This window comes from Vicia villosa, linkage group LG3 (genome assembly GCF_029867415.1).
Source record: "Vicia villosa cultivar HV-30 ecotype Madison, WI linkage group LG3, Vvil1.0, whole genome shotgun sequence".
NCBI lineage: Eukaryota > Viridiplantae > Streptophyta > Magnoliopsida > Fabales > Fabaceae > Vicia > Vicia villosa.
In genome coordinates, this window is record NC_081182.1 from 158,275,449 (window position 1) to 158,347,537 (window position 72,089).

General features: G+C 37.3%; 3 protein-coding genes across 4 annotated transcripts; 1 reads left to right on the forward strand and 2 right to left on the reverse strand.

Moving 5' to 3' along the window:
- Positions 1-14,158: 14,158 nt before the first annotated feature.
- Positions 14,159-16,579, reverse strand: LOC131656833 (probable E3 ubiquitin-protein ligase RHC1A). Of its 2 annotated transcripts, none has more exons than XM_058926426.1 (2): positions 16,428-16,579; positions 14,159-15,561 (listed from the first exon to the last, which is right to left on the reverse strand). In XM_058926426.1, exon 2 carries the CDS (start codon positions 15,502-15,504, stop codon positions 14,701-14,703), a length of 804 nt encoding a protein of 267 aa, XP_058782409.1. In that variant the 5' UTR covers positions 15,505-15,561; positions 16,428-16,579; the 3' UTR covers positions 14,159-14,700. The 2 variants fall into 2 exon arrangements, with proteins under 2 accessions (XP_058782409.1, XP_058782408.1); XM_058926425.1 differs by having other exon boundaries at positions 16,346-16,478.
- A 3,713-nt stretch (positions 16,580-20,292) lies between these two features.
- On the forward strand, positions 20,293-27,823 carry LOC131662540 (uncharacterized). The gene is made up of 18 exons (XM_058932361.1): positions 20,293-20,712; positions 20,792-20,934; positions 21,070-21,167; positions 21,438-21,622; positions 21,936-22,538; positions 22,675-22,823; positions 22,918-23,133; positions 23,424-23,573; positions 23,652-24,666; positions 24,779-24,927; positions 25,041-25,259; positions 25,462-25,611; positions 25,712-25,835; positions 25,958-26,605; positions 26,706-26,854; positions 26,972-27,190; positions 27,279-27,428; positions 27,509-27,823. Exons 1-18 carry the CDS (start codon positions 20,565-20,567, stop codon positions 27,821-27,823), a joined length of 4,830 nt encoding a protein of 1,609 aa, XP_058788344.1. The 5' UTR covers positions 20,293-20,564.
- A 119-nt stretch (positions 27,824-27,942) lies between these two features.
- LOC131662541 (RINT1-like protein MAG2L) lies at positions 27,943-31,184 on the reverse strand. Its single transcript, XM_058932362.1, has 4 exons — positions 30,742-31,184; positions 30,553-30,651; positions 30,161-30,270; positions 27,943-30,049 (listed from the first exon to the last, which is right to left on the reverse strand). Exons 1-4 carry the CDS (start codon positions 31,037-31,039, stop codon positions 28,208-28,210), a joined length of 2,349 nt encoding a protein of 782 aa, XP_058788345.1. The 5' UTR covers positions 31,040-31,184; the 3' UTR covers positions 27,943-28,207.
- Positions 31,185-72,089: the final 40,905 nt, after the last annotated feature.

The window sequence follows — 72,089 nt, forward strand, 5'->3', positions numbered from 1 at the left end:
CCATCATCAATATCTATCATCATTCGGGCTATTTTCTTGAATGGTCTTCCAAGAATGATAGGTGACTCTTTATCTTCTTCCATATCAATCACAACTGTGAATACAAGATCACACTCACAAAGATTTTTTTGATTCATGGCAAACTCAACAAGCATACAAGCAACAAGGTACAAGCAGAAGAACTCAAAGAAAAGCAAGCATTGGTCACTCATAACAGAGCAGGTCGACCTACTATGCATACAGGTCGACTCAACACAAGCAAAATAAGAGGAACTCAGAAATACAACAGTTAGGTCGACCTACTCCCAACACAGGTCGACCTAAAATGAAGAAATTTACATATCATTCTGCTAGGTCGACCTACACAATAACTAGGTCGACCTAATCTGAGGAAAGGTCCCCAAAACGCATCTGAAGTGGATTCTGGTCGACCTACTTCTTTAACAGGTCGACCTAACTGGGAACAAATGACATCCAAAGGATATGCAGCTCTGTTAGGTAGACCTAAGCACCACAAGAGGTCGACCTATCTGATCAAAAATGCCAAAATTTCTGGTTTTCTCTGCTCCAACTGATAAGCTCTCATATATATTGTCCAAGGTTCAATTATTGAATAGAACACCAACGACTGAAAGATACACAAAGTCTTCTCATCTTCGTTCTTCATCATCTCCAACACAATTCCACATAATCATTCTTGCGTTGAGGGTTAGTGATCGAGTTCGATAACGTCCATGGAACGGAATTGAAGATTCCTAGTGGGTGAAGATTTGTGGGGTTTTTGGTGAATAAAATCCGAGGGTTTTGTCCTCCAAGATAGGTGTTTCTTGGGGGTTTTTATCAAGAGGTTTCATCGAGGATCCATCTGAGTGTGAAGATTGAAGAACAAGGGTTCAAGGCAATTCAAGACACTGCAGAAAAGGGATCAAGTGAAGCTCTTGGATCACCTTGATCTGGCTCAAGATTAAGGGGGAAGAAGATTCAAAGGATCGACAAATTCGATTTATTGTTTATCGCTTTGTTTTCTTCTTTGTATAACTGCTTTCAACATTAATGGAAGATTTCCCAATTTCAATTTGGAATTGGGGGCAGACGTAGTCGTAGCGAGGACGATCGACGAACTGCCTGAACAAATATCGTGTTCTTGTCGCTTTTATCTTTTCATTTACTTTCTGTTCATATTTGGTCATAATTGCAAAATTGATTAACGATTCAAGTGTTAAAATTGTGAATTAAGGTTCTGCATAAACATCACAATTCACCACATCTTGAATCATCATCAATTTGAACATTATCACCAAGTGTTTGTCTTTTTGCTTATTCCATTATTACTGCATTGCAAACCAAAGTTTGTCAATTTAGAAGTTAATTGATTTTCAGCTGTGAAACGTATTGATTCGATAACATATCACTTCATCGTTAATCTCAATTATCTTGTGGTTTTGTCACATATACGACCCTTGCAATAACGGTCCGGAATAGACGCAAGTCGATTCAGAACCGCTTTCGCTTTAGTTCGAAATAATCCCGAAAAACTCTGTGAGATCTATTCACCCCCCCCCCCTCTAGATCCTCAGGCCAGCGTCTAACAACAACAAAGTCTACCAGAATAAGAATTTGTCTACCTTTACTAACATGTCTTGTGCGACTCCATAAGGAAGCGTGGTGGATTTATCTGCTAGTTGCAAGGTCATTCTGGTTGACTTCATCTCAATATTTCCCAATCTCTTCACTATTGATAGAGGAATTAAATTGATGCTTGACCCTAGATCTATCAATCCATTTCCAATATACTGGTTACCAATCGTGACTAGTAGCGTGACTCGTCCCGGATCTCTTGCTTTTTGAGGGAGACGAGAGACTATAGCACTACACTGAGCATCAAGTACAACTACTTCTTCTTCTTATGGACTCTTCTTCTTTGTCAAAATATCCTTCATAAACTTCGCATACTTTGGCATTTGATCAATGGCTTCAGAGAATGGAATGTTGATTTTTAATTGCTTAAAAATTTCCATAAACCTTGCATACTGCCTAGCATGATCCTTTTTTGATGGTGCATGTGGATATGGGAGATGTTGACTGGGAATCACACTGCTTGTTGTTTTGTCATTGGCGCGCCGCGACTGTGTATTCGCGCGCCGCGACTCTTTATTTTTTTCGGCCTCTTTATTCATATCGCTCACTATGACTTTGTTCTCTTCATCTTCCGCAGCACAATTATTATCCTCCTTCTCGGTATTATAAGTTCCTACTTCCTCTTCACCACCTTTCTGACCAGTTCTAGTCACAACTGCTTTACAATGCTCTTTAGGATTCTCTTGAGTGTTGGCTGAGAATGTCGCATTTGACTGATTAGCTGCAATTTGTTTAGCCAGTTGCCCGACTTGAGTTTCAAGATTTTTAATTGCTGCTTCCTGATTTTTCTGACTTGTCATTGACATTTGCATGAATTGATTCATGGTCTCTTCCAACTTAGATTGTCCTCCTTGTTGTTGCGGCGGCGGTTGAGTGTAAGGTTGAAAAGTTTGTTGTTGATACCCTTGATTGTTGGGTCTTTGTTGATACCCTTGGTTGTTATTCCTTGGAGGATAATTATGTTGATACGGTGGAGGGTTTGGGTATTGATTTTGCCTCGGTCCTTGGTTGTTGTTCATATAGTTCACTTCTTCTGCCAAGACTGGTGGGCAAAATCCAGTTTGATGATCTCCCTTGCATAACTCACACTTGGCAACTTGGTGTGAATTTGAAACACTATTAAGCTTTTTGATTTGTTGTGGAAGTTTGGACATTTGTTGTGTCAGAAGCTCCACTTGTGAAGTTAGTAGTTTGTTCTGAGCAAGTAGAGCATCACTATTAGTTTGCTCCAACAACCTCGGCTTTTTATCTCTGACAGTACGATCATGATTACTTTGTCGGTCATTCAAAGCCATTCTCTCGATTATCTCAATTGCTTCAGCAGTTGTCTTGGACATTAACGAGCCACCAACTGTGGCATCCAATAGTGTCTTATTAGTAGGGGTAAGACCGTTGCAGAACATGTGAATTTGATCGACTTCCGCAAATCTGTGCCCCTTACACTTTCTCAGCATGGCTTTAAATCTTTCCCAAGCTTCATTTAGTGATTCATTACTACCTTGAGAGAATACTGCAATTGCTGTTTTAGCATCAAAGAATCGGTTTTGAATGTAAAACCGTTCCAAGAATTTTTCTTCCAGAGTATTCCAATCAGTCATAACTGTTTCAGGTTGATCGAGATACCAATCCTTAGCCTTTGATAGCAAGGAATGTGGGAACAACCTTTTGAATAAAGTCTCTTCCTCTGCTTGGGCTACACCTGTAGTACCTGCTAGCTCGTAGAATCGAGTCAGATGAGTGTATGGATCTTCATGGTCCAATCCGGCGAAAGGACTTGCACAGATGAGCTGTAGAATACCGGTCTTCAATTCAGATGTCCGCCCGTTGGCGGCAGTTCTTGCGAATTGAGGATTGAGACGCGGACTATTTGCACAGGGAGCTGTGGCGGCCATGTTAACAACAGTGTGTTGTATGATGGCTTCTTGCTCTTCTTCAAACAGTTCGTGGAAATAAAGTCCTTCAGACGACTCGTCAATTGTTTCTAAAGATTGTGACGAAGTCGCAGTTGCATTGTCTCTTGCCTTTTCTATGCTTGCTCTTTTTCGTGTTTTGCTATTCAATCTCCTAGCGGTCCTTTCGATCTCAGGATCAAAAAGAAGTTGATCGCTGGAAACTTTGCTGCGCATACACTAAATCTGCAAAACTAACAAACACGTGAAATAACCAGATTAATGGAAATAACTCAAAATAAAAACTATTGCAATGCGTGCAATAGTGACACAGTCCCCGGCAACGGCGCCAATTTGTTGAAAGTATTTTGGGTAAATATTTTCTAATATATCGTATCCACAGAGACTGAGTAATATTGCTGCCGTTGTATAGTTAACTTATAATGAGTCATGAAAAGTATTGATTTGATTATGTGATCTCGAATTGCAATTAACAAAATAAGATTTAAATGAATAAAAGCTTAAAGATTGAATAACAATGGTGAATGAATATGTTGAGTTTTAGGGTTCATCAACCTATTCATATGCAATAATCAATTAATCCACATGTGAACATTATCTAAGTTATTATCTTCATTCATCCTCAAAACTGATATTATGTCTAATGATCAATCTAGAACCACCTCTACCGATATGATATTCGATCTCTCGGAATAACTATAAGGATAAAGGGAATGAACAATGATGATTTATGAAAACTTCTATAAAACCTCATCTCTGAGTATCAATCAACAAGTCAATGTAAAAACCTAGGGCGAAAGTATAAACCCTATCTCTCGATTGATAGTTCGACAATGATATAAAATAAAAGCAAGGTTTTTCATTGATAATAAAACTTAAACAATTGTTCACAGGAATTAATCAAAGTAATTGCATCTTCATAGGTTAACTACTACCTTAAACTCAACACAATGGGGTTTAGCTCTCCATAGTCATGAAGAACACACAAGGTTTCACGGAAGGATTCATCTTCATCAAGGGAATGTCTTCAATTGATGTTGACTTCTCCGTTGGAAGTGGCATTGTGCTCTGGAATAGGATTTCTCTCTGAATTTCGTTCACCAAGGATCTCCCTCTTATGAGGATTAGGGCTTCTATTTATAACAATTTATCCTTGTAACGCAACCATCGCGCCTCGGCACGTATTGGCGCGGCGCGAACCCAAGTCAGAAGGGATGGCGCGTCTCGCTGCTTATTGGCGCGGCTCGGCCTTTGTTTCACCTTCCTTCTTTGTGATTCTTCCTCTCTAGCAGCTCTACACCTGCGTGTTTCTTCGTCTTCACGTATAAACTTCAATAACTGGACAAATAACACCCAAAGTGACGCAAGTTATTCTACAATTAGCATCGAACCTCTAAAATTCAATTCTAGCTATAAAGTCCTTAAAAAGCACAAGATATGTCCACTTCTAGCTCAAAAGGTAGTAAATTTGACAAATGAAAACACTACTAATTTATTCCTAACAGCAAACTTGGGAGATCTTGAAGAAAGCTTATGAAGGAGATAATAAGCAAAAGTTGGTGAGGTTACAAACTCCTTCAAATGGAAAATGAGGAAACTGTTAACGAATATGTAACGGGCATCGCGTGTTCAGTGAATCAAATTAAATCTTATGGGGAAGCCATTGTGGAGCAGAATGTCGTGTAGAAGATCTTGCGTTCTTTAACGCCAAGATTCGACAATATAGTAGTGGCAATAAAAGAATCAAAGGACTTTTCGTCATTGAGCAACGAGAAGCTTTAAAGCTCACTTGAGGCTCATGAACAAAGGATGGATGAACAAGGAAACGATAAAGGCAAAGCGGAAATTACGTTGCAAGCAGGGTTTAATGAGAAGAGTAAACGATCGAAAGGAAAATGGGCTCCGAGAGGGAAGTCCAATTTCTAGAATTTTGGTAGAAAAGGGTCACAAAAATTCGAAGGTTTCGATTGGGGAAAAAGGTGAGAGCAACTCCAAAGGTAGTAATCAAGGTAACAACACCAATAGAAGTGACAAGAGTAATGTGAAATGTTACGATTGTCATAAATACGGTCATTTCGTAAGAGATTGTAACGCGAAACGAAGGGAAAATCAAAGCAATAAGGCTAAGGTTGCTTGAAAAGAAATGGATGATGATAACAAGCTTCTTGTGATGATCACATAGGAGAATTATGGCAGTATTGAGCTGCTGGACAGCGGTAGTAGCAGCTGCAATAGTTTGAAAAATGATGCAGAAATGCGTCCGAAGCAAAATGTTATGGCTATGGTTTGAGATGGAGTCCAAGGTAGTGAGGAGTGGTACTTGGATTCTGGTTTTTTAACACATATGACGGGTAGAAAGGTTTGGTTTGTCAAAATTAATTATGAGAAGGGATGGTGGTCATTCATTGATCAAAGAAGTGCTGTAAATTCTTGAAATTAAATGTAATCTCTTGAGAATTGACCAATTGCTTAAGAAGGATTACACGATTCACATGGAAAATAAGATTTTACGCGTTTTAGAGCGAAACAAGGTTTTAGTCCTTAAAGCTCCTATGGCTGCCAATAGGAATTTCAAGATAGAGTTGAAAGTGATGGAACATAGGTGTCTTACTACAACAGCAAGTCGAGAAGAGTGGTTGTGGCACTACCGTCTTGGACATCTCAATTTTTGAGACCTTGACGCGTTACGAAGGAACGGTATGGTAACTGGGTTGCCAAGAATCAATTTTATAGATGAGATGTGTGAAAAGTGTGTTCAAAGAGAGCAACACAAGAGTAGTTTCAGCAAGGATGCAGGTCATAGGACCAAACATCACCTTGAGGTAATGTATTCTGATTTATGTGGTCCAATGCAAGTTAAATCGTATGGTGGAAATAGATACTTTTTCACTTTTATCAATGATTTTAGTATGAAGCTATGGACATACCTAATCAAGAGGAAGGATGACGTTTTTTATGTGTTCAAAAAGTTCAAGTCCATGGTTGAGCGGCAAAGTTGTCATAAAATCAAAATTCTCAAAATGGATGGTGGAGGTGAGTATACCTCGAATGAGTTTGGGAATTATTGTGATGAGGAAGGTATAGTTCATGATATTGTTCCACCATATACGCCTCAGTAAAATGGTGTTGCTGAGAGGAAAAATTATTTGATAATGAATAATGTTCATAGCATGTTAAAGGGAAAATACTTGTCGAAGGAGTTGTGGGGTGAAGCCGTTTCTACAACCTCCTATTTGTTGAATAGGTGACCTACAAAGAAACTGGACAAAGTGACTCTAGAAGAGATATGGTATGGATTTAAACCAAGTTTAAATCATTTGAAAGTTTTCGATTCAGTTGCATTTCGGCACATTCCGGGTCAGCTTCAAAAGAAGTTGGACGACAAAGGAGAGTTAATGTTTCTTGTTGGTTACGATCCTACCGGAGGTTACAATTTGTTTGATGTGAAGAGCAAGTAGATTGCAATCAGTCGAGATGTGGTAGTGGATGAGGTAAGGCTGTTTGAAAGTTGAAAAGTGACCATGGCAGTTGGGGAGATTGATTTCTTAAATGAGGGTAATCGATATCCGTCGCGATTTTTACATAATGAGGCTACTGGACATGTGTCTTCAGAACAAGAAAACGATTATCCACTTTCTAGAAATTGATTTCCTGACGAAAATGTAGAAAATTGGAATTCTGCAAGTTTTGTAAAATAGCCGGTCGAAGTTGAAAATGGTGATCTAGTAGACGACCAGTTAAGCAAAGAGGCTTGTCTCAGAGGCTCCAATATTGTGAATTATTCTAAAATAATGAGATTAATAATGATTTTGATCTCATTCACTTTGCGCTTATGGTCGAATCTGAGTCTGTTATCATGGAGGAGGCATTAAGTGATCCAAAGTGGGTATGTGTAATGAAAGAGGAACTGGAATCTATCGAGAAGAACAATACATGGGAGATGGTTGATTTACCAGAATGAAAGAAGCCAATCATGTGTGATATGGGTCTATAAAGTAAAGGAAAATCTAAAAGGAAAAATTGTCAAGCATAAGGCTCGACGACTTGGGAAGAAATATTTTCAAAGAGAATGTATAGACTTCGATAAGGTGTTTGCACCAGTTGCTAGGCTAGAAACCATAAGGCTGGTTGTTGGCATTGTGAATTGCAACAATTGATCGATGTGTCAAATGAATGTGAAATACGCATTTTTGAATAGTCCACTTGAGGAGGAAGTTTATGTAGAATAACCCCTCAGTATTATTGTGACAAATCTAGAGAAAATGGTCAACAAATTGAAGAAAGAACTTTATGGCTTGAAACAAGCTCTAATAGCTTAGAACAAACGCATAGATGGTTTCCTAGTCGATGTTGGTTCAAGAAATGTGTTTCCGAGCATGGTGTTGTCGCACGCTCGCGAAAAAATGAACAGAGTTGCCACCAATATATTCATCCCATAAGGGAAAGGAATATCAGAAAACCTAACAAAGGAAGGAACAAGGTCTTGCGACCAGGGAATCTAGGTGCGGGAGTCGGTTACGCGAGGGGAAGGTATTAGCACCCCTCACGCCCATCGTACTCGATGGTATCCACCTATGTTTGTTTCTATCTAATGGGTGTGTACTATGTCTATGTCTAAATGCGAATGAATGCAAAATGTAGGGAAAAGAAAGAATTGTACTCGCACGGGCCCTACCCCGCTGCCTACGTATCCTTTTCAGGAATCAGAGTTACCGTAGCTCGGCTCACGATTATCTGTTTGTTTTTGTGTTTTTTAGTTGGGCGGAGTTAACGTTCGCGCTCTTGCATAAGGGGACAGCCTACGATGCGTTCGAGCGGAAATAACAATGCCCTTAGAAAGAAGAAAGAGAGAGATTGGTTTATGTCTTTTAGGGTAGATGAGTGATGAACAGTTCCCAATACCGGGCCACTCACCACTTTCTCTACTTTGTTTTAATTTGAACCATTGTTAGGTGTTTTAAGTGTTTTTGGTTGGGTATTTTTTAAGGGAAATTTGTTTGCGATCTGAATCACATAATGATCGGGGAGCAGATTAGGGAATGAATCCCACTCACTTCCATCCCATTATATAATGTTTGAGAAACAGATTAGGGAATGAATCCCACTCATTTCTCTCCCATTAATTAATGTTTGAGAAACAGATTAGGGAATGAATCCCACTCATTTCTCTCCCATTAAGTAGTGACCGAGAAACAGATTAGGGAATGAATCCCACTCATTTCTACGCCACTAAGCGATTGAGAAACAGATTAGGGAATGAATCCCACTCATTTCTCTATCACTTTCTTAATGTGATTCGCATCTTCCTTTTATTAAGTATTTTAAAAAGTCGAAAAGAAAAAGAATGCAATGGGGAACTAATTCTATATTCTAATCTAAGTTGTTCTAATTCTTATCTATGTACAAAAGGAATCTAAAATGGTACTAACGAAATAGGCCTAAAATAAGGCCAAAAATACAAGCAATAAAATCACACAAGTGTCATACAAAAATAACATGGAACTAGTATGAAAACAATTCAAGCAAAATTAAACTAGAAAACTACTGTTTTTTTTTATGACCTTTTTATAAGAAATTAAATGTCAAAATTAAACTAAAAATTCTACTATTTTTATATGGTTTTTATGAAGGAAATTGAATTCTAATTAACCAAAAAAAGAATTAAAAGAGATAGCCTAAACTAATATTTTTTTAGTGATTATTTTCTATGTGACAAAAACTGGATTAAAGCTAACGAAATTCTAATGATTTTTATTGTTTTTTATGACCTAAAAGAAACACAAAAAAAACTAACTAAAGGCCTAAATCTAACATGAACAGGGGGGTGTAAAACTGGAATTTATGGTGCATATAGCAAAAGGCGCAAGGCCAACCAGAATAGCCCAAAAGGGCGTTTTTTGCTCTGATTTTGCTTGCCAAAAATGGCGCAACATGGGCTTAAAGGGGGTATGATATAGCAACTCGTGGCAAGGCCCAACAGTTTTCTTTGTTTCAGATTTTTGGTAAGAAGGAAAAGACAACATGGGCCAAAAGGGGGGGTGAGTATAGTGCTTTCGTTAGCCCAAGGACTTGATCCATTATCATTAATCATTATTCAGAATTAAACTTATGTGAATTAATATCCAGGTTAAGTCATTAATCCATATAATAGCTTGATGTTAATTCCCACTAATTACTCAGACTATAGGTTAATTAACAAATTAATAAATTAATTAAAAAAGAAAAAGAAACAAAATCAGAAAGGGATTAGGGTTACCCTTCAAAGTTCAATGTGACAATTGAACTTTCATCAGAGCGTTCTCTCTTCTTCACACTCAAATCGCAGACGGCGGCGCACGGAAACGGCACCGGAGCTTCATTCTTCCGTTCAAAATTTCCGATCGAACAAAAGGCCTACTCACGTCGCTCACCTCTCCGAGCTCATCTTTCTTGTCCTCAGGATGCGACAGCGGCGAACCCTTAGAGTTCAACTCTCTTCTCCGATTCAATCTCCGGCGAATCTTTCTGTTCGACAACGCCACCACAAGGCACTTCTATCCACTACCACGCGGACTCTCTCTCATCCCGTTTCAATTTTTTCGTTTCCCTCACAAACGTGTTTGACGATGCAGTTAAGACGAATCGCGAAGACGATTGATGATGTTGAAGCTTGGAGTACGTAGATAGTGAAGATGGTGATTGTTCGGAGATGAGTGTCCGCTCGGAGCTATGGGCGAAGTAACGCGAGAGCTCGATGAAGTTCTTCAGGTAAACTCTAAGATTCTCTCTTTCATTCTTGTTCAACTCTTCTTTGCTCTTGATTCAAGTCTTCCTTTTTTCTTTTTCTGCACGGTTGAGAATGAATGGTGAACTCAGTAATGGCGATGTTGTCGAATTGTTGTTGTTGCAGAGAAGATGAAGATGATGATGGTGAAAGTGGTTCAGAGGTGATGATGAAGAGATTGAAGAAGATGAATTGAAGAGTGATGAAGATAGGAGAAGAATCGAGAGAGAGCATTTTCTGTGAATGAAGATGATATATATATCAGGTTGGTTCACTTCCTCTCTCCCTTTCTGTTATTCTGTTACTTCTGTTGGGATAGTTAGAAAGGTAACTGTTGTTTGAAAATTCTGTTAGAGGTTGGTTATATTCAGTTTTGGTGGTTGGGTGTTGGTTACAACTCTGTTTTTCTGTTATAGGTTTTTTTGAGAGTTAGTTATGGTTAGTTAGGTAGTTGGAATCGGTTACAGGTGGTTTTTAATTCTGTTATGGATTAACTAGTTTGTTAGGGAGTTAGTTACTAGTTTTCTGTGAAGTTAGGAAATGGCAAGGTTTGAAAAGAAAACAGTTAGTTATAGGTTTTGTTTAGTTTGGATTTCTGTCATGAAGCTGAATTAGTGTGAACTGTTTTTGAATTCTGGTTTTGCTGCAGGTTGTGTTGGCTTTTATGAAGTAAGTTTGGGTGGCTCAAAATGGAAGGATGCGAAGACATAATGCAATGGGGGGAGAGTTTGAAGATGGAATCACAGATGCAAGCATACTATTGGTAATAGCTTAGGATTTGAACCAATAGGCCAAAACAAAATTTTTTGTGTTGTTTTTGTAGTGATTTTTTGATTCCTGTGTGGACATTTGGATCTGTAACGGGATTTTTGATTGAAATGTGATGGAGACATTTAGTTTTCCTCTTTTGTAATGGATGTTGGATATTTTTGTAGACTTTTTGTAATGGACTTGGAAATATAATGGAAAGTATATTTTGTATGGGATTTGAATGTATGTGATGGAGTTGAATCAGGTTTTGAAAATATAATGAAATTTGATGATGGTATCAATGTAGTTTGACTTTTGAATGCAAGTGTCGATTTCCCCATATGAATATTGATTCCCATGTAGCTTTGATTTTCCTTGTCTCCCTTTTGTAATTGAAACTAAGGTGTTCCAACATTTAGATTCAAACTTTCATCCAGGTGAATTGTACTGTAAATAGAGGATAGATACAATCTTCAATGAATGAGTGTACCCGATTGATAATCAATCCGTGCTTGCACTTTTAACCTCTCAGAAGCAATCACCTTTCTCCCCTGATGTAGCAGTATTAATGTGGACCACTAACTTGTAATTGAAAGAGACCAATATTCATGAGCCAAAGACCCTAATTCCATATTTCAACCAACTTATCTGTAGTAGGAACCTTAAACCAGTAAGAACCCGATTCACCAGAGGATTTCTGATCCCATGCTTTTAGATGTTTATTTAATGAATGAATGTGAAATCAATGCGAAATCATGTTAATGCCCTAATGGAGGTATGAAGATGAAATGGGAATTATAAGGCAGTTAAAATAAGGGGTAGGACAAATTTGGGGTATGACAGGTGTCTATGTGAAGATGGATGCGGGCAAAGATGTGATAATACTTTGCTTATATGTAAAAAAATTGTTGATCACAGGCAACAATACATTGAGCATTTATAAGTTCAAGAGTGAGCTTATGGATGCATTTGAAATGAGTGACCTTGGTATCACGACTTACTTTCTTGGCATAGAGTTCCACAAGTCAAAATTGAGATTGCTCATGCACCAAAGAAAGTATGCACTTGAGATATTCAAGAGGTGTGATACGGAGCATTGTAATATTGCAAATATACCAGCTATAGCAAGGTTGCAGGTGTCCAAAAGTGATGATGAGCAGAATGTGGATCCAACGTAATATAGGAGATTGATTGGATTGTTACGTTACTTGAGCAATATGCAGCCATATTTGGCGTTTATTGTCGGTATTGCGAGTAGATTCGTAGAGAGACCAAAGGTGTCTCACTGGGTAGAAGTTAAGAGGATCCTACGATACATCAAAGGTATTCTTGGATGTGGAATTCTTTTTCCCGCAGCTGATACGGGAGAAAGGTGCAAATTGCTCGATTACACTAATTTCAATTGGTGCAGAGATAAGAACGATCAAAAGTCTACGTCTGGTTATGTCTTTATGTTCGGAGGAGCTCTAATATCTCGATATTCTAAAAAGGAACACGTGGTGACACTCTCTTTTTGTGAGGCTGAGTATATCGCAGCATCATTGTGTGCATGTTAGGTTGTGTGGCTTGTGAATATACTGGAAGAGCTAGGCAGCAAGATGGAAGAAGCTGTCACACTCTTGGTTGATAATGTTTCAGCCATGAATCTTTCTAAGAATCCCATAGCACATGGGAGGATTAAGCATGTTGAGATGAGGTTTTATTACTTGAGAGATCTAGTGTGTGCAGGCCAGATGAGATTAGGATACTGCGAAGCAAATAACAAGTTGCAGATTTGTTAACGAAAGGTGTAACAAATGATGTGTTCAAGAAGCTTATGATAAGTTTGGGGATGAAGAACTTGGAGAATTTGAATTAAGGTGGTGTATTGGAAGTCCCTGATAATTCAAATGCATTGTGGAAGCTTCTGGGATCGTTTCGTTGAAAGTAGGTTATTTGTAAAGCACTTCTGGAAGTATGAAAAACAAATTTTTGAAGAGGAAATCGATTACTCAGTTTGAGGAAATCGATATCCTGAAGCTTGTTCAATTTTTGTGTTTTTTTCAGTTGGGGAAATCGATTACCCCTTTTTGGGAAATCGATATTTGCCCCGTGTTTTGTGTTTTTTAGCTATTTTATGGGTCTGCTTTTGGTTTCAACTTGTATTAGATGTATCCTATGAATACCCCCTCATGTAATTTTGTTTTAAACTAATTCCATTTGTGAATATTCTCCTCAATTACTCTCACTCATTCAATATCTCTAAATTCACTTCATCTTCTCAAATTAACCTGTTTTTCCTCCATTGATTCACCTACAAATCTTGTGCCTTCCAACAATATGGACAGATGTCTGAACAATCTCGTTTAACTACTGTGAATTATCTTCTTCTCTCATTCTTTCTCCTTCACACAAAACAAATGTAAGATGAAAACGAATAAAAGATTATAAGTTAAAGAAGAGAGATGATATATGAGAGAGAGGTAGAGATAAATTATTCACGTGTTTAGTAATAATTCATCTACAAGTTATTTACATTTTTATACTTTATAATTTTTATCCTTTATAAATTATTTTTAAAGTTAATAAATTTTTATCCTACTACTAAGGAAGATAATTGCAACCATCTCCAATGGATATCCATAAAAATTATTCACAACGAATAGGATAAAAATCTGTAAAATAGGAACAAATATGAGCGCGGGTACGGGCACCTTACCCACCCCGTCCCATATTCACTTAGTGATGAATTCAAAGTGTAACCATTGAAACCACTAAAAACATTGAAGAGTCTCGCCTTCCACCACCTTTTCAATGTATGACCTTTCATCCCAAACATTTATTGATAGGATAATAAGTTGAGTTTGTAGCATTTTCAGAATTTTTTTTTTTTTTTTTTGCCTTTCATTGTAAACCAACAAGTTTCCCTTATGTCTATAAGTAGAGATCAAATCAGGAAATAAAGATGAAGTTGAATTTTGTCAAACAAACTTATATTATGTGAATTTGAGAGTTTTGCTCATTTGATTTTAGATTGGGCCAGGTCTTAATTTTATTAAAAATTCAGTTTCTTATTATAATCTTCAGTAAAACTTATCATCATATCTATTTTTTTTTAGAAAGAGTGTGGCACTCCATATTTCTTTCTTAAATATATACCCAACGATTAACCACTATCAATTTACTATTAAAATTACTATTTAAAAAAAAATCACGAGAGTGAAAAATCCAAGACATTATAAAGTTTCCTTAATCTATGATCTATTTTGGAACCTAAACTAATAGCCTCTATATTCATAAAATATTGGAAGGCTCCTCAACATAAAGGCAAAATCTAATAAAGGTCTCATAACCAATAACTTTTCATGATTGCTGTCCAGAAGCACACAGATCACAAGTGCACCCTGGTGAAATTAAGCTTCTACGATACTAACTGAAAGTTGAAAATTGCTTAAAAAATTACATTTACAAACACTTTTACAAATTTTATCATGTATACAAAAAGAATATTTCAAAGTAAAATGCTAAGAAACATTATCCACACCATTTAAATTATAAGCATTGTTTGACAGCAAAAATTAGAAGAAATGAACCTTGTTTATCAGAAGTTCATCCACTACTATAACTAGTTCCATTATTCTTATCAAGAAGAGTCTCAGCTCAATGACTAGGATTTGACCTGGAAGAACGAAATGGCCACAAAAACGAAAGTGGATTTCTCCTCCCACGACCAGTGCTACTTCCCCAATTTCGACTAGGACGTCCATGAGGTGGCAGCTCATCACGGCAAACAGGACACGAATTATGCTGAATTAACCACGGAACAATGCAATCCGAGTGGTAAATATGTTTACATGGCATTTCCCTTGCCTTAGACCCGAGTTCAAACCTTTCTAAACAAACTGAACAATGTGAATCAGAGTGTAGATGAGCTTGAGTTATCTTAATGGTAGGCATTGCTTCAATCGAAGAACGTGAGGCGGGGGCTGGACCACCACGCCCGGTTGTATTGATTTGTTCCATAAGTTCATCTAGTCCAGGATCCATAAAGTAGCCACCAAAATCAACATGTCTAGGATCGCCTCTTGAGTTAGGTGCTTGATCATGAAATAGTAAATAACGACCGGATGAAGTTAAAACATCCCAAGTATGTTCAGGAACAGATCTTCTTCTATCATCAAAGTTTGTGTTTCTTCCACCCAATCTCTGCCTCATGTAAATATCAACAGCATCTCTAAATCCAATTCTTGGTAAAGAACCTCTTTGACTTACAACAGCATGTATAGCATCCAAAATATCAGGATTATCTTGAAACTCTTCCCACTGTGACGAGGATACAAGTCCTCGCATCTCGTTAATTTCTTGCACAAATCCTCCGTCGCAGTAAGGGCAAAGGACATCCCTCCCTGCAAGCAAGATTGCTTGCTGGCATGTATGACACCAATATGTCGCTCTCCTTGACATCGTTTCTCCTTTGGTAGAAATTTAAGCCAGAAAATAAACCAAAAGACCAGTTTGCTTCTGCACCAAGAACATACAAGGTACCATTGGAGTAAAAAAGGTTATAAAGTAGACATTATTGGCAGGCAATGTTGGTGAGTTCTTTTAGCATCACACCATATGCTCAGTATCGAATATCCATATTAAAAACTAATACACACATCAAGACGGATGATAATTCTAAGAAATGGAAAGATTGAATGAAACCATATGTGTCGGTGTTATGAGGCTATCGGACATTGATACTTGTTGAACACCAAATATATATTCAATCAGTTATGTGGCTATCAGACATCGACACTCGTTGAAACTAAATATGTATTCACTCTCCCGTGAGCTTAAATTATTTACAACAGCCAAATGAACCAAAATAAAATCAAAACTTTCTTTTATCCTCCAACATCAATCTTGTTACCTTATCAAATGAATAATTCTAAAATTGAAAGAAATTGAGTGCAACTACATGTCTCAGCATGATCCTAACATATGCCGATCACCATATGTGCCATTAATCGGATTAAAGTAGCAGTGTTACATAAGTCATCATCATAAAAATCATTCAGCACAAGAAATAAGGTCAAGTCCAACAACAACAGAAAGGTAAAACAAAACAAGAAAAACTCTATAAACTCCAAGAGAGAAATTGAAAGGATATGAATTTGTCCTTCAGGGGAAATAATCAATAACTAAAACTAAATTTCAACAAAGTACAGAAAAACTCAAATGAAAATTAAAATTCAGAAAGCATTGCACATAACTTTGAAAAAAAAAACAGATAAATTCAGTTATGATGCTAAGTTCATACCAGTAAAGAATCCACAGAATAAAGGTTAAAGCGGCAAAGAAAGTAAGTAAGTAGTATTAAGGATATATGGAAGTGAAGTTACCTAGAAAAGGGTGAGAAAACCAAAGATGATAAAAGTCCACTGAATGAAAATTCAAAGGATAATAGCGTGCTGTAGTTGGATTTGTTGCATAGAGAAGAATAGACTTTGTCATTTTGTGACTAGTTGTTGTAAATCATATGTTATTGGAAAAGACTTTTTGTTGACCTCTATTAAGAGCACAATAGCAATACACAATTACTCCCACCTTCCTTAACTATTATTAGAGACATAGTAAAAGAGTTATTAGTACCTATAAATAGATCTAGAGTAGTCAAATGTATTTATCTTTCTCATTTATATTATTTTTACTCTGATCAATACATAAGTTTCAACATTACTTTTTACTTATTTCCATTACTTTTTACTTATTTCATAATAATTAAGATTACATATTTCATAATAGGTAAGATTAAATACTTACCTCTAAACATTAATGAATCATTCATCCAAAAAAATTTCATCCATATCATTAGTCCCTGACGTCAAATGGAGCTAACGACAGCCTACGTGGCATTATACGTGTAATATAATTTCATTTAACATCATGTTTTATGGATTATGATATACTTATTGAATTCATATCTGACATATGTGTTATTAATAAAAAGTTTTCCCCAAAAAATTTCATTGACCTAATTCTTTCCTAAGTTTCTCGCCTCCGTCTGGTTTTCTTCTTTATCACTTACCTCAGCCTCTTCCCCCTTCATATTTTTTTTCTTGTATTATATGGGGATTTCAAAGTCAAGCTCAACAATAAACAGTTCGTATGCATCTTCTTCTACGAAGAATCGAGCTGGTCGTTTATGTGGTTGCCATGGTCAGATGGTCTCTTACTAATGAAAGAAGGGAGCTAATAAAGGGAGATTATTTTGGAGATGTTCTTTCTGGAATAGTGCTGAAACTTGTGATTTATTTATCTGGGATGATGACATGAGAGAATCTGGAAATCATGATGGGATCAAGTTGAAGACAGAGTATGAAGATATGGAAGCAAGGGTATATTTGAAAGGGTTGTACGAGGATACGAAGAAGAACAAAATTCTGAAGAACAAACTCAAAGAAGAGGAATTTTCTGGAAAAATGAAAAAGATGTGTCTTGTTGTTTTGTTATTGTTCAATGTTTATTTGGTGTTGAAATGTGATTCAATTATTCAATGAATGTGTCATGTGGTTTTAAATTTGTAATGTGGTTAATTGTTCAGTGTAATGGAATTTTCTGAAGAACAAACTCAAAGAAGAGGAATTTTCTGAATTGTGGTTCAATTGTAATGTATAAGTTTTATGAAAAACAATTTTTTTTAAATAACCAAGCGGCAAATATCTCAATACTTCAGCTCATAACATAAGTAATTCTACTTAAAGGGTCACTCATTGTTTGTTTTGGAGACTCATGATGAATTTGTTTAGGAGATTTGGGTATCTTTGGATTTGGAGATGTAGGTATCTTTGGACATGGACCAAAGAACATTAAGACTTTACCTGTATTAGTAGTCTGTAGTGCAGTATTTGAAGAACCTTAGCAGTTTGCTTTCCTGACTTTGAGTCAACACTTAATGGCTGAATGCCCAATATGTCATCATCGTTTAACAATGCTTCTAATGCTTCAGGTTCAATGCCAAAATACATTCTTAGTGCCTCATTTGAATTTCTAGATGCTTGAGTTGCAATTTGCACATTCCCAGGTGTTGCATTCTCAGTTTGTACATTATCAACTTCCACATTACTAGTTGGTGCTTTCTCAAATCTTCACTCAGTTTGAATTTCCACATTACCAATTAGCGCGCTCTCATATCTTCCCTCAGTTTGAACTTCCACATTATCAATTTGTGCATTCTCAGATCTTGCATTAGCTTTCTTTGTCCTTTTACTTGGACCTGCCTTATTAAGTGAACCTTTTGGCCTACCCTGTTGATAAAAGCATACAGAATGATTACATCATTTAATAAGAAACTAACAATTTTTTCATAGCATCATAATTATAGCAAAGATAATTACCCTTTTCTTTTGTCCAGTATTGGAAGGTGAAGAAAACACTAGAAAGGGGGGGTTTGAATAGGGTTTTCACTCTTTGACAGTTTCTCGCTTCTTAACATCACTATGTTAATTGATGCTTTATAAGAACAATGCGAAAGCATAAACAATAAAGCATAAGAGTAAAGAGCACACGATATATCCTGGTTCACTTGAGAAACCTCCAAGCTAATCCAGTCCACCCTTCCGAGGTGATTTCGCCTTGAGTACAAGGATTTAATCCACTATAACCAAATTGATTATAATTGCACGGGCAACAACCGATGACTAACATTGCACAGACAACCCTGTGACTAACAACCTTGCACGGGCAATAGCCGGTGACTTACACCCGATGACATGTTCAGTGATATGAGTTAACAGATATAACATTCATTGTTCCCTGCACATACCACTGTTTGTGACTAACACCCTTGCACAGGAAACCCCTTTGACTGACTTCTGCATAAGCCACCGCTTATGACTAACATCCTTGCACAAGAACCACTTGTGACTAACCAACAATGAATTGTTCAGTGATCTGATCCACAAATATAACATTTATTAATCCCTTTAGACTCCTGACATTCACTTGGTCTTCTAAGAGGATTTCCCACAATGACTGCAACCACTGTCTTCTCGAGCTTTTGACTTTCACTCAGTCACTCAAGGTACAATCAAACAACTGTTTGAAGGAGTGTTCGTTTATAATAAAGAGTAAACTTAATTAAGCACATCAGAAGATCCTAATACACACTAAGAATATTACATTGTATTGTAGCTTAATGTGTGATCTTCTTTTCTTCAAGTAGCTTCTTACAGACAACAACCTAAAGCTCTTGAACTTCTAACGTCTTCTTATTCATCATCTTATGATAGCTTGGTTGAACTTGATAAACATCATAAGGAAGAACGTCTTCATCTTGGATCTTCTGAGAACATTTCGGAAGATCCAAGATAGTTTTGTAAAATTATAAATTTTATTATTTTTGAATTTTAAAAATTAGGAATAGAAAGAAAAAAAATAGTTTTTCTATAACCATTTCAAGCCTATAAGTCTCTGACTAAAAAATTCTTACAATTGATGATTTCCTATGTATTTGGATTGATTTTAAGTTTGCTAACTTTATATAATATTTGTTGTTTTGGATGTGGACATGGCAGTACAGTTGAAACGAACAATATATATTTCAGAAACGTAGTAGAGAAACGTAGTAGTGAAACATTGTGTAATTCAAATCCACCACTAGGCTAATACATTTGTCAATCTTGAACTGTGGAATTTTGGACAACATTTTGTTTGCTTGGAAGTATTTTTTTTTGGCTTTGTACCACCGGTTTAGTCCGATTCGGGGGCGAGTTCTGACATTAAGTGGTTTCATCCCCCTCCCGATCGCAGTTGTGGGAAGTATTTGATAAGTCTTCACCAAATTTGAAATTTAATAGTTAAGTTAAATACAAAATAGCTATTAACTATTACTTGATTCCTTCTTAAACATAAACATTCATTTTGATAAATAAACATCCTTAAATATAAAAGATTATTAATTTCATTAAAATCATTGCCTTATGATATAAGGAGACAAGATTAATATATTTAATATAGTTCCGTTAAACCAGCTCGATTAAGTAAACAATAAATAGTAACATTATAATGGATATATTTTTTAAAATATCGTATATAAAATTCATGATGACTTTAATACACAGTCATCTTAAGTTTTTGAAGGTCCTGTATATATTAATTACAATTTAATTATAAAAAACAAATAAAAATCCTATTTAATCAGGAAAATGTTTGGACCCCATGTAGTAGCCCTCCTTGTACAATGTCTCATTCTTTACACAACCAAGAAATGGCTTTGTTTTCATCAACAGCATAGTAAATACCCTGTTCTATGTCTCTATGTTGACAACCACAAAAGATACATAGTATCGAATGTAACATTAAAGACAACCACTACGTATAAGAGGAACATTTACCTAGGATGCCTGATATGAGCAAGAAAACGTTATCACCTTTGTCTCTCTTATAACTATAGACTCTATGTTATTAGTGAAGTTCTTCCGCTTAACATAATTATGTGAAGGCAGTTTCTCTTGTTATCTTTGAACATAGAAAAAGTGATGGCCATTGAAACAAAGCATGTGGTGGTGATACAGGATGCATCTAAACTAAATTTTAAAGTATTTTCTTGGGTTATAAATGGCTTATCACTTAAGGAAGGAGATATGGTCACCTTACTTGCAATCTTGCATGAGGTTTACAATCCTAGTAAGTAACTATCTTCTATAGATCAATTCAAGATTTTAAGAATTTGTTGTCTATTTCACTAATTTTCAATCCTTTATAGTGGGTTATAAAAGCAAGATGGACAACAATGGACTGGTTGGAGTAAACCAGCGAATCATTGAGGGAGAACTTGCAAGGAAGAAGGAAGAGTATTTGAACCATGAGGAGCTTGCAAAGATCGCTAAAGTGTATGACTCAAATGAGGTAAAACCAATACCAATTGGTCTATGCATCAATTTTCTTCCTAAAAGGAGACAATCGTCGGTCAAAAATATTACTGTTGTTCAAACTCATATGTTTTACTATGCAATATTTGAAATTCTGCATAAAATTTTTCAGGTTGCATTTAAGATACAGTTGTATGCAGGATCTTCACCAAAACATTTTGCTATAGAAGGTGCCTTAAACCTAAAGGCAACTTGGGTGATACTTGACAGGTTAGGCAAAATAAACGAATTAATCTGATGTTGTGTCATCAAGGACAACGAACTTAGTTCTTAAGAAGAACTGTTTGCCATCCAAACAGGGATGGCGGCGCTGTTTGTTGCCCGTTTGCCTGTAATTTCTCTATGATGTGTTTTACTATATCTAAAGTAAGACCATATAAAGTGATATTTCATGCAAAAAGAAAATAAAAAATGAAATAATGCATTGCTAGAAAAGTAAAATTGAATCCGAATCTCTAAAAAAATGCACTTGGTTTACAGGCAAATGAAGAAAGATGAAGAGTTTTTCACACAGAAGCTTTCATGTGGAATATCTAGAATACTAGGTAAAAATCACATAGAACGCATAAGAGGACCTATAGATCTCGCAGTGGAAATACAATGCAACAGTCATGAAACATATCCTGAAAGTTTACCAGAAAGTCCACGCGAAGATGTTTCCAACGGTTAGTACCGTAACAATTTGAACTTTTAGATTTCAGCTCATTTTGTCATTATAACAAGAGTTAGATAAATCATCAATAGTCTCATGCTTGATTTGAAGAAGCTCATCACAACTATTTAAAAAGTTCCTTAAATCTACTTTTTATACATAAAAAGATAAGCATCTTTTTTAGTTAATATCTTTTAAAACATATTAATGTTTGGCCTAACTTCATTTTTGGAGAAGAAAAGGCAGGCTAATCCAGGCTACTTCTAAATCTTATTGAACATCCAATGTTACAAATTTACTTACATCTGATATGAATCTAATGATAGATCGTCCAATCAATGTTGAAGAGACGAGCCAGATAAATTTTAGGCCCGATAAGGATGAGGGATGCTCAACAATCATTCCTAGCATGGATGAAACTGATATAAGCAGTAACAAAATCATAGACAAAGATGCAGAACATATAGAAAAAATGGCTTACGAGGATGATATCGACACAACCCATATGACTAACAATGATCAAACAAAAGATCTTCCTATGAGCCAGGATCAAAGAAAAAATGCCTCAGCGTGTTCTATATGCTCTGTCTGCAAAACTAGAAGGCCTAATATTGAATGGCTAAAGGAATTTACTTATGAAGAAGTGGAAGCAGCAACAGATGGATTTTCATTGAAGAACTGTCTCTCTGAAAGTGGAAATCCATTCTCCACTTTCAAAGGCAAGCTGGAGGGAGAGCTGAAAATAGTCGTTAAGCAGCATGAAATAACAAACATTCAAGTAAGGGAAAAAATGATATCAGAAGTTCAAACCATCGTCAAAGCTAGACATAACAACGTGGTTATGCTATTGGGTTCATCTACAAAAGATCGTTTCATGTTGATTGTATACGAGTATGCATGCAACGGTTCACTAGACATGTATCTATCAAGTAAGACATGATATGGTTCAATGGTTTATGTAGCATTTGATACTTGTGAATATATGACTCATACAATAGGTTGCTTTATTAGTCAATGGAATGGAATACATAATTTAATACTAAAGATACCTTTTGTGTTGTGCAGGGGAAAGCTGCAAAAAATTGACCTGGAGTGAAAGGCTGAGAGTGGCAATAGGCCTCTCCAGAGGTCTAAAGTACCTACACGACAATAACATTATTCATGGAAATATAAAACCGAGCAATATTCTTCTAGCACATGACCTCAAACCACTGGTACACAACCTTGACACTTATGTAGTTGTGTTGAATATACATTTTCTCATTTTATGAAACTAACTATTATTCCAAATGATAAACATATCTTTAGCTTGGAGATTTTGACCTCGGGAAAAAACTCGAACCGAAGAAGTCCTTCAATAACAAAAGCATAGGGAATTCTGAATACACGGCACCAGAGTATCAGGAAAAGGGAAAACTGTCAACTAAAACAGATGTATACTCGTTTGGTGTGGTTATTTTAGAGTTGATTACAGGACGCAAAGCCACGGATAAAATATCAGGAGAAAAAAGACTTGTCGGATGGGTAAGAGTCAGACATAATACATAACTATCATTTACTAACTACAAGCAACAGCTGGTAATTTGATTTACTGAAATGTAAATAAGTAGTAAGCTTAACTGTCTACAAACTATTATGCTTGATAATATTAAGAAAAAAGTTTTATTCGTCAACCTTTGTGTTTCCAGTTACTCACAGATTGAATATCAGAACAGTTTATTTATTTTATGATCAATAATGGACACATATTCTTCATTGCGTTGCTTATGAGCATCAGGCAAATTGATATTCATTTCTTTCTTAATGCCTTTCAGGCAAAGCCTCTTCTAGGAGGAAAGAAGTATTCAGAGTTGGTGGATCCTATAATAAGCAACACATATGAAGAAGACCAACTTCGCTGGTTGGTTAAAGTTACAGCACAGTGTCTCAAAAAGAAGCCTAAGGAAAGATTATCCATGAACATGGTAAGCTCCATAATTTTCTCAGACATTCAGGTGGACACTTTTTTGTTAAATCACAAGCATACATTTGGGAAATTGCAGGTTGTTTCTGCATTACAAGGCATTGTAGATAGCGAACAAAGCAATATTACAGAAGACTTAACTTTAGCTACATCAGATTCTAGAATTGGGTCTGATATTGATGGTTCACAAGTTACATTACAAGGCATAACAGACAGAAAACAGTGCAACATGACAGAGGATATTCCTCAAGTTGTATCAAATTCAAGAGAACTAGATCTCCTGAGTCCGAAAGCGGAGCAGATAGAAAGAATCTCTTTGGAGGAGGAAAGTTGTTTAAGAATAAAAGTTGAAGACAATCAATTTTACACAACAGGCCAGAAAAGCTCTGATATATTGAGCCAGATTGATGAACAGATGCAGAACATGCCACAAAGGTTGGATTTAGGAAACATGATAATAAATCAACATATGATGGATCAGACAATAGCTGCTGAGATGAGTGATTCTGAACAAAATTTGAAGAGCAACCACAACGAGAATGGCGTTCTAGCACAGAAAATTAGTAATAACCGCGTGATTGGTCATGATCAAGAAGACGAGACGAGCTTTGTTCAAATGAAAAGAGGCTTACAACCTGTACCTATTAGTGGAATAGTACTTCAAACACAACTTCAGACTAGCTTCACTGAGAGTTTACGTGATAAAAATCAAGATGGAATCATTTTAGAGAAATCAAAATCCTCCGCGTGCTCTATTTGCAAAAGTAAACGACCAAAAATTGTACGGATGAAAGACTTTACTTGTGACGAACTCGTAGAAGCTACTAAAGGATTTTCAGTTGAGAACTCTCTATCAGAAAGTGAGGATGGACCTACTTTCAAAGGGCTTCTAGAAAATAAGGTTAAAATAGTTGTTAAGAAACATCAAATGACTAGGTCGCAGGAAGAGAAGACATTCAAGTCAGAAGTCCAGTTGTTCACCAAAGTTAGACACAAAAATGTGGTCATGCTGTTAGGATTGTGTACAGATGAAAGTCAATTGATGATTGTATATGAGCAAGTATGCAATGGTTCTCTTGACCATTACCTATCAAGTAAGGAGTAATAAATTTCCTGTCAATTTTTACATACAAATGAAACATAAGGACTTTATGCTTGGAGCTAGCGTTATTTTTCCGATTTAAAGAACTTGAAAACATTATGCAGGGGGAAATTTCCAGTCATTGACATGGAAGGAAAGAATGAAAATATCAATAGGTACTGGTAGAGGTTTAAAGTATCTACACGAGAATAAGATAATTCATGGAAGTATAAAAGCAAGTAACATTCTTCTAACACATGACTTTGAACCGCTGGTACTTACTTGAAGCTTGGTGGATTTGATGCATTTTTCTCAATAAGTTTAAGTTGATCATAGTTATGTTATCTTGAGAAACTAAACTTAATTTTTATCTGTGTATACCTTTAGATTGGAGATTTCGGCTTTGGAAAAGTGAAACTGGAACCAAAGAAGTCCTACAAAGATAAAAGTGGACGAGATTTTGGATATGCAGCACCTGAGTATTTGGAGAATGGGAAATTATCAACTAAAACAGATGTGTACTCCTTTGGAGTGGTTCTTTTAGAACTGATTACCGGCCGGAGGGCAATGGACAAGTTACAGGGAGGCAAAAACCTGGTTGGATGGGTAAGAGACATATGTTACGAATTTCATATATCGGAATGCAATTGAATAGTGTCTGTTTTCCCAAAGGAATGTGTATTTGCATATCTGAAACAAATGTTCTTTCTCATATATAAGTATTTTCATATACAAGTCATTATTTAGTTTTGGAATTTTGGTGTGCATCATAAGCCTAGTTCTTTCTTTGTATTTTTTCGACTCCTAGGCAAAGCCACTGCTGGGAGGAAAGAAGTATCCACAGTTAGTGGATTCAAAAATCAGTAACACATATGAAGAAGAGCAACTTCAATGGTTGGTCCAAGTAACAGAAAAATGTCTCAAAAAGAATCCCAAGGAAAGATATTCAATGAATATGGTAAGTCTAAATGATATACATGAAACCCAATATATGTAAAACTTTGTAATTACATACATTATTTAAAAGTTACATATGATGGCTATTTCGGTTATTTCAGGTTGTATCTGCATTACAAGGCATAACAGAATCAGATGACTGTTGTTTAATTGAAGATTCTTCTTCTTCAGAAAAATCATATTTACCAAATGATGAGCCGGTCATTCCCATGACTAATTCACATGGTAATTTAAGAAAACAGTCACTAAATTAAGCACCTGTTAGCTTCAATTTATGCTATATTTGCTTCTTTATTATACTTTTTCCATAAGGAGGTAGGAGGGACTTAACAATAACCAACTGATAGGTCATACGATGGCTGATCCGGTAAGCTGGGAAGCAGAACCGCTTGGCAGAAACACATGCAATGCAGAGACAAGCTTCATAACAGCAATTACAACTAACAACATGATTGAACAGATCAAGGAAAATCAACACAAAAAAGAAAGCTTCCACATAGAAGAGAATGATATAGAGAAAAAAGAAGTAAATAAACAACAAAAGATAAACCTGGATGAAAAAGTAATCCAAGACAGCTATGAAAATGAGGGCTTATTGAGTGAGAATCAAGGAGAAACCATTTTGGAGAGTATTTCAAAGTCTTCTGTATGCTCCATCTGCAAAAGTAGACGCCCAAATAATGAGTGGCAAAGGAAATTTACTTATGAAGAAATTCAAGCAGCTACAGAAGGATTTTCAATTAAGTATTCTCTATCTGAAGGTGCATATGGACCTGCCTTCAAAGTTCAGCTGGATGATAAGATGAAAGTAGCTATTAAGAAAATTCAAGTCTCAAGCTTGCAGGAAGAGAAGGTGTTTGTGTCGGAAATTCAGTTGCTCGCAAATACTAGACATGAAAACATCATCATGCTTCTTGGTTCATGTATACGACAAAACCAATTGTTGATCGTATATGAATACTCATGCAACGGTTCGCTTGACCATTACTTATCAAGTAAGGATAAATCAATGAATGTTATAATATATGAGGTCAGAACTCCCACTTCATAGACTTGTAAGAAGTTAATACTAAAGAAAATATTGGAACCATGCAGGCAAAAGTGGTAGACTATTGACTTGGAGAGAAAGGATGAAAATTGCTACAGGAGTATCGAGAGGTCTGAAGTTTCTACATGAGAATAACATAATACATGGAAGAGTAAAACCAAGTAACATTCTTCTAAATCACGACTATAAGCCATTGGTAGTAATTCCTTGAACCTTAAAATCAAGACGCTATTTTATGTTAATCTAACTTTCAATATGAAGAAGTCATTTTGACTTGAACTCTTTTTTTGATTGCAATGCAAATATCACTTAGGTTGGAGATTTTGTGTTTCCAAAAGAAAGACGGGAATCAAAGAATAGCTGCAAGGATAAAAGGGTTAGAAATTGTGGATACATTGCCCCGGAGTGTAAGGAGAGTGGAAAAGTATCGACAAAGGCGGATGTTTACTCTTTTGGTGTAATTCTTTTAGAATTGATCACAGGATGTATGGTATCAGATAAGATACAAGGGCAGAAATGCCTTGTGGAATGGGTAAGAAATAAATATGCTTCACACTTTTATGTATAAAATAGTCTAACCATATTTAGGAACAAGTTTGATTATAGAGAAAATGTTTCAGGCAAGGCCACTACTAGGAGGAAAGGAGTACCTAGAATTGATGGATCCCGAAATCAGCAGCTCGTACGATGAAGAGGAACTTGCTTCATTGGTCCTAGTATCAGAAAAGTGCCTCAGAAAGAACCCCAAGGAAAGGTTTACAATGAATATGGTAAGATAAGTTATTTCATTTATAACTATGGGCATCATACCATTTAACTGATATTAATGAGATTTATATATTGTATGCAGGTTGTCTCGTTAATGCCATCTGTAGTTGATATCAATGACATTAATGCAATTGAAGACTCTTCATCAGAAAAGTCAGATGAATTATACTGTGTTTCAGATGTAAGAAGCTCAGAAATTGAGGAGGTAGGAGAAGAAGAAGGTTTAGGCAGAAGTGAAGAAAGAGAAAACAACATAAGATGTAGTAACGGAAATTGCATGGAAACAAAGGAAAAAGAAAGGTGTGAATCTTATGGTGGAGCTAGACACTTTTTCCTAGATGGTGGTAAAGAATATATAGCATGTGAAGAATTATTTAGCTTGTGTAATTCGATTTGAGTATTTCATTTTGAAATCTCCCTTTCATAAACTATTTATATATTTGTTTTGTCACAATATATATGTTTGCATTTACTGCATCAAATTCATGTTAATAAACTGTTGCTGTAGAAGCTTGATTTCCTAGCATCACAAAATCACGTTAAAATTTTCATTGGAGAGCGAATGGGGGCTGAAAAGCTGATCCAAACATATGAAAAGAGTACTATCTCAGTTGGCCAAAATTTCTTCACCAACACTAGATATACCATAAATTAAGTGCCGCCTCAATTTCTGTATTTAAGAACTTGATTAACTGATAGATGAGAAATTCCATGAAGATGCAAGCATTTGTATCAACTTTCATCATTGGATAGTAACCCTTGCTTGAATAAGATTTGCCTCTTACTTTTTTAGCTTTAGCAACTTAAGAATGTCATTAATACAAGGGAAAAATGCATGCGGGCGAGCACAAAAAGGCTTGAAAATAAATATCAAAGCTTGCATATCAGCATCAAATTGATTGATCCCAATCTTAGGGAACCGAATCTCACTTGTTAAAATGCTGCTTGAAATAAAATGATCTAGCCCTTCGGCAATGCTTCTCCATAAATCTAAGAAATCCTTTCTGTTGAGATTTATCTTCACAATACATAGCCAACTTTTTAAAGCATCTAAAGCTTCAACAAAATCATTGGAAACAGCTAAATCAATAGCCTCTCTTGAAACAACTAGATTTGTATAACCTTGATCTCCCTCAAAGTTATCGTTGTTTTGAATATATTTCCAAGAAAGTGTTTCAAATTGCCGAAGAATAACCGCAATAATTTCCACCAGCCAGTTAGTTTCCATTTCAGACAAGCTTCTTACTTCTTCATCAAAAAAGCAGTCATTATCCCTAGTATCATCTTGTATTTTCTTGCAAGAATCATTTTCCGCAATCTTCATCTCCAAAAAATCTACAGCGTCACTCCATTCTTGCAGCTTAATCCAAATATACCTGGCAGCATTTATCAACCCACATGCTCTAACTATCGTACCATCATCAGAACTATGAGGTGATAATTCAGTTGACTTGAACCGCAAAAGCATTATCTTAAAGAAATACCAGAGGAATCTTCCTGCTGCAGATCTAATAAATTGTGCACGTAATAAAATGGACGGCACAGTTTGGCAACGTTCAATCATTTCCCAAATAATCTTAAGGAACAACTCTGCAATAGGGGGAGCTTTGTGATCTTCTATAGTAGACAACAGATGTTCCAGATCAGTGTCAATCCCAGATTTACATTTGGTAGAAACCATCCATGTTTTCTCCTCTTTCAGCTCTGTATTAAGTTTTGCCCAAGCATTTTTGAATTCCAGTTTTGCCCAGATCTTCAGCCAATCATGCCTATCACAGAATATCGTTAAAACCGACATACCTCTTGAGGGTCCTTCAAAATTTCCAGACTCAGCCAATAAACAAGTATCTAGATTGACAAGAGATTGCATCCTTTTGTCAAAAGCAATGATAAGGTCTACGAGGTGAAGCCACGAAGACGACACGTCAGGTTTCAAATGCTTTACGCTGTATCCTTCAGCAAGCGAAGAGAAAACTTTCTTTTTTAGAAATCCAGAAAGCATTTGAACCATCGCAAAGACCCAAGCTTCCTTTGCACTACAACTGATAAGCCTTGCCTTATCAATGAGAGGCTGCAAGACATTGTCTATTCCAGTAATAAAATCCCGAGTAACTTTATATGCCAGGGCAAACATATATTCTGGCTGCTCGGTCCATTTTCCAAAATGGTATTCCATCCTTGATGCTATAGGAGACACGAGTTCATCAATAGCCCAAAGTCGTAAGTTCTGGTTCTCTCTTTTTATAAGATTACTATTAAGATGTCTCTCTTCTCTTTTATCTTGCAGATGCTGTAAAGCACAAATAGCTATAAAACTTTGAGAGTAATTTCTTTTTTTATTTTCTTGCATGAGAACAAGTGGGTTAGGAAGGCTTGTTATTTGCTCGCTTCTGTTTTCTGATTGTAGCAGTTTTGGCGGCCAGCCAAGAGAGACAAGAAGAGCCCGATGATCTGCAAAAACTTGTGGGCGAAGAGCAGCCAAGATCTTATCTACTCTAACATCAACAGACCTCAGAAGACACTTCCATTGAGGATGGAATTTCACAATGGTGACCAATAGTTGTTCAATATCATTCATGGCTTTTATGGCCTGAAGCAACTTGCCATGCTTTCTTGTATTATCCTGCAGCACAGCACAGCACATTCATGCATAACATAACAAACCATGATCAGTGATTAATTCGGTACTCCAACACATGTTTATCTACTAACTAAAACTGGGAATAATATTTACCTGAGAAACGGATGAAACTGAGAGCTTTGATGAAAACATATTGCCAGCCATGACAAAGAGGGCGGCATCTTCAACATCTCCCACCAAAGCTTCTAACTGTACAGCAACCTCTGACAAAACAATAAGATAAAACTTACAGCTAGATAAGTGCACGTAATGAGATAATTGCATAATTTTTGACATCAAACACGGTTTAATGATACCATGAAAGATTTCTACAATCAAACATGTCTAAGGATAAGCCTTGTCTACGGCCAGTTTACTATAATTAACTGGCCGCAGAGTTCCACGGCCAAATAATTTAACTGGCCGTGGATAAACTTTATCTAGTTTTGGTAGAATTTCAAGGAAATCTAGAAACAATGAAAATTAAAAAAAAGCATAAAACTGACCAAGATAAGTCCGAATAGACTGAAGTCGGTTCAATTCTTTAGCCAATCGCGGAAGCTCGTCACTCAAAACCCAACGAAACCTTTTGGAACCAACTCCATCTATAGAAAAAATGTACAATAATAAATATTTGAAAATATAAAAAAAAAAAATGAAGAAAAGCATTGAAACAATAGAAATAGGTTACGGACGGGGAGAAGTGAGGAGGGAGAGATTTTGGAGGCAGAGAGTGAGGTGATGGAAGGAGGAATTGGATTTGAAGGAGCGAGAAATCCATGAAACGGTGCGTTTGGTGATTCGGTTAAGGAGATAAGAGTGAAGGTGAGAGCATTGTTGAGTGAGTGATTGAGAGAGAACAAGTTGAGTGGATTCAATATTAAGGTGTTGTTTGGTTCTTAAGTGTTGATCTACAAACCCTATGTCTATGTGTTGTTTTGTTAGGTCAGTTATGTTTGGTAGACCAACAAGAGGTTCATGTGAAGACTCCATTCTTGTATGTGTTTTCAAATTTCAGAACTGGGATAAACTCCAGACGGTTTCGATTCCTAATCTGTACTAGTAAGCTTTTACGTTTGTCTTTAATTTCACGTTAGTTTCTATGTATTTTTAAAGTTTTGAATTTAACATTTGGTAACATTAGGATTAATTAACTCTGGTTTACCAGGATTCTAACATTCTAGGTTTTGCAACATCTTGCCTAAAAAAGGTTTTGCCACGTCATTTCCTTAACTATTCAAAAACATCCATCATTAATTTTGTCTGGTTTGTTCATTCTAATCACCAATTTTGATGAATTGAATTAAAAGGATATTCATCCTTGACCCTTAATGGTTCCCACCTTTCAAACCCCTTCCCTGTGGTTTTCGTCTCCCTTGTCCAATTCCGTGTGTTTTTTTCAATAGGCGCGTGTTAGTCTTTTCCTTGGTTCTTTTCTCGTCTCCCTTGACCTTTATCCCCCCTCTCTCTTAATTCGGCCTTCGTTCTTATTGGAGCTATGATTTTTTAGTTTCTTTCTGCTTCATTTACCTCTCTATCTCTCTGTCGACCCTGGTATCTTTGTCCATTCTTTCTGCTATGGAGAAAGTCGAATTCATACAAGAAAAAGATTCTCACATCAGTAGAGAACTTGTCATTACTGGTCGTAACACAAACAACCTCACGGAAAACAACATCAACAACAGTCAAATTAGGAAAATGAAAATTCACCACCAAAACTTCATCCCCGCGATCACTATCCCACAACATATACATTCTCATTTATCTAGCCCCATGACCGAAACGACGTAATGCACAACGCCACAAACCCCCAGTTTCATGCTCTACGAAGAAGACATCCAAGAACCTAACAACCAAGAAAATATCAGTTTGTTGGGAAAAATCATAACAGAAAAGCCTATCCACGGTGGTTCAATGCAACAAGCTCTATCTAATATATGGTGCAACCCCATCAACCTCATGGTCAAAGAAATAGACACTGGCCTGTTCTAGATTACCATGGACAATATGAATGACCAGAAACACATCCTAAAAGGAAGCCCAAGGGTTTTTCGAAACTCTTGACTTATTCTACAAGAATGGGGCAGATGCAAATCCATCACCATGATGGAATTTGGTAAAGTTTCGATCTGGCTACAATTTTGGGGACTACCCATTAATGGAAAAAACTCAACCAAAAATGGGAGAAAATCAGAGAATTTATGGGAGAAGTCGTGGAAACGAGAATCTACGAGATGCAGGATAGAACTACAATTGTAAAAACTAGAATCAACCTATGTACTACTACCAAAATTCTTCCAAGAATGTACATCGGGAGCAAAAACAATGGAGTCAATTGGGTCGACTTTAGAGACGAGAGACTCCCAATGGATTGCTTCTATTGCGGCCTTATGGGCCACAATGAAGAACACTGCTCAAGGGAAACTCCTCTAAACCAAGGGATAACAGAAGTTAACCCTCTAGGCCCTGGATGTGTGCTAACCAAACCTGCACAAAACATATACTACAAACAGAAAGAAAATACAAAACAAATCCTATGCACAAACCTAGCATAAGCCAACACAATCAAATCCCTAAGGAAATGATCAAACAGTTCACAACATGAAGCTTCAAGATGAGCCAAACAAGGAGGAACCTAAAGTAGACAAAACAAAATCAAAGCAAAAAGTGGAGAATGATAACTATGGAGGGAGAAAGCAATCAATGTTGGAGTAAGCCCTAATAGCCAATCAGTATTGACTTAATATTCTTTTGTATCATGATCTTGATATATATTGTTTGTTAATATATATACTTATTAGACATTATATTTTTATGTTATTTGTATATGACATAATAAAGTCCTTAGAATAATTAGTCTATTTAATGATATATTAAGTGTGACTTAATCGTGAGACCTCTCATTAAACGTAATGATGTTATTCTTAAAGTATTTGTAGTCAAGCTTTAGTGTCAAATAGGACAACAATAATGCATAGAGAATATTATGTGAGTAGACTGATGACTGTGTTGTTGCACCCAAAAATTTACCCTCCTAATTTATTTCTATCTGGTTTGGGCTTCACATTCATATGCATATTTTCATTAGGACATTAACATAATTCATGCATCATTGATCAATAAAGCTGGTATGGGATCTAGAACCTTGCAGATTAAGGTTTTCATCCGTTGAGTTTGATTTTTGCAAAGGTACTTCAACTAAGGTTGACTTGCATTACGGTTGGCCCAGACATTTGGAAATTTCTTAATCAAATAAATTCCTTGGCCTATGGTTTATTTCCCTAGGCACTTGGTGATCTCTTGGATTTCTATGAATTAGGGTTTCCATGATGGAGTACCTGACGACCAGTTGAGCACAATGATTTTTTGGATTAAGAGTTGTGTCTGATCAAGGTCCCTCATGAACTATAGACTTGGGGTTTACATCAAATGCGAGTGATTATTATTGAAGACTAAGGTTTTGTTACCATATAAGTTCGATTCAACTGATTACCATGCGAGCGATTACTATTGAAGACTTAGGGTTTATCATGTAAGTTGTAACACCCCATAAAATTCTTTATTTAATTTAATTAATTTTTTATTAAATATTAGAATTAAGTGGAATTATTTGGGAATAGGGATGAAATAAGGCTAATGGACCAGTGTTGTAAGTAGCAGTTGGGGGGTGTATCAGTTGCAAAGCCCTTTTTCTAAAATAAAGTTATATTTTCATAAAAATAGAAAAGAGGAGTATTTTTGTGAAAAAAAGAACCAAAAGGGAGTAGAGGAGATTGAACGTGAAATTGGGAGAAGAGCAAGTGCGAAGAGGAAGAGCATTCAAGAATTCGACATCGAGGTAAGGGGGGATTCTTCTCATTAACCTCTATTATGGGATGTATGAATGATTCGATGGAATTTGTATGTTAGGATTTCGAATTGGATTATATGTCGGGTTTGGGGTTTTGGGGTTATAGAACTTTGATTCAATTTAGGTTGTGAATGATGATTGGTGATGAACAATGATGTTAAACATGATTAGAAGTATGTGTAAACGTGCATTTTATGTCGTATGTGTGGTTTATTCTGCTGAAATTCGTACTGGTATGATTTGAGAGTATTTGGGAGGCATAGAATGCTGTTTTCTGCAGGTTGGGATTTCTGAAATCACCGGTTCGCGCCGCGTGCACAGGGTGGCGCCGCGAACAGGTGGACTGAATGGCAAGATGTTTTGATACGCACAGGTCGCGCCGCGTACCTGTGTTGGCGCCGCGAAGGCGTAACTTTTTCCTCGCGTCGCGCCGCGTGTAGGTGTTGGCGCCGCGAAGGCGTAACTTTTCCTCGTCTCGCGCCGCGTATGGATGTTGGCGCCGCGTGCTGTGCTGTTTGGATTTTTTTGTTAAAGTTTAACAATGTATAACTTTTTAACTGTTAGTCTGTTTGATGTGCCGTTTCGAACATAGTGAGACTAATTCAGTGAGATATGCAATAAAACAGTGTTTGAGTTGTGACTCGAATTTAATTTAAACACTTGATTTGATTGGTTATGGTGGATTATATCGTTATTGCATTGGTTGATGATTATGACTGTTCAGTTGTTTGGTGTTGATGAGTAGCATGCGGTATGTGATGCATGCATTTCATAATCATGTTGCGGGCTGTATCCCTTATGGTGGTGGGACAGCGGTAGCTAATTCCCATTGTGTGGAATTGGTGAGAGAAGTAGCCGAATCTTTATGGTGGTGGATCGGGGAGATGGGTTATCCCATGTTTGGTACCACATGCATTTAGTTGCATTGCATTAGGTTGTTGTGGATAATTGTAACATGAATGGAAGTTGTCCAATGTTATGATTTGTGTGTATTTGTATGAATGTTGCTATATTATCTGAATATAATTGATTTGGGTGAATAATGTATGGATGAAGTTGCATTGTTTATATACCTATAACATTTGTTAATGCGAATGAAACTCACCCTTACTGTTGTTATTTTTCAGATTGAGGAGTAGCTTGTGTACTTGGTGAGGATTAGCTCGTCAAGTAGTTCGTTAGAGTCAGTTGGGTCAGTGTCATGCTCTGGTCGTGTAACACCGGGAACGTTATTTTAGAATTGGCTGATAAACTTCTGTTTTGTTTATGGTTTGTGGTTGAATTATGAGTCTTCGACTCCAGATGTTTGATTATTCAGTTGTTAAGAATATTCCGCTGTGTTAACATGCTACCTGAATAATTTTTGGTTTATCGTTCCTTTATGGCATGACATGAATATTGTTTATTTTGTTGGCGTTGTAATACTCTTCTTCATGTTTTACTCTGATTTTAATGTTAATTTCCGCGGGGTTTAGAAGGGTGTTACAATAGTGGTATCAGAGCATAGTCGGTCGTTTGAGTCAGAGTCTTAGTGTCAGTTAATCCTTCGTATACGACTAGTGTAAAGTTGACACTGTCGATACTTCTTGTTCTAATGAATATTGTCTGATATTTAGCAGAACAATGGCCGGAAGAGGGGGAAGAAATGACGACGCGATCGCTGAGGCTCTGGGCATGATTGCTGGTGTGTTGGGGGGGAATGCCAATGGAGCTGGTATTGGTGCTGACAGGCAGCTGAATAGCTTTCAGAGGAACAATCCTCCTTTGTTCAAAGGCACGCACGATCCCGAAGGCGCTCAGAAGTGGCTGAAGGAAATTGAAAGGATCTTCAGGGTGATCGATTGTGCTGAAAATCTGAAGGTGAGGTACGGGACTCACATGCTGTCTGAAGAAGCTGATGATTGGTGGATGGCTAGTAGAGATGAACTTGAATCTGCAGGTGTAGCGATCACTTGGGCTGTGTTCAAGAGAGAATTCTTGCGGAGGTACTTTCCTGAGGATGTTAGAGGCAGGAAAGAGATTGAATTTTTGGAGCTGACACAAGGTAACATGACTGTGCCAGAGTATGCGTCCAAGTTTGTGGAGCTAGCAAAGTATTATGTTCACTATAACAATGATGAAGCGAGCGAATTTTCGAAGTGTGTTAAGTTCGAGAATGGTCTCCGTGATGAAATTAAGCAGGGAATCAGGTACCAAAGGATTCGTCGGTTTGCTGATTTGGTAGATTGTAGTAGAATCTACGAAGAGGACAACCTGAAGCTGAAGTCATCTCACTCCCGTGAGTTAGTTGACAAGAAAGGGAAGAAGCCTATGGACCGTGGTAAACCATATGGTAGAGGTAATTATAAAGCTGGAAGTTGGAAGAAGCCTAGTGGGGGAGACTCTAGTGCTCCTGTTAAGTGCTTTAAGTGTGGGGAACCTGGACATCGTGTTCACGAGTGCAAAAGTGAAGAGAAGAAGTGCTACCGGTGTGGTAAAGCAGGCCACATTGCTGCTGACTGCAAGGGAAGGACTGTGACTTGTTATAACTGTGGTGAAGAGGGCCATATCAGTCCACAGTGTCCTAAGCCAAAGAAGAATCAAACTGGGGGTAAAGTTTTCGCTTTATCAGGTTCAGAGACTACTCCGGAGGATCGATTGATTAAAGGTACGTGTTTTATCCATGGCACTCCTTTAATTGCAATAATAGATACTGGAGCAACTCACTCGTTTATTTCATTGGATTGTGCTAAACGTCTGAACTTGGAAATATCTGATATTCATGGAAGTATGATCATTGACACTCCTGCGTCGGGTTCAGTGACTACTTCGTTTGCCTGTTTGAACTGTCCAATTGATATTTTTGGTAGAGAGTTCGGAATGGATTTAGTATGCCTTCCGTTGGAACAACTTGATGTCATCCTGGGTATGAATTGGTTGCAATTTAATCGGGTTCATATCAACTGTTTCACGAAGACAGTTATTTTTCCTGAAGATGTCAGAGTCGAGGATTTAGCAATGACTGCTAGACAAGTGGATGAAGCCATGAAGGGCGGGGCCGCCGTGTTTATGTTGATTGCATCCATGGAAGTGAAGAAGAAAGCGGTGAGTAGTGATTTACCAGTAGTATGTGAATTTCCAGAAGTTTTTCCAGAAGATGTAAGAGAGTTACCGCCAGAGAGAGAGGTAGAATTTGCTATTGAGTTAGTCCCTGGGACTAGTCCTGTGTCGATGGCGCCGTATCGTATGTCGGCATCTGAATTAGCAGAATTGAAGAGTCAACTGGAAGAGTTACTGGAAAAAGAATTCATTCGTCCTAGTGTGTCGCCGTGGGGTGCGCCGGTGTTGTTGGTAAAGAAGAAAGAAGGCTCTATGAGACTGTGTGTGGATTATAGACAGCTGAATAAAGTTACTATCAAGAATCGGTATCCATTACCGAGGATTGATGATTTAATGGATCAACTGGTTGGTGCGAGTGTGTTTAGCAAAATTGACTTGAGGTCGGGATATCATCAGATTCGGGTGAAGACGGACGATATTCAGAAAACAGCATTTAGAACAAGGTATGGTCATTACGAGTATACAGTGATGCCATTTGGAGTAACTAATGCGCCGGGGGTTTTCATGGAATATATGAATAGGATCTTCCATCCTTATTTGGATCAGTTTGTGGTGGTATTTATCGATGACATTCTAATATATTCTAAGAGTGAAGAAGAACATGCAGAGCATCTGAGAGTGGTATTAGAACTACTGAAGGAAAAGAAACTTTATGCGAAACTGTCAAAGTGTGAGTTCTGGCTAAGTGAAGTAAGCTTTCTTGGGCATGTAATTTCTAAAGATGGTATTGCCGTTGACCCAACGAAAGTAGAAGCAGTGTCTCAATGGGAAGCTCCGAAGTCAGTTTCCGAAATCCGTAGTTTCCTTGGTCTTGCGGGCTACTATAGAAAGTTCATTGAAGGTTTCTCGAAGTTAGCGTTACCGTTAACTAAGTTGACTAGGAAGGGTCAAGCATTCATCTGGGATTCGAAATGTGAAGAAGGATTTCAAGAATTGAAAAGGAGATTGACTAGTGCACCGATCTTGATTTTGCCGAATCCGGCGGAATCTTTTGTTGTATATTGCGATGCTTCATTGTTGGGATTAGGAGGTGTACTAATGCAGAATCAACAGGTAGTCGCGTATGCGTCGAGGCAACTCAAAGCACATGAGAGAAACTATCCGACTCATGACTTAGAGTGGGCAGCAGTGGTATTTGTGTTGAAATTGTGGAGACACTATCTGTATGGTTCGAGGTTTGAGGTGTTTAGTGACCACAAGAGCCTGAAGTATCTATTTGATCAAAAAGAATTGAATATGAGACAAAGAAGATGGTTAGAATTTCTCAAGGATTATGATTTTGAACTGAATTACCATCCGGGTAAAGCAAATGTTGTTGCCGATGCATTGAGTAGGAAGTCCTTGCATATATCTATGCTTATGGCGAGAGAATTGGATTTAATTGAACAATTCCGAGATTTGAGTTTAGTATGCGAAGACACTTCTGTCAGTGTTAAGTTGGGCATGCTGAAGTTGACTAGTGGCATTCTGGAAGAGATTCGAGAAGGTCAGAAAGTTGATGTAGAGTTAGTGGATAAATTGACTCTAATTAACCAAGGCAAGGGAGGTGAATTCAGAATCGACGAGAATGGTATTATAAGGTTTGGTAATCGTGTTTGTGTTCCTAATGTTTCTGAATTGAGGAAGAGTATTCTCGAAGAAGGACATCGTAGTGGATTGAGTATACATCCTGGTGCGACCAAGATGTATCATGATTTGAAGAAGCTGTTTTGGTGGCCTGGAATGAAGAAAGAAATAGCTGAATTCGTCTATGCTTGTTTAACTTGTCAGAAGTCGAAGGTTGAGCATCAGAAACCATATGGAGCTATGCAACCGTTATTTATTCCGGAATGGAAGTGGGATAGTATATCTATGGATTTTGTTTCTGGATTGCCGAGAACGGTGAAGAACTATGAAGCCATTTGGGTCATAGTGGATAGGTTGACTAAGTCTGCTCACTTTATACCAATGAGAATGGATTACTCGATGGAGAAGCTGGCTCAATTGTACATTGAGAAGATAGTGAGTTTACATGGTATTCCTTCGAGTATCGTGTCAGATAGAGATCCAAGGTTTACATCCAAATTTTGGGAAGGGTTGCAGAAGGCTTTGGGTACTAAGCTGAGATTGAGTTCTGCTTATCATCCGCAGACGGACGGACAGACAGAAAGAACTATCCAATCGCTAGAGGATTTATTGCGTGCTTGTGTGTTGGAAGGGAGTGGTACTTGGGATAGTTATCTACCCTTGATCGAATTTACCTACAATAATAGTTTTCACTCGAGCATTGGTATGGCTCCGTTTGAAGCTTTGTATGGTCGGAGATGTAGAACGCCTTTATGTTGGTATGAATCTGGCGAAAGTGCGGTGATTGGACCAGAGATTGTTCAAGAAACGACAGAAAAGATTAAGATGATTCAGGAGAAGATGAAGGCTTCTCAGAGTCGTCAGAAGAGTTATCATGACAAGAGACGGAGAACTCTTGAGTTTCAAGAAGGAGATCACGTGTTTATGAGAGTTACACCTATGACTGGTATCGGACGAGCTCTAAAGTCAAGGAAATTAACTCCGCGTTTTATTGGTCCGTTTCAGATTTCAGAAAGAGTGGGAGAGGTGGCGTATCGCATTGCGTTACCACCGACACTTGCGAATCTGCATGATGTATTCCATGTGTCGCAGTTGAGGAAATACATTGCTGATCCGTCACATGTTATCCAAGTGGATGATGTACAGGTAAAGGATAACCTGACAGTTGAAGCTTTGCCTACGAGGATTGAAGATCGGAAGGTGAAACAATTGCGTGGCAAGGAGATAGCGTTGGTCAGAGTAGCTTGGGGAGGACCAGCCGGTGGAAATGTTACATGGGAATTGGAGAGCCAAATGAAGGACTCCTACCCAGAACTCTTTGCCTAAGGTATGTTTTCGAGGACGAAAACTTTTCTAGTGGGGGAGGGTTGTAACACCCCATAAAATTCTTTATTTAATTTAATTAATTTTTTATTAAATATTAGAATTAAGTGGAATTATTTGGGAATAGGGATGAAATAAGGCTAATGGACCAGTGTTGTAAGTAGCAGTTGGGGGGTGTATCAGTTGCAAAGCCCTTTTTCTAAAATAAAGTTATATTTTCATAAAAATAGAAAAGAGGAGTATTTTTGTGAAAAAAGAACCAAAAGGGAGCAGAGGAGATTGAACGTGAAATTGGGAGAAGAGCAAGTGCGAAGAGGAAGAGCATTCAAGAATTCGACATCGAGGTAAGGGGGGATTCTTCTCATTAACCTCTATTATGGGATGTATGAATGATTCGATGGAATTTGTATGTTAGGATTTCGAATTGGATTATATGTCGGGTTTGGGGTTTTGGGGTTATAGAACTTTGATTCAATTTAGGTTGTGAATGATGATTGGTGATGAACAATGATGTTAAACATGATTAGAAGTATGTGTAAACGTGCATTTTATGTCGTATGTGTGGTTTATTCTGCTGAAATTCGTACTGGTATGATTTGAGAGTATTTGGGAGGCATAGAATGCTGTTTTCTGCAGGTTGGGATTTCTGAAATCACCGGTTCGCGCCGCGTGCACAGGGTGGCGCCGCGAACAGGTGGACTGAATGGCAAGATGTTTTGATACGCACAGGTCGCGCCGCGTACCTGTGTTGGCGCCGCGAAGGCGTAACTTTTTCCTCGCGTCGCGCCGCGTGTAGGTGTTGGCGCCGCGAAGGCGTAACTTTTCCTCGTCTCGCGCCGCGTATGGATGTTGGCGCCGCGTGCTGTGCTGTTTGGATTTTTTTGTTAAAGTTTAACAATGTATAACTTTTTAACTGTTAGTCTGTTTGATGTGCCGTTTCGAACATAGTGAGACTAATTCAGTGAGATATGCAATAACACAGTGTTTGAGTTGTGACTCGAATTTAATTTAAACACTTGATTTGATTGGTTATGGTGGATTATATCGTTATTGCATTGGTTGATGATTATGACTGTTCAGTTGTTTGGTGTTGATGAGTAGCATGCGGTATGTGATGCATGCATTTCATAATCATGTTGCGGGCTGTATCCCTTATGGTGGTGGGACAGCGGTAGCTAATTCCCATTGTGTGGAATTGGTGAGAGAAGTAGCCGAATCTTTATGGTGGTGGATCGGTGAGATGGGTTATCCCATGTTTGGTACCACATGCATTTAGTTGCATTGCATTAGGTTGTTGTGGATAATTGTAACATGAATGGAAGTTGTCCAATGTTATGATTTGTGTGTATTTGTATGAATGTTGCTATATTATCTGAATATAATTGATTTGGGTGAATAATGTATGGATGAAGTTGCATTGTTTATATACCTATAACATTTGTTAATGCGAATGAAACTCACCCTTACTGTTGTTATTTTTCAGATTGAGGAGTAGCTTGTGTACTTGGTGAGGATTAGCTCGTCAAGTAGTTCGTTAGAGTCAGTTGGGTCAGTGTCATGCTCTGGTCGTGTAACACCGGGAACGTTATTTTAGAATTGGCTGATAAACTTCTGTTTTGTTTATGGTTTGTGGTTGAATTATGAGTCTTCGACTCCAGATGTTTGATTATTCAGTTGTTAAGAATATTCCGCTGTGTTAACATGCTACCTGAATAATTTTTGGTTTATCGTTCCTTTATGGCATGACATGAATATTGTTTATTTTGTTGGCGTTGTAATACTCTTCTTCATGTTTTACTCTGATTTTAATGTTAATTTCCGCGGGGTTTAGAAGGGTGTTACATAAGTTCGGTTCAACTGAATATGTGTGATGCAAGTCATGATTTAGGGGTGTCACGCCAGTACTTAATTTGAGTTTATGTGGAGTTTGTAAATCATTTCAAGTTAAGGCATTCATCAGGGTTCCAAGTCCAAATTATACGTTTCAGACATCAATATTCAAATTCAAGATTGTTATCAAATTTTAAAGGCATTCATTCATTATTCATTCTAGTCCAAGATTGGATCAAGGTTTGTTAAAGATGTTTAAGGTTTGTGGATTTGGAAAGAAAATGCATGAAGAACTTTTTGGAACAATTTGAATTCAAATGTTGCATACATACGGTCTAAGCTACAAACTCCCGTTGACATAAGAAGAATCCAAGTGAAATTCAAGAGATTCTAATTACAAGTTCTAAATGCGATTTAATAAGGGACAAAAGAAAAATCAAATTCGAAAGAGTGAGGTTACGGTAAGTGGTATATGTCGTCATTGCCCTATGCAAAGTCTTGTATATTGAGAAAATTGTGAGTTGCATGGTATTCTGTCGAGTATCGTTTCGGATAGAGATCCGCGGTTTACTTTTGGATTTTGGGAAGGTTTGTAGAAGGCTTTGGGTACAAAGTTGTGTTTGATTTCTGCTTATCATCCGCAGATTGATGGTTAAATGGATAGAACGATTCAATCACTTGAGGATATTTTGAGAGCTTGTGTTTTGGAGCAAGGAGGTGCTTTGGATAGCTATTTATCGTTGAGTGAGTTCACGTATAATAACAGTTTTCATTCTAGTACTGGTATGACTCTTTTTGAAGCTTTGTATGGACGGAGGTGTAGGACGCCTTTGTGTTGGTTTGAATCTAGAGAGAGTAGGTGTGGTTTGGCGTTGAGATGGTTGTGTCGATTGAATTTTCGAGGACGAAAATCTTTTAAGTGGAGGAGAATTGTAATATCCTGATTTTATTAGTATTTTTATTAATTATATTAGTAATTATATTATTTGATGTTTTTAATAATTATTTATTTAGTTATTATGTGATATAATGATTATTTGAATATTTAATTGTATGTGTGTTTGTGTTATTTGGCTTAATTGGGTTATTAGAGAGATTTAATGAATTGGGCCTATATAGAATATGAGATTGGTTTGTGGGTTAAGCCCATTTAAGAAAAGAGATAGTAAGAGAGTTAGGGTTTTAGAGAATTGTTTCATCACTTTCATTTGGGAAAAGAGGAGAAAGAGAGAGAGCTCAAGAAAGAAGAGAAATAAGAGAAAGAAGAGAATATAAGAGGGGGTAGATTCTTGAAGAGGGTGGACTAGAGATTCAAGGTAAGGGTGTGAATCTAAGTCATTATAAGTCTATATAATTGATGTGAAACCTAACTTGTATTTATGATTATATGCATGTAACTATGAATGGGTATGAGAATAACATGTGAATTAGTGAATATGTGTTGATTTTTGTGAAACCCTGACTTTGTAGAATTGTGAAATGGTGTTCTAAACATGTTTTTGATGATGATTGTTGTTAATGGATGTTCAATACTGGTTATATGTGGCTAAAATTTTTGTTTGAGAATGTTTTTTGGTGGTGGAAGTGTGGTTACGCAGGTCTGATATCTCTGTTACTTTTCTGCATAATCGCGCGTCCGCTAAGTGGCCCCTGGCTCGCTAAGCGAATGTTGGGAGAAAATTTAAAAATGCGCGAGCCCGCTAAGCGGAACTGGTCCGCTAAGCGAAGACGCGAGAACTGATCGCTTCTGTTTTTAGTTCTGAGAAGCGCGCTTGAGTCCGCTAAGCGAACCATGATGTGTAAAACTCTTTGTAACTTTGAATTGATGTATCTTTTGATCCGTAACTCCTTTTTAAGTGTCGTTTGAACCTTCGTGAAGCTCTAATTGATTTCTTTCTAATGAAAATGAATTAAAAACCTTTAGATATCTTTTTGAAACCTTTTCTTGAATTGTATGTCGTTGATTTAATGATGTTTTGTGATGTAGTATGTGATGTATGCTTATATGTCGTAACGACGTGATTGAGATGTGGTAAATTACTATGATGGTAATGATACGGTTATTGCCATAGAACCTTGGCATTGAGTTGGTGTTGTTTTAGATGATGTGTGATGTGTTGTTTATGTTGTGTTTGTGGATGTGCATTATTTGAGTCGCATCAATTGCATTGTTTGAGACGGCCTTAATGGCAAATGTTTGACACAGTCCAAGTGGCAAATGTTTGAGACTGCCTTAATGGCAAATGTTTGAGATGACCCAAGTGGAAAATGCTTGAGAAAGAGTTTTACTCTAAATGGTACCACATGCATATGCATTGTATTCGAGTCACATATTGAGTTGCATTCGAGTCATTATGATGATGAAGTAATTGTTATACTGTGTTGATGATACTGCTGCGAAGTTGAAATCATTTGATATGAATGGTTGAAGTGTTATGGAAGTGATATATATGATTGAAACTATGTGATGTAGATGTGAATATATATGAATTAATGATATATGTATATATGTGAATATGTGAATCATGTTTGATTGATGATGAGGCATGTGGTGAGAGATGTGATTACTTGTATATTTTGATATAAATGACATGATTCCAATGATATAAATATATTATGTGATATTTTGTGAATTGGGATAGAGATGAATAGGTGCATTTGGTTATATATGTTCATACTTGCGATATGTCAGTGAATTGTGTACATGTATTTATAATTGGAAAACGTGTATACGCGATTATGTGAAGATAACTTGTATATTTGGAATATGATTATGTTTGTATACAATTGTTACTTTGTGAATGTTGTTGGAAAGGATATGTACATAGAATTTATATGTTGGTAAAATATGATTATGTACATTGTTTAGTAATTAACCATGTTTGATCACTGGGGTTGAATGAGTTAAACCTGTGGATCTTGACATATTGTATATGAATACATGTTTATGTGAAGAGTGATGAATTCTTGAAATGTATTCTTGTTGTGTTTTATATTTCTCATATTATGTTTATTTATAATGATTTGAATTCTCACCCTTCTATTTGAATGTTACCCTTTGTTGGTAACGCGTAGGTATTCGAGAATTGAAGAATTAGTTGCCGTTAGTCTAAGTCGGGTTGTCGCTCTGATACATAAAACTCGGGGGGGATGAACGCTAGTTGTTTAGTTGTTTGGTTTTATTGTTGAATAACTATATTGATACATGAAGAGTACTTGTTGATGTTATAATGGTTTTAAGTTGAAAAGATGTTATGTCGTCAAAGTTGATTAATGTTGTTCCACTGCTTAATGTCAATAAAGTTATTTCATGTGATTTTAGTTCATCCGAGTATTTGTGTTATGTATCTATGATGGCATGATATGGTTGTTAAGTTGAATTGTAATACTCCAATTATTTGTCGAAATAGAATTTTAAAACTCTGATTTTCTTAATAATTACCAAGATAGAACTGGGGTGTTACAAGTTGGTATTAGAGCAGGTCGGTCCGTCCGACTAATGTTGTCTAATGTTGTTTATTCCTGTGTACGCGACAAGTGAGTGAAACACTGTTGGTACTTGTTGTTTTTTTGATCATTTGTCTGCAGGAGTTGGTTTAAAGCTAAGTGGGGGAGAAGCTATGCTTCTCGGATATGTTTCAGTCGTAGGATGCTAGTATGTTGTGAAGGTTGAGAAAACACTTAGAAGGGGGGGTTGAATAAGTGGGTTTTCAAAAACTTTATGACAGAAAGACATTCAGAACACAATTATTTTTATCCTGGTTCACCTTCTCAATAAGGCTACCTCCAGTCCACCCTCAACAAGGTGATTTGCCTCTCTCAATAGAGGTCTTAATCCATTATAATCAGAACCTGATTACACTTGCACGACCAACTGTTGTGACTCACAATACAGTGCACGAGCCAAACTGCTGGTGACTAACGATCTTGCACAAGCCAACTGCTTGTGACTAACCAATCCTCTAAGACTCAACTAGTCCTAGACTTCTTGAGTGTCATACCCCAAAATTTTCCCACCACATTTCCATGCTCAAGCTCATTTGAATATCAAAGTCTCAAATACTTGATTGAATATACACTCTCCTAAACAACAACCCTCAAACTAGGATTTTTATCTTTTCAAAGAAAAATCAAGTTCTGATGCCTCCAATGGACTCCATGGCCTCCCATATGATTCAAGTGATCCTCATGCCAAGTTTCAAACCCCGATTCAAAAGATCGCTCAGTCAATAGCTCAAACGATCAATAATCGACTGGTTGACCTAAAAGTCAAACTATGGTCAAAGTACAGTCAAAATTTCTGATTTTTGGTCAACATCCTTGTTCTGAAGTATCATTCATCATTTGATCAAGGATTGATCATGATTCCTCAAGAAAATCTCCAAAATCATCAAAAACCTGAGTTTCTAAATTAGGGTTCTTAAGGAGAAAGTCAACCCAACTTCGACCAGCCATAACTTTCACATGGAACATCAGAAATTTCCCATCCAAAGCTCACTTTGAAGGAAATTGAATCCTCTACAACTTTGTGTCTCACATGCCAAGTCCAAAAATGCTCCATTTGAGAGATATGGGTCAAAACATTACAGGTCCTTCTAAAAGATCGCAAAAAGTCATCTTTTTGCAAAGAAGTGTATATGAACATGGAAACTTCAATGAAGATGAAACCAAAAAGAGTGTTTAAAAGACTCTTTGATATTTCTAAAAAGTGTGAGAACACCTTCATACCATAAAAAATGAGAGAGATATGCTCGGTACAATTTGATCGATTTTTGAGAATTTGTTTAAAACCCTAGTTGGTGAATTTTAGTCTTTGAGTAATGGGCTTTAAAATTTTGAACCATCCACGAAATTTGGAGCCCAAGGGAGGTCCATTGACTATTAAAATTATTATTTCGATATTTATTTCATCTATATTTGATTTTTATCATTAAAATTCAAATAAAAGTCAAATAAATCATCAAATAATAATATGATTAATAAATCAAATTTTTCTCTTGATTAAATCTGATTTAATATCATCTAATGGCTAGGATTAAAAGGAAAAGATGCAAGAATTGGAATTGATCCAAGAATAGAAAGATTTGAAGAAAATTTCATTCAAAATCTTTTTTTATCTCCACATCACCAATCAATCTTTTTCTCTCCTCAAAAATCAACCCTAATTCTCATACTATATATATTTAACTCATTCATATGCTAGGGCACGGAGGAAAGAGGCAAGAGCTAGGATTCTAAGATTGCAAAGCTTTTAAAGAAAACTCAAAAAAGGGTGTGGCCGATTCAAGGAAGCTTCAGGGCAAAATAAGCATCCTCTCCCACTTATAAAGTAGTAGAAGGTAAGAACACGACATGAAACAGGTCCCATGATGCTCAGGACGCAGGTATTATGTCCTTCATGTTCATCCATGAATCACTTTCGTTTTCTGATTATTATGGCGTTTCAATGAGAACTAATCATACTAACATGTTCCTGAGAGTGTTTAAGGTGGTTTTGAACCGTTGAAACAAAGCTTTAAGACCTATAACGAAATCTACCATGGCTAGGGCATGGTGAAAGTGGTGCTTCGTCCCATGGATATAGGCCGTTTCTGGGCAAACCAACCGTACCAATGAATTCCTAATGTCCAAAATAGGTGGACTGGGTGTTTTTGGCTTTTCGTTTTGTGTGTTTTCGCAGGTTTTAAATCATGGCAATGGAAGAAGGAGAATCGGAAGAAAATTCTGCAGGTAATCCCATGGATAAACCTGCAGCAATTTCCGCAGGTACGCATGAAGGAGAAAGAAGACGAAGATGAACAGGGATATGTGTCACGTGTGGCGTCGTTGTTGGCCAGTCAAATACTCACCTTCCTCTCTCCATGCGTGCGCCGTATCCATTGGTTAGTCAAAGATTCCAACCTCTCTCTCCCACTCTGATTGGCAGCGCAGAAACAAAGGGCCCCACGTTTGACTCGTTTTGTTTAATTCAAGATTTAATCTTTTTATTATATTTATGCATTGTTGAGTATTTCCCTATCAACTAACCAATTCAGTTCAAGTGGTCGCCTATAGATTTGTCACTCAATGGGTGGGGGTTCGATCCCCAGAACCTGCAGGTTCTCTTTTATTATTTTGTCAATAAACATTGCTTTTGGATCCAGTGCGTTTGTCTTGTTATTGAACAGCGTGCGCCTCCCAATTTCAACCGCGAGATCATTGCCCAACAGGATCAAACACCCAAGAAACTGCATCCATACCATGGACCTTCGGGAGCGTGCCTCACCTGATCAGAGCTGAGTCCCTTTCTAAATTTTTTATATTTAATTACATAGATCACTCTTTTTATTCTTTTTTTCTTCTCTTGTTTTTATTAAACTATTTAAACTTTATATTTTTATTTAAATATTTGTATAGCCATTTAATCGAAGATTCGATTTTCTCTTAACATTAAAAATCCCTTTTTTTATATATAATAATTAAATAAGGGTTACTAATTAGTTTTTTAAAAATACTTTTTTTTTTGGTTAACTACTTTTAATTTTAGGATTGTTAATTTTAAACCATCAATTGTATTTTTAGGTTTATTAATATTTAGAATTTATCACCATAAAAAACCCCAACTTTTAAATCCTTATTGTTTTACAAACCTTTTTAGGGTCACAATAAGTTTTCTTATCAATTAGGGTTTGAATTACTTAATGCACTAAATTTCTCTTCTTCATGCCTAATTTTTAGGATTAATCACGATCTTCCGACTACCCCCACGCCAAATCAAAAAAAAGCTAAGTTTCTTATTTATTTCTTTATTTTAAATAGGGTTTGCGTTGAGTAATCAATGAATCATGCCTACACTCACTCTATTATTTTTCTCTTAATTTTCAGAGAGTCAAGCAAGGGTTCGTAAAGATCAAAGCGCTCAAAGATAACTATTGATCCCTCTTATTTTCTTCTGTCTTTTAATTTTCCCCATCCCCGCAGGTGTTTATTGTAATAGCGTAGGAATTTATTTTCTGCCTTTAATTTCTGCCATTTTAACTGCGTGGTTAGTGTAACATCCCAAAATTTATTATTTAATTAATTTAATTAAGTTTTAAATTAATTAATTTGAATTAGCATTTTATTGGAATTATGTGGGGAAGAAATAATAAAAATGTAGTGTTGGGCCATTGGTGGAGTTAGTAATGTGGGGGTGTTAGTGTGAAGAAGCCCATTACTAAATTATGTTATGTTTTGATAAAACAAGAAAATAAGAGAAAATTGAGAAAGAGAGGAGAAAGACCTAAGAGGGAGAGAAGAAGAACTCATATACAAAAGCCATTTTCGTTTTCATGGTGCAGCCTTCACAAAATGGGTCATAACTCTCGGCTCGTAACTCCAAATCAGGTAATTCTCGAAGATTCGGATTCTACACGAAATTTCCTTCGATTTGATATATTAATTCGTGTCAGGGAGGTTCTCGATGAGGGATATAAGTGAGTTTGAAGATGGGAGATTCTTGGTGAATTTGAGGGAAAAGGGCTTACGGGTTTGATGAAGAAGAAGGGGAAAAGTCCAGATTCTTATCTAAGGTAAGGGGGGACTTGTCTGATTATCATCTATTATCGGGTTAGGGGTTGGTAATGCTGAATAGATGTAGAATTCGGATCAATTGAGTCATATGATAGGTTTAGGGATTGTGTCAATTGTATGATATTTGACCCCTGTGTTTGAATCTATGATGTATGTGTTGTTATAATCTCAATTGATGTATATTTGGTGCATTAGGAGACGTAATTTGTGTTGTTTGTGCATTCTATTTCTCCATGTTCGCACTGGTATGTGTTGGGGTGTTTGGGATACATGGAATGCTGTTTTTTCTGCAGATTGGGGTTTTTAGAATCGCGGTTCGCGCCGCGTACATAGGGGAGGCGCCGCGAACCTGAAGGCAGAAGGTCAGGAAGTTTTGTTGCGTTCAGTACGCGCCGCGAACAGGTGACCGCGCCGCGAAGGCGTTGTTTCGATTCGTTCCGCGCCGCGAATGTGTGATGGCGCCGCGTGCTGTTGATGTTTTGTGATATTTTAAGAAAGTTCAAAGAGGCATAACTTTCTAACCGTTGGTTCATTTGATGCGCCGTTTTGGGCTAAATGAACCTTATTAAACGATCTATGTGATGATGATTTGACTGGTTTTAGAATGATGATAATATATGTTGCTATTTCTTGATGATGATGATGATTGTAGCAAATATGTGCATGTTTTCGACAGGATGATGATAGAATTGTGGTTGAATGATGTTAATATATATGAACATACTTGAATGATGATGATTATTGAGGATGATAATGATAATGATATAAGTATGTTATATATGTTGCATTCATTCATGTGCATTGTTGATACTGTATCCATAAGGGAAGTGTTGGATCAGTGAAGGGCATGATTCCCATTGTGTGGAATCTGTGCTGGCAGGGCCGTATCTGGATGATGATAGATCGGTCATGGGTTATTCCCATTGGATGACGTTGGTACCACATGCATAGTGTCAGTTCATTCATATGCATGATTTATGACATGATTGGAGGTATTCCAGTGTTGTAAATGCTGATGATGCGTTGGTTGTTATTTGTTTTGTTTTGATTGTCTGTTTATGAAACAATTGGGTGAATGATGCAACTGTGACGTGTTATTGCTTTATAACCTTATAACATTTGTTAATTATGACGAGACTCACCCTTACATGTTGTCATTTTCAGACTGAGGATAGCAGCTGTTCGACTCGGTGAGGATTAGCTCATGAGTCAGTGTTTTTAGTTAGCGTCAGGTGCCATGCTCTGGTAGTTGTAACACTGGGGGAACGCTAGTTTAGAGTTTATGATGATACTCTATTTTTGTTGTTATCGGATTAATTTTGTGAGATATTGCATAGATGATGTTATGCTTATCTGTTGATTAATGTTCCGTTGTGTAGAAACATGATTTTGTTAAATTGATAATTTTGTCCCTAAGTGAAGCATGACAATCGATTTATGATAATTGTTTTAAATTGAATTGTGGCACCCTTGTTTTCATGTTTTACTCTGAATTATTTTATTAATTTCCGCGGGGTTTAGAAGGGTGTTACAATAGTGGTATCAGAGCCTGGTTGGTCCGTCCGGCCAATTGTTGAGTCAGTTGAGTTTTACGACAGTCGAATACTGTCGGCATATTATCCCTTGGTATGCGACATGTGAGTGAATCACTGTCGGTATTTGGTTGTTTGTTGCGGAAGTTGGTTTGAAACAAGTGGGGGAGAAGCTTCGCTTCTCAGTTATGTTTCAGTTGTAAGATGATTGATTCAGTCGGCTGTTGTTGGCAACAGTGCAAGCATTGTTGGAGTTGTTGTTTTCCGAATCGAGGGTGACTTGGAATTAGGACTTGGCTGGTAATTAAGTTAGAGCATCTTGAAGGAGAATGAATAGATGTAATTGATGATTATTTGTAGAAGAGGAAAATTAGAAAATTGCAATGTATCAGCTTTGCTGGTGTACTGCGAAGTTGTCAGTTGAGTAGCTTTGCGTCTCGGAAGAGGTTCAGTTGCAAGTTTGCAGAGAGGATTGCTGTCGTGACGTTTCAGAAAACAAACTTCGGTGATGGAATGTGTTGCTCAAGTTGTAAGAATGTTTGGAAGCAAAGAGATATGATAAGGGGCTGTTTGGAATGTGATCGAGTTGAAGAGAATGAGTTTTGGAGTGAGATTTTCGTAAGCAAAACGCAGAAAAATCGCTGAATAGCTGCAGAACTTCAAAAATTCATAACTGGAGTTCTGGACATCCGATTTGAGTTCCGTTTGAAGTGACGGAAAGCTATCGATATGAACTTTGTTATAAAAATAGTTGCAGCAGCTGTAACATATTTAATTGTGACAGGATGATATTGAAAAGAGGTGGAGTTACAGTTACACTTGTCCTTAGAACTAGACTTGTTCGTTGATACCGCAGGGGATGTCAGTGTCAGAGTTGAACAGATTGAAGGAATAATTAAAAGGTTTGTTGAGAAGCAATTTTAGGAATTAAGTGTATCCTTTGAGGAGTTTTGGAAATATCATTTAAAGTGTCGCTGCATGGCGTCACTGTTGCATTTTCGGACAACAATTGGAAAATTCATATCTTGAGTTCCGAGTGTCGGATCAACGTGCCGTTTGAACCTACGAAGAAGAGAGATTATGTTCTACCTTATGAGAGAGTTATAAATACAGTAGAGGTGATACTATGAGGAGATATTTTGAATTCAGTTAAGGAAGCGTGGAACTTGTTGAATAGGAATACCTACTACCGAGATTGTTTGAAACACAATTGAGTGGAACATGTTGTTGATGAATAGGCTGATGAGATGTTCGATAATAAAGATGATTTGAGTGCCGATGGATTTTAGTGAAGAGTGAATTAGTAGGAAGGGTGGAATAAACTTTGGGAGCGGTTGAAGTCGTATTTATGATGCCAAAGCAACAACATGTATAGAAGAAGAATTGTAGAGGATTTCTTACACCTATTGGTGTGAGGAATAATTTGTTGAGATCCCGAGTGGAATGATACTTGGCCGCAAAAGATGTCATCAGATTTAGAATGAAACCACGAGTTATGAATGTTGTCGCGGTCTTTTTCCAAAATGAGGATTTGATTGGAACGAGATGAATAGTAATGTACGAGTATATTAGTGATTATGAAGTTCGGAAGTACTTAACAAGTGTATGATGCTAAGTGACTATGAAGCGGATTGCGTAAAATGTTTGGACGTTGGTGTCTCACCGACAAGATCCAATGAGAAGGAAGTGTGCAAGTTATAAGGACTCAAGGTGAATTATCGAGCTATGACAATGTTAATGAGTTTGAGTGCAAACTCGGAAAAGGACACTATCATGTAGTAACGACGGTTGATGCTTAAATATGGTTGTCGGCTATCTATTGACAAATTGAGGACTTGATCACCCTTAATCTCTTGTTGATAGTAGACGGAATCATATATATGGGATGAGATTGTTTGTTACCTTAATGGTTTAGGATATCATGGATACTAAGCTATGAGAATAATCACTCACCATGTTGTGTGAACTTATGAAGAAGTTAATGTGAAAAAGTGCAATATAATGGACAATGACTTAAGACGGGTAATCAGAGTCGCACAGCGAAAGTGTGATGTGGAGTAGTGTTATGGGTGTTACTCGTGGGCAGTGAGGAATTAATATGTCAGGAGCCTACATAGAGAACATGTATTGATTTATATATTGGATTAGGATCTAGTAGATGTAAGGATGTTGTACCGGAGAATCAGAACCCTTTTGATTAATTGCCGAGATGATGAATATGTTATTATGTTGTACGTGGTTGATGCGTATGTATTCAGCGGAGTTAAGGCGGTGAGTTGATACTATATGATGCTATAATAATTTTGTACTGTTGTAAGGTATTATTGTAGATTTCCAGATATAATGAGGAATTATACTCTACGAAGAACGAAGTTGATTTAATTCTTAGAAAAGAGCGAAACTCAATTTGAGTTGTTTTGTAAGAAATGGCGTATTGAGGCTGGTGAGCGTGATTATAATTACTTGTGTGCACTCGTTTCGATGGCCGGAATGTTTAATGGATGTAGTAACTTAGGAATTTGTTTTTGAGTGCGAGTAAGTATTACTGAGTGGTAAATTGGTACCATGAATGATGAAGAATGATTCTTGGACGAATGAGTAAAGAGAGTCGGAATCGGGTGAAACTCAGAAATCTATTTGGTATAGATGATTGTGATGAGTAATCAGAGTAGTGCGGAAAAAACGGAATGTAAAGTGTTGGATAATCAATGGCTTGACTTAAGAGGAGTCAGATAATTGGAATTCAATGGTATAGGAATATGAGTATTGAGTTTCTTGAAGGAAGCGGTTGGTGAAAAGTGTAAGTATTATTTTATCGCTCAGATGGAAGAGTATGTCTAAGGTTGGTATGTTGGTAGATGGTATGCATTACTGCAGTGTTGATCAGTGTGATCATACTATAGATTGTGTAATTGTATTACTCGGCTGTTGAGCGTATTGCATAGGTTGTACCTCAATGTTCTGTTGTTGTTAACCTTTTTGGAGCTATAGCGAGTGGTATACTTTTGGATAGTCAAATGCGACGTAAGAACTGGGATTTGAATGTATGAAACATGTTTCCTGTTGGTTATGTCAGATGGATTTTGAGGATTGACCGATGGTAATGTTAATTGGGAGCTAGAGAGTCAGGTGGAGGACTCTTATACGAGCTGGTTACTGGAGGTATGTTTTCGAGGACGAAAACTCTTTTAGTGGGGGAGAGTTGTAACATCCCAAAATTTATTATTTAATTAATTTAATTAAGTTTTAAATTAATTAATTTGAATTAGCATTTTATTGGAATTATGTGGGGAAGAAATAATAAAAATGTAGTGTTGGGCCATTGGTGGAGTTAGTAATGTGGGGGTGTTAGTGTGAAGAAGCCCATTACTAAATTATGTTATGTTTTGATAAAACAAGAAAATAAGAGAAAATTGAGAAAGAGAGGAGAAAGACCTAAGAGGGAGAGAAGAAGAACTCATATACAAAAGCCATTTTCGTATTCATGGTGCAGCCTTCACAAAATGGGTCATAACTATCGGCTCGTAACTCCAAATCAGGTAATTCTCGAAGATTCGGATTCTACACGAAATTTCCTTCGATTTGATATATTAATTCGTGTCAGGGAGGTTCTCGATGAGGGATATAAGCGAGTTTGAAGATGGGAGATTCTTGGTGAATTTGAGGGAAAAGGGCTTACGGGTTTGATGAAGAAGAAGGGGAAAAGTCCAGATTCTTATCTAAGGTAAGGGGGGACTTGTCTGATTATCATCTATTATCGGGTTAGGGGTTGGTAATGCTGAATAGATGTAGAATTCGGATCAATTGAGTCATATGATAGGTTTAGGGATTGTGTCAATTGTATGATATTTGACCCCTGTGTTTGAATCTATGATGTATGTGTTGTTATAATCTCAATTGATGTATATTTGGTGCATTACGAGACGTAATTTGTGTTGTTTGTGCATTCTATTTCTCCATGTTCGCACTGGTATGTGTTGGGGTGTTTGGGATACATGGAATGCTGTTTTTTCTGCAGATTGGGGTTTTTAGAATCGCGGTTCGCGCCGCGTACATAGGGGAGGCGCCGCGAACCTGAAGGCAGAAGGTCAGGAAGTTTTGTTGCGTTCAGTACGCGCCGCGAACAGGTGACCGCGCCGCGAAGGCGTTGTTTCGATTCGTTCCGCGCCGCGAATGTGTGATGGCGCCGCGTGCTGTTGATGTTTTGTGATATTTTAAGAAAGTTCAAAGAGGCATAACTTTCTAACCGTTGGTTCATTTGATGCGCCGTTTTGGGCTAAATGAACCTTATTAAACGATCTATGTGATGATGATTTGACTGGTTTTAGAATGATGATAATATATGTTGCTATTTCTTGATGATGATGATGATTGTAGCAAATATGTGCATGTTTTCGACAGGATGATGATAGAATTGTGGTTGAATGATGTTAATATATATGAACATACTTGAATGATGATGATTATTGAGGATGATAATGATAATGATATAAGTATGTTATATATGTTGCATTCATTCATGTGCATTGTTGATACTGTATCCATAAGGGAAGTGTTGGATCAGTGAAGGGCATGATTCCCATTGTGTGGAATCTGTGCTGGCAGGGCCGTATCTGGATGATGATAGATCGGTCATGGGTTATTCCCATTGGATGACGTTGGTACCACATGCATAGTGTCAGTTCATTCATATGCATGATTTATGACATGATTGGAGGTATTCCAGTGTTGTAAATGCTGATGATGCGTTGGTTGTTATTTGTTTTGTTTTGATTGTCTGTTTATGAAACAATTGGGTGAATGATGCAACTGTGACGTGTTATTGCTTTATAACCTTATAACATTTGTTAATTATGACGAGACTCACCCTTACATGTTGTCATTTTCAGACTGAGGATAGCAGCTGTTCGACTCGGTGAGGATTAGCTCATGAGTCAGTGTTTTTAGTTAGCGTCAGGTGCCATGCTCTGGTAGTTGTAACACTGGGGGAACGCTAGTTTAGAGTTTATGATGATACTCTATTTTTGTTGTTATCGGATTAATTTTGTGAGATATTGCATAGATGATGTTATGCTTATCTGTTGATTAATGTTCCGTTGTGTAGAAACATGATTTTGTTAAATTGATAATTTTGTCCCTAAGTGAAGCATGACAATCGATTTATGATAATTGTTTTAAATTGAATTGTGGCACCCTTGTTTTCATGTTTTACTCTGAATTATTTTATTAATTTCCGCGGGGTTTAGAAGGGTGTTACAATAGTGGTATCAGAGCCTGGTTGGTCCGTCCGGCCAATTGTTGAGTCAGTTGAGTTTTACGACAGTCGAATACTGTCGGCATATTATCCCTTGGTATGCGACATGTGAGTGAATCACTGTCGGTATTTGGTTGTTTGTTGCGGAAGTTGGTTTGAAACAAGTGGGGGAGAAGCTTCGCTTCTCAGTTATGTTTCAGTTGTAAGATGATTGATTCAGTCGGCTGTTGTTGGCAACAGTGCAAGCATTGTTGGAGTTGTTGTTTTCCGAATCGAGGGTGACTTGGAATTAGGACTTGGCTGGTAATTAAGTTAGAGCATCTTGAAGGAGAATGAATAGATGTAATTGATGATTATTTGTAGAAGAGGAAAATTAGAAAATTGCAATGTATCAGCTTTGCTGGTGTACTGCGAAGTTGTCAGTTGAGTAGCTTTGCGTCTCGGAAGAGGTTCAGTTGCAAGTTTGCAGAGAGGATTGCTGTCGTGACGTTTCAGAAAACAAACTTCGGTGATGGAATGTGTTGCTCAAGTTGTAAGAATGTTTGGAAGCAAAGAGATATGATAAGGGGCTGTTTGGAATGTGATCGAGTTGAAGAGAATGAGTTTTGGAGTGAGATTTTCGTAAGCAAAACGCAGAAAAATCGCTGAATAGCTGCAGAACTTCAAAAATTCATAACTGGAGTTCTGGACATCCGATTTGAGTTCCGTTTGAAGTGACGGAAAGCTATCGATATGAACTTTGTTATAAAAATAGTTGCAGCAGCTGTAACATATTTAATTGTGACAGGATGATATTGAAAAGAGGTGGAGTTACAGTTACACTTGTCCTTAGAACTAGACTTGTTCGTTGATACCGCAGGGGATGTCAGTGTCAGAGTTGAACAGATTGAAGGAATAATTAAAAGGTTTGTTGAGAAGCAATTTTAGGAATTAAGTGTATCCTTTGAGGAGTTTTGGAAATATCATTTAAAGTGTCGCTGCATGGCGTCACTGTTGCATTTTCGGACAACAATTGGAAAATTCATATCTTGAGTTCCGAGTGTCGGATCAACGTGCCGTTTGAACCTACGAAGAAGAGAGATTATGTTCTACCTTATGAGAGAGTTATAAATACAGTAGAGGTGATACTATGAGGAGATATTTTGAATTCAGTTAAGGAAGCGTGGAACTTGTTGAATAGGAATACCTACTACCGAGATTGTTTGAAACACAATTGAGTGGAACATGTTGTTGATGAATAGGCTGATGAGATGTTCGATAATAAAGATGATTTGAGTGCCGATGGATTTTAGTGAAGAGTGAATTAGTAGGAAGGGTGGAATAAACTTTGGGAGCGGTTGAAGTCGTATTTATGATGCCAAAGCAACAACATGTATAGAAGAAGAATTGTAGAGGATTTCTTACACCTATTGGTGTGAGGAATAATTTGTTGAGATCCCGAGTGGAATGATACTTGGCCGCAAAAGATGTCATCAGATTTAGAATGAAACCACGAGTTATGAATGTTGTCGCGGTCTTTTTCCAAAATGAGGATTTGATTGGAACGAGATGAATAGTAATGTACGAGTATATTAGTGATTATGAAGTTCGGAAGTACTTAACAAGTGTATGATGCTAAGTGACTATGAAGCGGATTGCGTAAAATGTTTGGACGTTGGTGTCTCACCGACAAGATCCAATGAGAAGGAAGTGTGCAAGTTATAAGGACTCAAGGTGAATTATCGAGCTATGACAATGTTAATGAGTTTGAGTGCAAACTCGGAAAAGGACACTATCATGTAGTAACGACGGTTGATGCTTAAATATGGTTGTCGGCTATCTATTGACAAATTGAGGACTTGATCACCCTTAATCTCTTGTTGATAGTAGACGGAATCATATATATGGGATGAGATTGTTTGTTACCTTAATGGTTTAGGATATCATGGATACTAAGCTATGAGAATAATCACTCACCATGTTGTGTGAACTTATGAAGAAGTTAATGTGAAAAAGTGCAATATAATGGACAATGACTTAAGACGGGTAATCAGAGTCGCACAGCGAAAGTGTGATGTGGAGTAGTGTTATGGGTGTTACTCGTGGGCAGTGAGGAATTAATATGTCAGGAGCCTACATAGAGAACATGTATTGATTTATATATTGGATTAGGATCTAGTAGATGTAAGGATGTTGTACCGGAGAATCAGAACCCTTTTGATTAATTGCCGAGATGATGAATATGTTATTATGTTGTACGTGGTTGATGCGTATGTATTCAGCGGAGTTAAGGCGGTGAGTTGATACTATATGATGCTATAATAATTTTGTACTGTTGTAAGGTATTATTGTAGATTTCCAGATATAATGAGGAATTATACTCTACGAAGAACGAAGTTGATTTAATTCTTAGAAAAGAGCGAAACTCAATTTGAGTTGTTTTGTAAGAAATGGCGTATTGAGGCTGGTGAGCGTGATTATAATTACTTGTGTGCACTCGTTTCGATGGCCGGAATGTTTAATGGATGTAGTAACTTAGGAATTTGTTTTTGAGTGCGAGTAAGTATTACTGAGTGGTAAATTGGTACCATGAATGATGAAGAATGATTCTTGGACGAATGAGTAAAGAGAGTCGGAATCGGGTGAAACTCAGAAATCTATTTGGTATAGATGATTGTGATGAGTAATCAGAGTAGTGCGGAAAAAACGGAATGTAAAGTGTTGGATAATCAATGGCTTGACTTAAGAGGAGTCAGATAATTGGAATTCAATGGTATAGGAATATGAGTATTGAGTTTCTTGAAGGAAGCGGTTGGTGAAAAGTGTAAGTATTATTTTATCGCTCAGATGGAAGAGTATGTCTAAGGTTGGTATGTTGGTAGATGGTATGCATTACTGCAGTGTTGATCAGTGTGATCATACTATAGATTGTGTAATTGTATTACTCGGCTGTTGAGCGTATTGCATAGGTTGTACCTCAATGTTCTGTTGTTGTTAACCTTTTTGGAGCTATAGCGAGTGGTATACTTTTGGATAGTCAAATGCGACGTAAGAACTGGGATTTGAATGTATGAAACATGTTTCCTGTTGGTTATGTCAGATGGATTTTGAGGATTGACCGATGGTAATGTTAATTGGGAGCTAGAGAGTCAGGTGGAGGACTCTTATACGAGCTGGTTACTGGAGGTATGTTTTCGAGGACGAAAACTCTTTTAGTGGGGGAGAGTTGTAACATCCCAAAATTTATTATTTAATTAATTTAATTAAGTTTTAAATTAATTAATTTGAATTAGCATTTTATTGGAATTATGTGGGGAAGAAATAATAAAAATGTAGTGTTGGGCCATTGGTGGAGTTAGTAATGTGGGGGTGTTAGTGTGAAGAAGCCCATTACTAAATTATGTTATGTTTTGATAAAACAAGAAAATAAGAGAAAATTGAGAAAGAGAGGAGAAAGACCTAAGAGGGAGAGAAGAAGAACTCATATACAAAAGCCATTTTCGTATTCATGGTGCAGCCTTCACAAAATGGGTCATAACTCTCGGCTCGTAACTCCAAATCAGGTAATTCTCGAAGATTCGGATTCTACACGAAATTTCCTTCGATTTGATATATTAATTCGTGTCAGGGAGGTTCTCGATGAGGGATATAAGCGAGTTTGAAGATGGGAGATTCTTGGTGAATTTGAGGGAAAAGGGCTTACGGGTTTGATGAAGAAGAAGGGGAAAAGTCCAGATTCTTATCTAAGGTAAGGGGGGACTTGTCTGATTATCATCTATTATCGGGTTAGGGGTTGGTAATGCTGAATAGATGTAGAATTCGGATCAATTGAGTCATATGATAGGTTTAGGGATTGTGTCAATTGTATGATATTTGACCCCTGTGTTTGAATCTATGATGTATGTGTTGTTATAATCTCAATTGATGTATATTTGGTGCATTACGAGACGTAATTTGTGTTGTTTGTGCATTCTATTTCTCCATGTTCGCACTGGTATGTGTTGGGGTGTTTGGGATACATGGAATGCTGTTTTTTCTGCAGATTGGGGTTTTTAGAATCGCGGTTCGCGCCGCGTACATAGGGGAGGCGCCGCGAACCTGAAGGCAGAAGGTCAGGAAGTTTTGTTGCGTTCAGTACGCGCCGCGAACAGGTGACCGCGCCGCGAAGGCGTTGTTTCGATTCGTTCCGCGCCGCGAATGTGTGATGGCGCCGCGTGCTGTTGATGTTTTGTGATATTTTAAGAAAGTTCAAAGAGGCATAACTTTCTAACCGTTGGTTCATTTGATGCGCCGTTTTGGGCTAAATGAACCTTATTAAACGATCTATGTGATGATGATTTGACTGGTTTTAGAATGATGATAATATATGTTGCTATTTCTTGATGATGATGATGATTGTAGCAAATATGTGCATGTTTTCGACAGGATGATGATAGAATTGTGGTTGAATGATGTTAATATATATGAACATACTTGAATGATGATGATTATTGAGGATGATAATGAGAATGATATAAGTATGTTATATATGTTGCATTCATTCATGTGCATTGTTGATACTGTATCCATAAGGGAAGTGTTGGATCAGTGAAGGGCATGATTCCCATTGTGTGGAATCTGTGCTGGCAGGGCCGTATCTGGATGATGATAGATCGGTCATGGGTTATTCCCATTGGATGACGTTGGTACCACATGCATAGTGTCAGTTCATTCATATGCATGATTTATGACATGATTGGAGGTATTCCAGTGTTGTAAATGCTGATGATGCGTTGGTTGTTATTTGTTTTGTTTTGATTGTCTGTTTATGAAACAATTGGGTGAATGATGCAACTGTGACGTGTTATTGCTTTATAACCTTATAACATTTGTTAATTATGACGAGACTCACCCTTACATGTTGTCATTTTCAGACTGAGGATAGCAGCTGTTCGACTCGGTGAGGATTAGCTCATGAGTCAGTGTTTTTAGTTAGCGTCAGGTGTCATGCTCTGCTCTGGTAGTTGTAACACTGGGGGAACGCTAGTTTAGAGTTTATGATGATACTCTATTTTTGTTGTTATCGGATTAATTTTGTGAGATATTGCATAGATGATGTTATGCTTATCTGTTGATTAATGTTCCGTTGTGTAGAAACATGATTTTGTTAAATTGATAATTTTGTCCCTAAGTGAAGCATGACAATCGATTTATGATAATTGTTTTAAATTGAATTGTGGCACCCTTGTTTTCATGTTTTACTCTGAATTATTTTATTAATTTCCGCGGGGTTTAGAAGGGTGTTACAGTTAGTAAATAGGGAGTGACAAGATAATCAAATAATCGCTAGCTAATCTTAACTCAAAGATAAATATAATCGAAAACAATCACGTGATTGGTGCACACAAACACCTTTAGGGTACCCCTCTTGTTGCCTTTTGCCTGTTGCCTTCGATTTCGATCAAATAGTCAAGTCCCTTCGAATATAGGGATACCTTAGCTTGCTGCCTTCGATTCAAAATCACCACGTCCCTCCGATAAAAGATCATAGTCCCTTTCGAGTTGTCTACGATAAATATGATCTCGTCCCTCGATTAAATGGTGATAGTCCCTTCGATTGCTAAGGTATCCTTACTGTTGCCTAAATGACTATTATATCCTTCCCTTAGACTACCTGCCCTTTTTATGGTAGGGACAGTCTTATGGAAAACGATACTCTCGATGACCCTTTCACATTCAATTGAAAGACTTCCTGCCCTCTCATGGTATGGATAGATCCTTTCGCCCGAAAGACTTAAAGAACACGAAAGACAAACTTAGGGTAGGTAGTTCTTAATTGCTTGCTCAATTCAAACAAATTCAAATGCTTTTCACACCTCCTTTTCAAAAACTATTCAAAACAAGGCCACGCTTATTTACAAGCTAAAGTCCTTAACAAAATATTTTTACTATTCACACACGACACTTTTCAAACAATTCAAACAAACAAGTGAGCTAAAGCAATTAAGAGCCCATGGATAACCATGGATGCAAAGGGTGCCTTAAAAACCTTTCCTTTGTATAACTTACCCCCCGAACTCAAAATTTTTCAAAAGGTTTTTCCTGTTCTTTTAGCCTTTCCAATTGGATAAAATAAAAGTCGGTGGCGACTCATGCTATCCGCAACATTTCAAATAAAGTCAGTTCACCGTATTACAGAATTGGCGACTCTGCTGGGGACGCTTTCGATTAAAAGAGGGGTTACCTTAGAGTTTAGGATTCACTTTAATTGTTTGATTTGTCTGCTTTATATTTCAAAGGCTGTTTTGGGTATTTACTTGTGGGAAAGATCCTAACCCGGATCTGAGAACCTTAGGTAAATGGCATGAGACCAAGGAAACTGCACAGCGTATACTGATGTGGTTGATCTGGTGGCCATCGTTAGTGTGACACATTTGTTTGTCCTGGTGTTCCTTGGGATCCGACTCGAGGAAACACTTGGCTGCTGCGTGGTGTCATTAAGCACTAATTTGCCCTAGAACCCTAGTTGAACTTGACTTTGGCCTATTAGAAAGTAGCGAGATGGCCGGCTTTGGTTCCGACTGAAGTTGGTTGATACTCGAAGCTACACTCATATGGACTGGACTTTCAGGACCTTCTTGGTTGGTGATTCGATTGCCGAACTGAGATAAGCACCTTCGAGAAAGGTCAATGATATGAGCTCCCTAGAACCCGATCTTTATATAGGACAGGTTGAACCAACTAAACTTCAATGGGGAGGGTACTTACCTGCGAACTTCATGCAAGCCTCTAAACCTAAGGACACTTGTGTGACTTGTTTGTGTTTGCTACTAACCTTTGTTTCCTTGCAGGTTTTGTTAAAGGACCTTTTTTCCCTTACTAACTCACGCTGTGCCTAACATTCATGACATCATGACATCATAACATTGCATGTTAACTAACCCTTTCAAGGATCTTAGGAATTTAGGGCGCACAATTTCAGGTGCTCTTATCAAGGACTGAACTCTTATCAAGGGGCAAGAGGATTTACTTTCCTCTCGCCACATACATTTCAATTCAGAGACGCTGTACCTATCAAGGGGCAAGAGGATTTACTTTCCTCTCGCCACATACCTTCAAATTCAAAAGTTCCCGAATCAGAGGCTATGACCCACTGGATATGGTGAGCTTGATTCCCATAGAAGAACATCCAAGAATCAGAGTTCTTCAAACGAAGACGCGACCAAATCATTTTCTAATGTTGCTAACTAAATCCCTTGAAGATCCTTGAAAAGATTGCATTTGCATTCATAAAACTAATCTCTCCTTTTCAGGTCATTTCAAAGTCGAAAGAATATTATCATCCAACTGCGGTGCAAATACAATCGTATCAACGATTCAATCTCAATACTCATTCAAGACAAATACAACTCTGACACTGCATTACGGGTCTTTCTTCAAAGATAATTCAGAAGTAATCAAAGAACTTCCCATCCTTTATAGGAACCTTTCTAGGTAATCTTTTCTAAGATGTTTCATATCCTTTCTAGGAACCTTTCTAGGAAGTCTTCTCTAAGGCATTTATCATCCTTTCCAGGAACCTTTCTAGGTAGTCTTTTCTAAGACATATATCCTCCTTTCTAGGAACCTTTCTAGGTAATCTCCTTTCTAGGAACCTTATCTAGGTATCCTTTTCTAAGATGATTCATAGGTAACCTTTTCTAAGATAATGCATATCCTTTCCAGGAACCTTTCTAGGCAATCTTTTCTAAGATGTTCCATCCTTTCTTGGAGCCTTTTTAGGTAGTCTTGTTTAAGACGTATCATAACCTTTCTGGGTCATTCTTGTTTAAGACATATCATACCTTTCTAGGCTAATCTTGTTTAAGACATATCTCAACCTCTTTAGGTAATCTTACCTTAAAAAAACACTTATCCAATCTTTTCTAAGACATCTCTTGCCCTTTCAAGAAGCTTCTCAGGTTAATCTTCTACGAGACAATTCTTCTCGAGCTTTGTCTCCTTCAAGCCAGATGCACCTAAGCGTCAATTCACCAAGATTAATGTGACGTTGGCCCAAGCATTACAACATCTGCCGAAGATCGGATTGATTACTCTGAGGGATGCTCCTAAGAATTCTAACACCTCCACTCCTGGCTATAAACTCAATGTGAGGTACGCGTACCATTCCAACATTCCTGGACATTACACGAACAATTGCTGGACATTGGAGAATAAGATTCAAGATCTGATCGATGACGGAGAGGTCAAATTCAACCCTCCTGAAAACTTCTATGGTGACCACCGCTCCTATGCCTAGTCATGACAAGACTGATTAATGTCAAAACGGACGAACTTTTAGATCATTAGATCTACTTTCATTTGCAAGTTTCTTTTCTGTTTATTTAAACATCTGACTCATGATAGACATTATTTGTTTTAATAATCATCATCAGTGCATTGCATATGTTTGTCTTGAATAAATTATTTCGCTATCACTCATCTAAACTGCATCTTTACTTTGCATATGTTTTATGATACTCAACTCCTGCTAAAGCTGTATACCTTTTGAGGGAGGATGACTAAAACGATACCGCAACCTCATACAGTATGCTTTTGAGCGGACTATGCTGACGATGTATAAGCATTGTTCCAATTCCTAAACAGTGGAGATATAAGGATGTTAATCCCTCGTCAACCCCTTTGGGCCTAAGAAGTAGAAGTTTCTTTTCTTGTACTAATCAAAACCCTTGATCATAACCTGGGGAAGGGTAGTTCTCAGATAATTTGGCTGTGCATTCTATTTTAAGAGAATCATTCAGTACACCTTTAAACAAAGGTTTCAACCACAAGCGTTCATCCGCACACATCAGAGAAGTGTTGGAGATGTCAATCAAAAGCCAATGATGGTTCATCAATTATTAAGCGAGGCAGTCAATATCTTTCAAAAAGAAAAATGAAAAAAACTTATATACAAAGAAAAGCCTGCTAAGTCAAAAATCAAAAGATGACTTAGGCAAAAATCAAGGCATCCCGCTGACTGTAATCTCAAAAATAAACAGTTCAGGCAAAAGTTAGGGATATCAAAAAGATAAAAATAGAGAAGTCAATAAATTCCTGAACAACACAATGTTGTGACTACCAAAAGGAAGAAGTGACTGCCATCTCAAAAGTTCTCTTTGCTTGTGAACCACCATCATTATCAAAGGTGAAAATCCAAAAGTCTCTTGGAACCTGAATGCATAAGTTGAATTAACTGAGCTTAGGACTGCAGATCATCACGACGAAGAGGGGTGGGTACAAATAAACTTTGAACCTTTATCCTTTGTTTCTTAAACCGTGAACCAAGCCATGTTACAACCCTTGAAAGTCCTAATTGAAGCATGGTTAGTTCGAAAGCATACTGTCACTAAAAAGGTATCCCGACTCCTTAAGGTTTACCACGAATGTTAAGTTGATATCCTGTTTTTAAAAACATCACATTGTTACAAATAGCATGTTTTTACAAATATCACGCTTTTACATCTTTTGTTTTAATGTTTTCCAAAGACTCAAGACAGACGTATGCATTGCATCTCATGAATTCATTATTAAACATATTTTGCTACATAATCTCAAATGTTAGCATCAGAAAGAACTTGCACATGGTACAACTAATGACTGAAAGTCATCCCGATAGACAAGATTATTCCGAGAAGCAACTTCTCTTATGCATATAAGGGGCACGACACGTTTTCCCAATCAATCTGGGGCAATCAAGTCAATACTCCGAGAATCTTTCAAGAGGGGTCAAAACAGTCAGGGGCATCGTCCTAAGTTTATGATTACTAGGGGCACGTCGCCCATAGTTCACATCTCATAACCTCGCGAGGCGAATCTTTCCAAAGTTCCTACTAACTAAGGCAAATCTATGCAAGTCCAGTTAAACATCTTGATCAATACTCAGTGGTGTGTCCTAATCAAATCCAGGAATGGTAGTTACTATAATACTGGGGGCAACGTTCAAAGACATCCACGTCTTCCCACAAAGCTGATTTCACAAGATCATATCCCCACAGAGCAATCCTCAAGAAGATATCTTCAAACATACTCGTCCCGACAAAGACATAACTCCCCAACAGAGTTTACATCTTCAACACTACCGGTTCTCCAAAACTTTGCTCTGCTCCAACATGGCTTATTAATATCTTTCACCCCCAATCAGGGTACGTCAAGTTACTGATCATCCCCAAGCAAGAATCATAAATTCCCAGCTGAGCATCTCCAAGAAAAGATCAAAACATCAAACTCACAATGACAGATATTTATCTTCTCAATCAAGATGCTTCGAGACAACATAAATCATATTCACATATCATATGTCATAAACATATTCATACATCGCAGGCATTACCTCATAATGAACTCATACAAAGTTTCTCATTTATTTTGAGAAACTTATCACATAATACATGCATCATGACATTACATAAAGATTAACTTTACCTTTTTCAGAATACAGGTACAGACAAATGAACGAAATCTCCAACTTTCCAAGATCTAATTCAGCTACTACGAATGGTACTGACACGGTCAACGCTCGAAGATCTAATTCATCTACCACGAACGGTGGTGACACGATCATTTTCAAGGATCTAATTCAGGTACTACGAACGGTACTGACACGATCAACTCTCAGAGATCTAATTCCATCATCACGAACGGTGTGGACACGATCAACTGTTTCTAAAGTCTAATTCAATTACTACGAACGGTGCTGACACGACAAGAGATCTAATTCCATCATCACGAACGATGTGGACACGATCAACTATTTCCTAAGTCTAATTCAGTTACTACGAACGGTACTGACACGACAAAAAGATCTAATTCAGTTACTATGAACGGTGCTGACACGATCGACCTTCAAAGATCTAATTCTATCATCACGAACGATGTAGACACGATCATCGTCCAAAGTCTAATTCAGTTACTACGAACGGTGCTGACACGACCAACTCTCCAAAAATCTAATTCATCTACTATACGATCAACATTCAAACAACTACACTTCAGTCTCGACATCTGGATGGCATCTTTAAGCCCATATCCAACAAATATTCCTCAATGCAAAAAACATCAGCCTAACGCACGGCATTCCAGACATCTACGGATGCAATTTGGATTAGTCTAACGCACGACTCATCCATCAACCTGACGCACGGTTTTCCAGACATCTAAGGATGCAATTGAGAATAGTCTAACGCACGATTTATTCTTCGACCTAACGCACGGTTTTCCAGACATCTGAGGATGCAATTGAGAATAGTCTAACGCACGATTTATTCTTCGACCTAACGCACGGTTTTCCAGACATCTGAGGATGCAATTGAGAATAGTCTAACGCACGATTTATTCTTCGACCTAACGCACGGTTTTCAGACATCTGAGGATGCAATTGAGAATAGTCTAAAACAAGATTTATTCTTTGACCAAACGTACGGTTTTCCAGACATCTGAGGATGCAATTGAGAATAGTCTAACGCACGATTTATTCTTCGACCTAACGCACGGTTTTCCAAACATCTGAAGATGCAATTGAGAATAGTCTAACGCACGATTTATTCTTCGACCTAACGCACGGTTTTCCAGACATCTGAGGATGCAATTGGGATTAGTCTAACGCACGACTCATTCCTCGGCCTAATGCACGACTTTCCAGACATCTGCTGATGCAAACTAGACCCAGTCTAACGTACGACTCAACCTAATTAGTCTATTCCTCAGAAACAGTCTAACATACGACACATTCTGACTCTCAAGTATATCAAGTCTGATGGCATCTTCAAGCCCATCTCCATCATACATCTTTTCCAAACACCTGGATGGCATCTTCAAGCCGATCTCTGAAAAGATCCCTATATCATCAAGGGCAAATTTCTTGGTATTCTAGTGTTCAATCCTCTTCCACCTTCAGATTCCAAAAGGCACACAAGCCAATCTACATCCTCAAGTGTAAGAAGATTGAACAGGGGCAGCTGTCATACCCCAAAATTTGCCCACCACATTTCCATGCTCAAGCTCATTTGAATATCAAAGTCTCAAATACTTGATTGAATATACACTCTCCTAAACAACAACCCTCAAACTAGGATTTTTATCTTTTCAAAGAAAAATCAGGTTCTGATGCCTCCAATGGACTCCATGGCCTCCCATATGATTCAAGTGATCCTCATGCCAAGTTTCAAACCCCGATTCAAAAGATCGCTCAGTCAATAGCTCAAACGATCAATAATCGACTGGTTGACCTAAAAGTCAAACTATGGTCAAAGTACAGTCAAAATTTCTGATTTTTGGTCAACATCCTTGTTCTGAAGTATCATTCATCATTTGATCAAGGATTGATCATGATTCCTCAAGAAAATCTCCAAAATCATCAAAAACCTGAGTTTCTAAATTAGGGTTCTTAAGGAGAAAGTCAACCCAACTTCGACCAGCCATAACTTTCACATGGAACATCAGAAATTTCCCATCCAAAGCTCACTTTGAAGGAAATTGAATCCTCTACAACTTTGTGTCTCACATGCCAAGTCCAAAAATGCTCCATTTGAGAGATATGGGTCAAAACATTACAGGTCCTTCTAAAAGATCGCAAAAAGTCATCTTTTTGCAAAGAAGTGTATATGAACATGGAAACTTCAATGAAGATGAAACCAAAAAGAGTGTTTAAAAGACTCTTTGATATTTCTAAAAAGTGTGAGAACACCTTCATACCATAAAAAATGAGAGAGATATGCTCGGTACAATTTGATCGATTTTTGAGAATTTGTTTAAAACCCTAGTTGGTGAATTTTAGTCTTTGAGTAATGGGCTTTAAAATTTTGAACCATCCACGAAATTTGGAGCCCAAGGGAGGTCCATTGACTATTAAAATTATTATTTCGATATTTATTTCATTTATATTTGATTTTTATCATTAAAATTCAAATAAAAGTCAAATAAATCATCAAATAATAATATGATTAATAAATCAAAATTTTCTCTTGATTAAATCTGATTTAATATCATCTAATGGCTAGGATTAAAAGGAAAAGATGCAAGAATTGGAATTGATCCAAGAATAGAAAGATTTGAAGAAAATTTCATTCAAAATCTTTTTTTATCTCCACATCACCAATCAATCTTTTTCTCTCCTCAAAAATCAACCCTAATTCTCATACTATATATATTTAACTCATTCATATGCTAGGGCACGGAGGAAAGAGGCAAGAGCTAGGATTCTAAGATTGCAAAGCTTTTAAAGAAAACTCAAAAAAGGGTGTGGCCGATTCAAGGAAGCTTCAGGGCAAAATAAGCATCCTCTCCCACTTATAAAGTAGTAGAAGGTAAGAACACGACATGAAACAGGTCCCATGATGCTCAGGACGCAGGTATTATGTCCTTCATGTTCATCCATGAATCACTTTCGTTTTCTGATTATTATGGCGTTTCAATGAGAACTAATCATACTAACATGTTCCTGAGAGTGTTTAAGGTGGTTTTGAACCGTTGAAACAAAGCTTTAAGACCTATAACGAAATCTACCATGGCTAGGGCATGGTGAAAGTGGTGCTTCGTCCCATGGATATAGGCCGTTTCTGGGCAAACCAACCGTACCAATGAATTCCTAATGTCCAAAATAGGTGGACTGGGTGTTTTTGGCTTTTCGTTTTGTGTGTTTTCGCAGGTTTTAAATCATGGCAATGGAAGAAGGAGAATCGGAAGAAAATTCCGCAGGTAATCCCATGGATAAACCTGCAGCAATTTCCGCAGGTACGCATGAAGGAGAAAGAAGACGAAGATGAACAGGGATATGTGTCACGTGTGGCGTCGTTGTTGGCCAGTCAAATACTCACCTACCTCTCTCCATGCGTGCGCCGTATCCATTGGTTAGTCAAAGATTCCAACCTCTCTCTCCCACTCTGATTGGCAGCGCCAAACAAAGGGCCCCACGTTTGACTCGTTTTGTTAATTCAAGATTTAATCTTTTTATTATATTTATGCATTGTTGAGTATTTCCCTCTCAACTAACCAATTCAGTTCAAGTGGTCGCCTATAGATTTGTCACTCAATGGGTGGGGGTTCGATCCCCAGAACCTGCAGGTTCTCTTTTATTATTTTGTCAATAAACATTGCTTTTGGATCCAGTGCGTTTGTCTTGTTATGGAACAGCGTGCGCCTCCCAATTTCAACCGCGAGATCATTGCCCAACAGGATCAAACGCCCAAGAAACTGCATCCATACCATGGACCTTCGGGAGCGTGCCTCACCTGATCAGAGCTGAGTCCCTTTCTAAATTTTTTATATTTAATTGCATAGATCACTCTTTTTATTCTTTTTTTCTTCTATTGTTTTTATTAAACTATTTAAACTTTATATTTTTATTTAAATATTTGTATAGCCATTTAATCGAAGATTCGATTTTCTCTTAACATTAAAAATCCCTTTTTTTATATATAATAATTAAATAAGGGTTACTAATTAGTTTTTTAAAAATACTTTTTTTTTTTGGTTAACTACTTTTAATTTTAGGATTGTTAATTTTAAACCATCAATTGTATTTTTAGGTTTATTAATATTTAGAATTTATCACCATAAAAAACCCCAACTTTTAAATCCTTATTGTTTTACAAACCTTTTTAGGGTCACAATAAGTTTTCTTATCAATTAGGGTTTGGATTAGTTAATGCACTAAAATTTCTCTTCTTCATGCCTAATTTTTAGGATTAATCACGATCTTCCGACTACCCCCACGCCAAATCAAAAAAAAGCTAAGTTTCTTATTTATTTCTTTATTTTAAATAGGGTTTGCGTTGAGTAATCAATGAATCATGCCTACACCCACTCTATTATTTTTCTCTTAATTTTCAGAGAGTCAAGCAAGGGTTCGTAAAGATCAAAGCGCTCAAAGATAACTATTGATCCCTCTTATTTTCTTCTGTCTTTTAATTTTCCCCATCCCCGCAGGTGTTTATTGTAATAGCGTAGGAATTTATTTTCTGCCTTTAATTTCTGCCATTTTAACTGCGTGGTTAGTAAATAGGGAGTGACAAGATAATCAAATAATCGCTAGCTAATCTTAACTCAAAGATAAATATAATCGAAAACAATCACGTGATTGGTGCACACAAACACCTTTAGGGTACCCCTCTTGTTGCCTTTTGCCTGTTGCCTTCGATTTCGATCAAATAGTCAAGTCCCTTCGAATATAGGGATACCTTAGCTTGCTGCCTTCGATTCAAAATCACCACGTCCCTCCGATAAAAGATCATAGTCCCTTTCGAGTTGTCTACTATAAATATGATCTCGTCCCTCGATTAAATGGTGATAGTCCCTTCGATTGCTAAGGTATCCTTACTGTTGCCTAAATGACTATTATATCCTTCCCTTAGACTACCTGCCCTCTTTATGGTAGGGACAGTCTTATGGAAAACGATACTCTCGATGACCCTTTCACATTCAATTGAAAGACTTCCTGCCCTCTCATGGTATGGATAGATCCTTTCGCCCGAAAGACTTAAAGAACACGAAAGACAAACTTAGGGTAGGTAGTTCTTAATTGCTTGCTCAATTCAAACAAATTCAAATGCTTTTCACACCTCCTTTTCAAAAACTATTCAAAACAAGGCCACGCTTATTTACAAGCTAAAGTCCTTAACAAAAATATTTTTACTATTCACACACGACACTTTTCAAACAATTCAAACAAACAAGTGAGCTAAAGCAATTAAGAGCCCATGGATAACCATGGATGCAAAGGGTGCCTTAAAAACCTTCCCTTTGTATAACTTACCCCCCGAACTCAAAATCTTTCAAAAGGTTTTTCCTGTTCTTTTAGCCTTTCCAATTGGATAAAATAAAAGTCGGTGGCGACTCATGCTATCCGCAACATTTCAAATAAAGTCAGTTCACCGTATTACATTGAGACTTCTGACCCAACTGGTCTCTCAAGGACTTAGTTACCACGTAACTTCAGTTAATAGTGTATAGATTTTCTTCTAGAAAGCTGTAATCACCACTGTGATATTTCACTAAGATTAAGTACAGAATAATGAACTCAAACTATGAATAAGAGAATTTAGC

What these genes read in the sequence shown, in the direction of transcription:
- LOC131662541 (XM_058932362.1), bottom strand. Translation starts at nt 31,039, where the DNA reads ATGGAGTCTTCACATGAACCTCTTGTTGGTCTACCAAACATAACTGAC. An exon ending in GTCTATTCGGACTTATCTTG is followed by an intron (nt 30,271 to 30,552) that starts GTCAGTTTTATG and finishes TTGTTTTGTCAG; the next exon opens with AGGTTGCTGTACAGTTAGAA. An exon ending in CAGTTTCATCCGTTTCTCAG is followed by an intron (nt 30,050 to 30,160) that starts GTAAATATTATT and finishes GCTGTGCTGCAG; the next exon opens with GATAATACAAGAAAGCATGG.
- LOC131662540 (XM_058932361.1), top strand. Translation starts at nt 20,565, where the DNA reads ATGGCCATTGAAACAAAGCATGTGGTGGTGATACAGGATGCATCTAAA. An exon ending in CACATGACCTCAAACCACTG is followed by an intron (nt 22,824 to 22,917) that starts GTACACAACCTT and finishes ACATATCTTTAG; the next exon opens with CTTGGAGATTTTGACCTCGG. An exon ending in AGAAATGCCTTGTGGAATGG is followed by an intron (nt 27,191 to 27,278) that starts GTAAGAAATAAA and finishes AAAATGTTTCAG; the next exon opens with GCAAGGCCACTACTAGGAGG.
- LOC131656833 (XM_058926426.1), bottom strand. Translation starts at nt 15,504, where the DNA reads ATGTCAAGGAGAGCGACATATTGGTGTCATACATGCCAGCAAGCAATC.